The sequence below is a fragment of the Agelaius tricolor genome, unplaced genomic scaffold (assembly GCF_023055355.1).
Source record: "Agelaius tricolor isolate 1412-34295 unplaced genomic scaffold, bAgeTri1.0.p SCAF_48, whole genome shotgun sequence".
NCBI lineage: Eukaryota > Metazoa > Chordata > Aves > Passeriformes > Icteridae > Agelaius > Agelaius tricolor.
The window spans coordinates 2,879,729-2,950,265 of NW_027269308.1; the positions used below are offsets into that span (position 1 = coordinate 2,879,729).

General features: G+C 51.0%; 1 protein-coding gene across 1 annotated transcript; it reads right to left on the reverse strand.

Annotated features, from left to right (window-relative positions):
* Positions 1 to 2,730: 2,730 nt before the first annotated feature.
* On the reverse strand, positions 2,731 to 27,801 carry LOC139604256 (TOG array regulator of axonemal microtubules protein 2-like). The gene is made up of 16 exons (XM_071455351.1): positions 27,712 to 27,801; positions 26,003 to 26,163; positions 24,704 to 24,747; positions 21,106 to 21,194; positions 19,992 to 20,169; positions 18,731 to 18,892; positions 16,480 to 16,612; positions 14,706 to 14,811; positions 13,725 to 13,960; positions 12,051 to 12,203; positions 10,769 to 10,886; positions 9,703 to 9,806; positions 7,408 to 7,411; positions 6,293 to 6,509; positions 5,125 to 5,211; positions 2,731 to 2,966 (listed from the first exon to the last, which is right to left on the reverse strand). The coding sequence occupies exons 1-16, from the start codon at positions 27,799 to 27,801 to the stop codon at positions 2,731 to 2,733; spliced, it is 2,118 nt and encodes a 705-aa protein (XP_071311452.1).
* Positions 27,802 to 70,537: the final 42,736 nt, after the last annotated feature.

Below are 70,537 nucleotides of genomic sequence, written 5' to 3' on the forward strand. Positions count from 1 at the left end.
TACTCCACACTAATATGGAAAACCAAGCTTTTCTTGGAGGCAAAACAGGCATGGGATTCACTACGGTCCCTCGCAGGCTCACCAGGGCTGGCAGTGACAAAGCAGGCAGTCTGCTTCATTGTGAACCACTACAGAGCCACATCCCAATCTGGTTTAAGTAGCGTGGTATTATTAAGAGCACCTTTTCTGCATGAGATACAAAAAGGAGATCCCAAATGATCTTCATGCAAGCATGCAGTCAAGAACTGGTCCTGCTATGCTAATGAAGCGTTTGCTTTGGCAATTACACTCTTCCCATTCATCTTTGGATGCAGACACTTCAGGTTCTCCCCTACACCCCTGCAAGGCTGGCAGTCGCTGGTTCCCATTTCCTGTTCTTCCCTAGAGATGGTGCAGTGGCTGCTTTGAAACAAAAAGCCCTGAGATCTGGACAGCTCGAAGGAGCATGAAATGCTAATTAAGTGCTCATATTGGTAATACCCAGGTCTGCACTGCCCAGTGCTCTGAAGCAGCAGCAGCAGCAGGACCATGCATCATTCCTGCTGGTGGATGTTCATGTTTCTGGTGTGCAAGAGCAATGGCTTTGAGGAGGGACAAAAATGCCCCTCTTCAAACAGTGGGTGTGCAAGGAGATGTGAAGTTTCACAGCCTTTTCGAGGATATTTCAGAAAGATCTAAGAGAATATTGGGGCATGGAGTAGGTCCCTAATTTTGTCTCCAGAGAAATCCCCAAAGGGCACATTCACTCTGCTGCTGATGGCAACCCCAAAAGCTCATGGACCCGTTTTCCCTGCAACATTCCACCCTGCCTGGGCTTTACTAGGCCAGGACTAGACCCAGAGCAAAGCAAACACATGCAGCCAGGTGACACTGTGTGACATCAGAAGCTGGCAACCATGAGGACTTTGCTGTCAAAAGGTTACAGTTTGCACTGGGCCCAGAAGTGTTTTTCCCTAAGGCAAAGCACATTGAAATGTGAAGTTTAAAAGCTTCAAATGATTATGAAAGGAAACTGCAGAATCATTTCTGGGAGGGCAGCATTGTCAATGACCATGCAGCCCACCAAGAGCTGGAGCTGAATCCAGAATTGCTTCCTCCAGCTGTGCAGGAATTCATTACACTGGCAAGCATTGGTCCATGGGAACAAATGATCCCCAGGCTCTGGGCTGAATGGCACCCAGGCTGCAGTACAGATTGGAGGAACCCTTGGCACTTGTTATTGGCCTCCCAGGGCACTCATCCTTCTGCAAACAAGGTGCAAACAACACAGCTGGACTGCTGTCCTGGGTAAATATACATACAGGTGACTCTGCCAAAGCCATGCATCATTTCCCAGGGAAAGACATGACCTCTTCTTACCTATGGAATTGTGATTGAAGACACCTGTGAGCCAGATCTGTGGGAGATTGCAAAGGAGCAAAGCTTTGGGATTTGGGCACACTTCTCTTGGTTTCTTTGCTCAGGCCTTTGGTGAGCCCAGAACACACCTAGGTAGAAAACCTTTGACTAGACAGGATCTTTTGGATCCATTGTCCCCCAAACAGGTCAACAGGAGACCCTGTTGTAATGCCAAGTAACAAAGAGCAGCACAAATGACACAAAGAAAACATGGCCAAAGAGGAAGAGGAGAGGCCCAATGAGGAAAGGATGTGGTGAGACACTGGCACATTGAGTGAGCTGCACTCCCATAATCTCTAGGCTAGCAGATCCTGGTCTCACATACGCCTTTTGGTTTATTTAAATTTTATTTATTTATTTATTTACTCTTTTTTCATCATCAAAAGAAAATATATACAATTAAAAATATGTCATCAAATTTTAAAGACAGAATCAAACCACATTAATTCAAAACTACATCTAAAGATCAGAACATATGTACAGCTTTAACTACGAAGCCTAAGGCATCCATCCTATTCTTCAAAGACTCTTCATACAGGTGGCAGCTTCTTCCTGAGCTTGGAGGAAAGAGAGCTCTTCTGGACGGGAGGAGAGGACTTTGTGGGTGAGGGAACATCGGAAGTGTCCCGAGAAAACTTCTCGGTAAGACTGTAACCAGCCAGATCTGCAAAATGGAGACACAAAGTTTAACAGAGGCCACCATGCAAACCTAAAGCAGCTGAAGCTCCATATTTCATGGGACACATTTCCTGGAAATGTCTAAACTGCTGCACAGGGAAACATGCTCCTGCTGGCAGACACTTGAGGCAGGCCAGGGCAAAACCCTGAGCCACTTGCCCAGAGCTAGCACAGGCACAGCCTGGCCTCTGGGCTGCCCTGGGACAGCAGGGAGCCCAGAGCCCTGTGCTCTCCAGGAATGGCTCAGCTGCACATGCACCCTCCTGCTCCTCTGCCTGCCCCACAGCTCAGCAGCCCTGCAGCTCCAGGGGCACTGGCAGCAGCACAGCTCCTTGCAGGGGCACATGCAGGGCACAGCTGTTCCCTGGCAATGTGCACAGCCTCTCTGCGCTGCCACAAGACCCTTCCTCCCAACAGAGACTGGCCCAGCTCCCCCCTCACCTCTGTGTGAGGCTGAGCCATGGTTCCCTTCACCTTGTCCTCCATCTGGAGCTGCTCCAGGCCCCCCATGCCATGACCAGGAAGGCCAATGGAGAGAGCAGGGGCAGATGCAAACCCTTCCTTTGGATTTGGTCATTTTTGGCACAGCTAAAAAGGCAAATCCAGAGGTGTCCAACTCAGCGCTTCCTCAGCTTTCTGGAGAACATCTCGCCCTCACCAGCCCAGCATTTTGGAGAGGTTTTCCCGCACGTGTGGAGGCTTGCTGGCAGCACATTTCTTCAGCTGGGTGCCCATCACCTTGTAGAGGGCAGAGGCGAGCTTGGTGGCCACGGTGCGGACATTGGCGCTCCGCACGGGCAGCGCCTTGTTCTCCAGGAAGGACCAGAGCACGGGCAGGGCGTCGCGCTGGACGACTGCAGGGCTCCTGGCATGGACCCACTGCACAAGCACTGCCGGGACAGAGACACAGCTCCTTAGCCACAACCTCAATGCAAACAAGCATCTACCTCTGCTTTTGCTTCTGGCAAGCCTCTCTGGCCAAGGTCAGCAAAACGGCACACAGAGCCCCTTGATCCAGAAACGGGCAAAGCAGCTGATCATCCTGGAAACAGAACCACCAACCCCTCAGGACTAATTGCTCCAACCAGAGCCTTGTCCCTGTGGCAGACTTTGCACCTTTACTAAATTATTTCACAATCTCTTTCTGCATGAACAATGAATGAAATGTCCAACTGCTATCTATTTCCATTAAGAAGTTGTCTAACCCCACCCTGAAGATTTGGAACTGCACCACAGGAAGGAAATTGAGAGATTTCTAATAAAAGGGATGATTCCATTTTTGTACCTTTGATGTCAAGTGCCAAATGCCTAATCTGGCTCTTCCCTTGGCTCAGTGGCACACAGCAAAGGGCAGGATTAGAACACACCTCAAAACTCCAGCCCACCAGAGATGGCTGCTGCCTGACAGCTGGATGAGAAACATCAGGGACCAGCTGGTGTCTTTGGCAGAATGCTTTTGGGGCTTCCTACAAAGAGCTGTTTCAAACCTCAGGGTGTCTTAGAGAATTACCCAGACCCCATTGCTGTGGCATTTGGGCATCTCCACATTTTAATGCCACTTCCCCTCCCAACGTTAATGGCATTTTTTCTTATAATGTCCACTGGAATAGGGGCACAGAGAGAGAAAAATGCTACACAGGGGACTGAAATGTAACCAAAACACAAGTGTTTTCTCATATTGTCTCTGAAATCTCTCTGCCCATTTTCTGAACTGAACTGTATCAAACACAGACAAAAAGTTACTACCAACAGGCTTCTTGCATGGCAGATTTGGCTGAGAGATCAAAACCTGAAATGCTCTGGAGACCATTCTTATTTTCTGATCAGACAAAATGTTATTTAGCAGCCATTTAATATTCTGTGGTGGAAGAGACTTCATTTTCTCGATGCTGTTAATCCACCAGCAGTCATCAACATTGAAAGAGCTCCTGCAAGTACCCAAAACCAATTCTGCTAAGCAGGAAAGGGTTATGGTACCCATTTTAAAGTGGGAGTTCATTTGAGTTTAAATGCAATTAAAGACATTGGTGACTACTGAACATGAGGAACAGCTGTCTGTTCCTACTAAATCTCAGAGAGAACATCTGCTCTTTCTAAAGTACTCCTAATTTATGGTTAATTCCTTTATTTGAAAAAGAGATCAAAAGAACTGCTAAACTAAATTCCCTATTGCTGGAGATCTACTTTATTCAAATGCTCTTTAAAGGGCCTTTGACATTCTCAATTGCTGAACATGCCCTTTTGAGATTCCTAATGAAGACACAAAGTGTATTAAACCTTGCATTCAAAGATGCTGGCATCATTAGCAGTGGATTTAGACCCAGGTAAAGCAAGGCTATCAATTGTCTTCTATATATTGAGATTATCCTTTTTCCATTCCTTAGCTATTGCTGACATAGCAAACTCCTCTGAGGAATCAATTATCAGCTGCATTTGTAGCATTTTGGACAGCGCTGGCACAGGCAGACACTGTTTGCACACCCTGAAAGGCTCAGTCCAAGGCCACTTGGACAGCACAGGCAGGGAGCCTCAGCCCTCTGCTTCTGTCCCTGTGCCCCAGAGGCTGCCTTGCACTAAACCTGTGCCTCTGATGCCTCTGTTGAGTTTTGACCTAAGCTGTGACCCCCAGGCTCTGCACGGTTCAGCCTCAAAACTTTCCAAGAGAAAAACAAGAATTCCGTGAGGACAAAACAAACTGATGCCCTGAAAGAGCATTTGCCACCATTTCCCCTCAAAGATCACAGATGCCCCTGAGCTTCCCAGAGAGGAGCCAGCTGGGGTATTTGTAGCCCCTCCCTTTGCTGGAGGTGGTTCTGAGATGCCCCAGTGAGAGCTCAGCCCCGAGGCCGAGCGCTGCCCCCATCTCAGATGCTGCCCAGCTCTGCAGCAGCCAGGGCAAACCTGCCAAATCCACCTGCCTGGGCTATTGGGCAGCAGGGACAAGCTCAGCACCTCCTGATGTGGAGGAGCTGCTCTGCTGTCTGTTCACAGGCATTCCCTGTCAATACTCCCTGGGCAGAGCTCTTGCCTTAGAAGGGGAGGCCATACCTGTGATACGCTCGGTGACATCCAGCAGAGCTTGGCCACTCAGGTGATTCCATTGGTAGCTGAACTCTTTCAGCAGTGACACTTGATCTACAAGGGAAACACATGGTTCTGCTCACTTTTCTCAGGTCATAGGAGAAAGGACAGTGGGGAGGGAAAGGGCAGGGACAATCCCATTTTATAAAATCAAGTACATTTCTGCTGGGTTTTGAAACCTTTTCTTCATTCCTTCCAGCCTACTTGGCAGGGTTTTAAATTCCAAAAGAAAAGCTCTCCTTTCACATTTGTAAATGCAAACTTGTCTGCTGTAGCAGGAGCTGTGTTAAAACATCTCACATCAGGGACCTCAAGAGTTCAGTCACATGGAAGCAGTGAAAAGGTTTTGCATCCCAGAGCAAAAAGGAAGAAGCCCATACTTGGGTCACAGAAAGGCACTGAGTCAGGCAGTTCCTGAGTTCACAGAGCAACTGGGGAGGAGAAAGTGGAAACTCCCCTTGAAGACCTGCCTCTTCAACACTCCTTTTTCCAGGCATATTTCCCAGTGCAGCATTCTCAGAGCTGACATAAATCTGTGTGGCAGAGGAATTTAGAGCAGCCCTTGCCTATGTAGTTAATTGCTGTGGCCATCTTGCCCCATGCAAAACAACATGTGGAACAAGGCATCATTGACAGCAGGGTTTATACCCATTTGTTCTAAAGAAATGAACTTGGTGAATCATCAGTTCCCCTTTGAAAATAGAAGACAAAGAAGAAAAGTGGAAAATAGTCAGCTGATGCCTCTAATGTAGAGCCTTGCAGGTGGCTGCTCTGCAGAAGCTCTGATGGGTCAGTGTCCCTTCATGCCAACAGCAAAGCTGTTCATTTGGGAAGTCAGACGGGGCCTAAGCAAACTCCAAACCCCCTTTGCCTCTGAACTGCAGCAAAGCTGTAGCCCAGGACTTGCTCTTCAGACAAGCAGCACAGAGCCAAGGGCTCCTGGGACTGTTGGGAAATGCTGATCACATTCCAGCCTGTTGGGGATGGTGCATAAGGACTGCAGCTGCACAGCTTCTGGTGGGTGTCAGCTGCAGTGTTCCACAGACAAGAGCAGCTGTCAAGGCACTCAGCGCTCTCTTGTGCAGGAGAGACAGAGACAAAGTTGAGGAGAGTCCCTGCCAGGGCTCAGCCTTACCCAAATGAGCAATGGATTCTTCCAGTGCTTTCACAGCTGCCCCACGAACCCTGGCATCCTTTGAATTCAGGTTCTTTGTTATTCCTTCCACCAAACCAATGATCACCGGGTTCAGGGCATCTTTCAGGGCTCCTGTGATTTCAGCCAGCACGTCCAGCGCCCTCTGCTTCACTTTCTTGTGGCTGTCAGATATTCTCAGGACAAAATAATCAAAAATCTGTGAAGAGAACAAGCAACGTGAAAGCTGGATTCAAATGTCCTTGTTTGAAGAGTGGCTGTAGCAGTCAGCAATGTCAAAGATGAAAGTGATCCTTTCTCTCAGGCCAGCACTCGCTTGCACAATTGCACTGTTTTCCTGTGGGCCACTCACTGGAATGGTGGCACAACCTCATGCTGGTTGAAAGATTTTCTTCTGTTTTTAGGAGGTTTGGCTGGGGACAGAATAGTTCCTATGGCATTTCTCTCCATCTCTAAATCATTAAATCAATTCCATTTATTAATGCTAAAGAGTACCTTTGCTTTGAATGGAAGCAGATGTTTACAATGCCCGGCTTTCTATACAGTTGCCTCAAGTACTGAGGGCAGTTATGATTTTGCCAAAACTATGGCTGGAGGAGGTCTGAGTTTTCTTTTGTTTGTCTCAGAGCCTGTGTCTGGAGAAGAGCAGGGCTCTGATCAACTCTTCCAGCATCCAGACCATTTCTCTAAGTAACAGGTGGACTTCTGAAATGTCATGTGCTGTACAGCTCTCATTAGAGCAGGCTCAGTCCCTTGACAGCCTCATTGTCAGGCACCTTTTCCTGGAAAAAGGGAAAAAGCAGCTACTGGGAGGAGAAGGCAGAGATGAGTCCTTTGCTGTTTTCCTCCTTTTCCAAAGAGTAAAAAAGACCCCCAAGAAGGGTGAGCACTGTCTTTACCAAGAGGACTAGGAACAAGGATGGAAATGAGAAGCCAGAGCTGGTCCTGTGTAGGACAAGATGGAGTATATAGAAGTATTCTTTAAAAAAAAACAACTGGGTTTAAACCAACCAAGCCTGATACCTCTCTTCCCTATGCAAACCCATTTTTGGTCTAGAGAACAATTGCCTTCAGGGGCTGGATTCCCTTCACTTCACCCAACTGGAAGTAGGAGAGAGCAGCAGTTACACCAGCAGAAAATTCTGCCATCATCTGATGAACAGCATCAATAGGCACCTGCCAGACAAATACAGCTGGACTGAAATAACTTGTCCTGAAGCCTGGACCTGAATTACATTTGTCTGGGTAAGAGGGACCAGCATGTCCCAAACAGCCAGGACAGAGTGCCAAGACACACTGAATTAACTTTGCTGCTACAGGCTTAGGAAAGGAGCTAAAGGAAAGGAGCAGTGAAGATACCCTACATACTTGGACAATGTTAGTGGAGATGAGCTGGGGGTTTGTTCTGCACAGGTCTTGGAGGAGTTCCACTCCTTCCATCCTTGTCTGAAACCCCTTGGCTTCCAGGAGATGGTAAAGCTTCTGGAGCAGCTCCGTTTCTTCCACAGCTGGAGGTGACGTGACCTGGGCTTTTGCACGGTGTAGGAGGTGCCCATCAGAGGGAGATTTCACCCTGGAAAATAAAACCAAATGAGGACCTGGTGGTGATCATTATCATAGCATGGCATCCCTGTCGAGGAAATAATTAGCATTGCCTCCATGATTCCAGAAGGCTGAGGCTGATCAATCACTTTATTATACTGTACTATACTATACTATACTATACTATACTATACTATACTATACTATACTATACTATACTATACTATACTATACTATACTGTACTGAAACTCATCACCCTTACAGACAGTCAGATACAGACAAACCAGGTTGGTCAATTGAATCCAAAACACCATCACCAGTGGCCAATTAAGAAATTACCCTTTGGTAAACAAATCTCCATAACACATTCCACATGTTCATAACAAGAGGTGCAGCAAGTGCAGCTAAGAATTGTTTCTCATTCTTTTCTCTGATCTTCTCACAGCCTTCCCCAGGACAATGCCTGGGAAAGTTGTGCCTGCTGCTCTCTATGGAGAGAGCTGCAGCCACAGACAATACCTTCAGTTAATTGTAAGCAAAACATCTTGAGCAGCTTTCCCAATTATGTGATTTCAAGCTGGAAAATCATCAGGCTCTGAAGAACAACATGGACCTCATGACAATCATTATGGCAGACAATCTGCAAGTGACATTCTCAGCACTGCTCACTCAGGAAAACCAAGGATGAGATGCATCTGATCTATCTTCAGATGGCTGCCAGGGCACACAGGTCACATTGCTTTGTGGAGAAAGAGAGACACTACTTCCAAGTTTAAATGCCTCCTCATATGGGACGTGTGTGTCTTACAATAAGGAAACTCATCACTCTGGAGAAGTGTCTCTACAACCAGGCATGACAATCTGGAAAAGTAGCTCAGATGCATCTGAACAGATAAACAGGGCCATATTTGAAGGATTCAGAAAATCAGTAACAGAGATAAAAACAGAAGCCTGACATGCCAGAACTACACTCACAATTCATTTGCTTCCCTAGAGACAAGATGCACAGCTTAACAACCCCACTGGGAACAATTCTCCTGATCAACCTGTCTCTTCCATGAGCACAGGAAGATGCTAGCTGTGCTACTGAGGCATGTGGTCACTTTCCTGCCTCTGCTGAGCAGGACAGAGCTAAAGAAATCCCCTCTGCTATCAGAGGAGAACAGGTACAAGTAGCTCTGCCAGTGGCATGAAGAGACAGCAAGGAGCAAATTCCTGTCTTAAATGCTGATTGCAGCACAGGGGGAAATAAACCAAACATGCTGTCCATCAAGCAAGTTACATGAAGGACAGGAATATCAAGACAAAAAGTCCACATTCAGACACCTGTTGACTGAAGTTGTTCAGAAATTGCCTTGCTCCTTACTACTCAAACTTGGTACTGTTTGAGGGTAAGAAAACCATGATTCAGCCAGGCCAAACCTCATGGATGAGAACTGCATCTTTGTGGAATGGCATCTTGCATCCAGACTGAGATTTCTCATCAAAACACCCATCTGAAAAAGACTCCACTCAGACGGAAAAAAAGCCCTGGTTGAATTTACTTGTCCCAAGTCAGGCAGCAGAAACTTGGCCCTCTCCCAGCCTCCACAACACTGCCCTTGCCACTGCACTGCATCGTCTGAGCTGCAACCAATGGGTGTCTTTTTGTCTCTCCATTTTTGTGGAAACCCCTCCAGAGAAGTTGTGTTCAGCACAATGCAGAAGTCGACATTTTTTATCCTAGAGCATTTGTAGGGAAAGGAAACAATCTGTGGCACTGGTCATGTCTTCCAGGAAGATTTTCCTGAGGAAGAGACATGTAAAGCTTGTCATGTGCTTTGTCTCATCTGACAAAAGTGCTCAGTACCGTTTGCTAGAAGACAATGTGGCCTGGGGCTTCTTTGAGCCACCGTTCCTCTCCTTCACCGGCTCCTTGACAGATGGGCCTTCAGCCTTCTGGTTTGCCATGCCCTACAAAGACATAGAGAAACCCCATCCATCTTTAGAATATAAAACAGGAAATTCCCTGTTGAAAACACAAGTTAGAACCAGGATCACTGCTACCAAGGCTTAGGGAAACATTTCCTAACTTACAGATGGAAACAGAGCAGAGATTGAGTGATGCCAACTCTTTGTTTTCAACAGCCCAAGGCAGGTTACGGGTGCTACCAGACTGAGCAGCAGTCTAAAATCCCAAATTCCTTAGTCTTGAGCATAAATGGGAATAATGCAAAGTGGCAGGCAACGAGTGTTTGTGAAGGAAGCAGCAGAACAAACTGGACTCTTTGGGGGTTGGCCCATTGTGTTGGAAGTTGATTTGGTTCAACACTCACTCTCCCTGTGCCTGCTCAAAGGCAGGCTCCCTTCTGTAATGTCGATAAAAAAAATAAAATCCCCCCCATCAAACAAACAAAGGATTTTCCACTGGATGCTGCTGAATTCACCAAGCTTCTTCCAGCTCCACAGGGCTTGACAGCAGGGCAGCATTCCCAAAAGACAGACAGTCATTGTAGTAACTAGGATTGACTTGGACATCTTTTCTAAATTTGGAAATTTACTTGGCGCTACTACTTCCAGTGTCCTTTGCAAAGACTCTGTTATCTTCAGAAGCACAATTCTCACTTAATTGCTTTACAGGGGGCAGAGAAGGGAGAGCATGGTGGGGGTTACTCTTAAATGTAAACCCATTTTCTCCTCTTTCCCTTCCCTCTTTGTGACCAATATTGAAAATATTCAAAACCCCACTTTGTCCCTAATAATATCAGTTCCTTTGTGGCCTGCTGATGAACAGGCTGAGCATCAACAGCTCATTCCCAGGAGCAAAATGATTCAGCAGAAGAGGAATGAGCTAAAGAAAGATTGGGTATGTTTGATCTCATATTAGCAGTGGCAATACTTGCACAAAGGAGACATTTCTCCTGCCAAGCACTTACTTTCTTCTTAATTCTTGTCAGAATATCTTCCAGGTCACGGGGGGAAAGAGATTGTTCCAGAAGCATTTTAAATTGTTGATGAGTGAGCAACATCTTCACCATCTCCTGTCCATAATGCCTAAGGAAGGAAGGAAGGAAGGAAATGAAAAAAAAGTGAACAAACACAGGAAGAGTGTTAACAGAAGAGGCTGATACCTTAAACTCATCAGGTGCAATCCCTGCATGAGAAGGCATTACCTACTCAGCAAAGAGGGAGATTTACCTCACTTGACACTGCACAGTGCTGTCAGCTGAACACAAGAGGCAGGAGGAGAATGTGGGGCAACAGAAAAATACCATTTCACTCTGAAACTGGGGGTGTGCTTCTGTGGCATCAAAGGATCCCAGGGAACAAGCAAAACACATCTGCTTTGTTGTCAGAGCCTCTTAGCAGTGTCTTGCTGCCATTGCACAATAATTTGCCTTTCTTTAACTGGCAGGGAAGCCAGGACAAAACACCTCATGCATCCTCTTGATTATTCTATACTATGTGTATGCACAGGGGCAGCTAGTTGCTCTGGTGTTCTTGGCAGCTATTCATGGGAATTTAATCCCCAAAGGAAGGAGATTTTGGTCGTTTGGGTTGATTTTGCCACTAGGAAACCACAGTTTTCTTCAAGAAGAAATGTGGAGCTCACTGAGCCACTGATAACAGCATTCTAGAAATCTGCAGAACAAGTTTAGAAAGACTGAATATGTTGGCTAAAGACCCCTGAAATATTTCTAGGAAAGTCTGAAGTTAATGAGAAATGGATTTTTGGGATCCTTCAGTGATGAACATTAGCCAACACTTTGGCTTTGTGTTGTGCACCTAAGGCCAAACAAGACTGTTGGACTGGCTGATCTGAGCTCTTTTGATCTCAGGAAAGAATCCTTCAAGCCACAGGAAAAAGTTGGCAATGCTCCTTTTTGCTGGCCAACCTCAGGTTTCCCAGTACAGCCATTTGCCCAGGCAGCCCAGAGCAGTGGTCACAGCACCAAGGCTGACAGAGCTCAGGAAGTGTTTGGACAATGCTCTCAAGCACATGGAGTGACTCTTGGGGTCACTGCACATGGCCAGGGGATGGACTCCATGACCCTGATGGGTCCCTTCCAACTCAGCATATTCCATGATTCTGTGACCCTTATTCACACCATGAGGTAACTTCATATTCCCTTTAGTTTCCACTCTTGTGTGGTTTCACCTTTATAGCCAGACACAAAAGGGTTTTCCTGTTTTAGGAGGTGAAATGAAGATCATTACCTTGTGTCCTTGTGACAGTCCTGAGCAAGCTTCCCTGCCACGTGTGCCAGCCTCTCAGCCCAGGCTGTGCCTGCGAGCTTGGTGACTCCAATTGTCTGCATCAGGGACAGGAGGAGTTGGGCCGCACACTGCCGCACCGGGGCGGGGCGGCTGCTGGGGAGGAGAGAGCAAACCCTGGGCCACAGGGACCAGGAGCAGCAGCAGCACAGGCCTTGGCCAGAGCCTGCTCCCTGCCCTTGCTGGGGGAAGGAGCCTGGGCTCTCCCTGCACCTTCAGACACCTGCAGAAGGTTCTGTCCTCAGGTAAACACAAAGTTAGCATTGCACACAAGGCCTGCCTGCACGGAAGAGGGAGGAATTCAGTCTCCCTGCACTGTCTGATCCTCAATTTCTTTCACAGTATTTACTTGGAGAAAGATTCAAGAAATAGATGACATATGAATAATTTAGAGATTAAGGACAATTGATGCTGACCATCAGAGGGCACCCAGTACACAGAGCTGCAGCAGGATTGAGGCTCTTTCCACCCATTTATCCCCAAATCTGCAGACCTTTGGAAAACAACAAATGCAGGGAAAACACATTGTGGGCCATGAAGTTGCAGAATATCCAGCAATGCAGCCTGTTTTTTCTGTGGGGCTTGGCAACGGATCCATCTGAATTTTTTACCCTATTCCAAAGCTGAGGAAAGGGTGGCAGGCAGTTTAGCCAGGTTGTCCTGTTCTAGAGAGTGTCTCTTGGGAACTATCAGGCCCAGCACCAACATTTAAGGCAGCATTTGCTTCAACTGTCCCATGGCAGTCAGCCTGTGAAAGTGCCTGTAAAGTGATTCATCATCTCAAGGCTAACATGAAACATCAGTTTGAATAGAAAGTAGAGCTCTAAGGCCAGGACAGTCATACAAGGCTCCTTTGGCAGGAGCTGCACCTGCTGTGCAGGCTGGGCCACACCCAGCAGATTGTCCCCCATGTGCTCCACGCCCCAGCAAGGACCCTCCTCATTTCTCAAGTTAATGGCATCATGAGGAGCCATGGTTTTCCCAGGGCCTCTGTGGTTAGTGCTGTGAAATACCAAACACTGCTCACAGCTGCAATTGCAATTGTCCCTCTTCCCACAAAAGCCCAAGGCTCTATCCTTGGCCTTTGCAGGCACTTTCACTTCCCCACTGATCACCACATCTAGGAAAATCTGACAGGCTGGGAGAACTCCAGGAAGCAGCAGGAAGCTGAGTCAGAGGAGCTTTAGTTTGGGTATCAGGAAAAAGGGTTTTTCACCCAGAGGGTGGTTGGGCACTGGAACAGGCTCCCCAGGGCAGTGGTCACAGCACCAAGCCTGACAGGGGTGAAGAAGCATTTGGACAACAATCCCAGGCACTTGGTGTGACCCTTGGGCTGTTCTGGGCAAGGCCAGGAGCTGGACTCGATGGTCCTGATGGGCCCCTTCCAACTCCCCATATTCTACAGTTCTGTGATTCTGAGAACTAATAGGCTGCAGGAGGGCAGAAATAGGTGACAAGAGGAAAGAAGTGAGGTTGGTTGGAGAATCAAGTCACTAAGTTCACAGAAGATGCAGGATGCAGGACCCTTCCCTCCCACCATTCCCATTCTCTGTCTCATCCCTTCTCCCTCCCACGCACACGAAGGTGAAGAACAACACTAAAAGAAGGAGAACCTACTTGACTCCCATGTCCATGAGAGCAGTCATTGCTCGTGCAGGAGTCACATTCTCCACCATGATCCCCAGGGTCTGACTGGCTGCTTTCCGAACAAATTCTGGGGAGTTGGACACCATCTGGAGAAGGACCCGAGCAACCTCATCCACCTCAGAGTCCATGTCCTTCTTCAAGGTCACAAAGAGCTCTCCCAGAGTGACAATGGCAGAGTAGGACACCTTGGAACGGAGGTTGGTCACCTGGGGAAATCATGAGGGGAAACAGAAGAATCACCTTGGAAAGAAAACCAGTTGCCTTCAAAAGAAGTCCCAGGAAATGACAACACATCCCACTGTGTCCAGAGGAACATACAAGTACAGGGAGAGCAGGAGAGCACAAGCACAGAAAGGCACTTACTCTGGCACCAATTTCTGGCCTCAGACCTGCTCACTGCAGGCCTAAAATAAAAATTTCATTAAGTGTTCTACTTAACCCTTCTAAAATGTCCACAGCTTTGATTTTAGGCCCTTTTACTAGAAAATCAAAGCAAGAGCTGCTTTCATATCAGAAAGGCACAAGTGATAAAGATAAAAGAGTCAGGTGCTCCTGTTCAAAAAAGCAAAAAAGCAACACCAGCAGTTGAAGCACTCAGCCAGGAAACAGAAAACACAGGCTCAGCTCTACAGACTCATTCGCAGTGTTGAATTACAACTTGGGCAGAGATTGGGACTCTGGCAAATAACAGCATTAGTGTCTCAGTTTCTGCATTTGCACATTGCATTATAAAGGCACCACACTCAAAGATGAGTGTCAGATACCCGACCTGCCAGTAAATACAGCTGCATGTGCCCACAGATCCTGCAGATAGCTGAGAGACATTGGAAATCTCAGGTCTAAAACCAGAAATGAAGGCAGACCCTGAGCACACATGGAGATGAACAAGCTCATCCCTACTCTACTCACTGTGTATGAAGTAGGGGGGACAATTCAGAGCAATGTTCTCACCTCGCTGGTAAGTGCCAAGCAAACCTCACGAAGTCTACAAAGCAGGACCTCTGAATGGGACCCAGCCAGGTGTTGGATGCTGAAGAGTCCCTTCTCCTTCAGCTCCCTGAAAGGCAGAAGATTGATTTTTCTCTCCACCAAGGCAGCAGCCTCTGAAATGACCAGGCTGGCAGCTCAGTTGAACAATGGGAGGAGCTTTTCAAGGAGTATTTAATGAAATCGTGGAACGCGTTGCCCCAGGATGCTGTGGCTGTCAAAAGCATTCACAAACCCAAGAGGCAAAGAGAGGGGTTTCAGAGTGGCCATTTAAGAAGACAGCCTTTCTGAAATCTCTGGCCCATGAGGCCCCTCTGTCACTGCTTCCTAGAAGCTGTGAGACCGGGCCATGCTGCTGTTTCTTGTCCCCTCCCTGTACCTGTCCCTGAGACACAGTGCCACCGGGCTGTTATTGGGGCATTTTCCTTCTTTGTCAGCCCCAGCAGGCATTCAGCAGGGAGAGTCTGCACTGCCACTCTGGAGCTGAGTTTCCACTCTACAATCTCAGCCTCTCTGTCACTCCCTCCACTCCACCTCACACATTCCCCAAAAAAGCAGCAGGATGTCCCAGGAGATTCCACCCCTGGGCAAAAACTGTTGAAACTCTGGCTTTTCCCAAAACCCCCTACCTAAAACAACCCCCACAACAGCAACAGGTTATTTAAAAGGTGCAAACAACTCTGTCTCTGAGCACTTGCTTTGTGCAGGCCCTCAGCCACAGGAAGGTCTGTGAGGCATCAGGGCTGCAGCCCAGGGCTGGTGACCGATCCCACGGGCACCCCTGAGGGTCATCCGGACCCCCACACCTGCAGAAGCTCTCTGCACCTCAGAGGGCACCAAAGAAAAATGGGGAAGAGAAAGCAGAAGAGAAAGGGCAAAGCAAAGGTGACTGCACAAGGAGATGCATCGTGGCAGATTTTTCATGCTTATCCCAGTGAGAATGGAGTCCTTAACCCAGTGTGAATGAAGCATCCACCAGGGAGTGATCAAAAAGACATCAGAAAGAAAACCAATATCACCTAACATTTGTAGGGTTATCACCTCTGGGCCTCCTTCTGCTTGTGTATAGTTTTGGGACACATTGGGAGTATTGACAAAACATCTCAGGCCCATATGAAGCAGTGAGAAGGAAAAAGTTGAATTCCAAAGTTCAAGATTTCTAGAGGATTTTCTTTCTTTTTCCTTCTCTTCTGCCATGAGCCCTTCAGGAGTAATGGCAGGCTGAGGGACTTGAAAGCACAACTCAGTCCATTTCTCAGAAAGAGGAACTCCCTGGAGCTGCTTCTGGGACTCCCATGCAGGAGGTCACAGGGAGACCCTGTCACCTGCCATTGCTGTCAGCAGTGGGAGCAGAGAGGAATCTTACTCAGTCCCACTGGGCCAGTGGCCCGAGGCACCTAAATCTCTACACTCAAAGCTTCTGCCATCCTGCTTCTGCCTTCAGCCAGCAAATCATCTCCTTCCAGAGCTTTCTCTCTTCCCTCACGGTTTCCTTTGCAGCTCCATGGAGCAGCAGGCAAAGCGAGGAAACAGCACAGACCTGCTGCAGCTGCAGCACTGCTGCAGAGCAAGGCCAAGAAAAGGCTGCTCCCCAATCTTCATCCTCTCCCTGCTCTGCAGTGGTTTCACCAGTGCCCTTTGGCCCTCTGGGCTCTCGGGGCTCCGAGGCACGAGCAAGACACGCTTCTGACCGACCGTAACGCCGAGAGGGACACAGAGGGAACGGGGCCTTTCTTACCAGTCATCGCTGCCCAGCAAGGAGACTGCCTCCTGCAAGGACTGCTGTGGGTCTGAAGAGGCTCTGTCCTTCTGCCCATGCCCATGGAGCGGCTCCTCTCGGCGCTTGGCACCAGGGCCCGTCTGCGAGGTCACTGTGAGGAGAGGGTCGGCCATGGGCGCTGCAGCCCCGGGCAAGGCCCCGCCATGGAGCGGCCTCAGCCCCATCTCCCAGCCAGGGCTCCGTGTGCTACAAACTGGCGCTGGCTCAGAGGCTTCCCTGCTGTCTGGCTCCTGGGGCTCCTTGCTTGCTCCCAGCCTCCCCCAGCTGGGCCCAGCTCCGGGCTGAAGCTGACAATTGCCCCCGCAGCGCCAGCTCCCAAGTGCCACAGGTGCCACAGCCAGCGGCAGTTCCTGCGGCCGCAGAGCTCCCGCTCCCTGCGAGGCAGCGCTGACCAGCAGCACTGGCTGCCCAGGAGGGAACCCCTCAGGGGCCCCTCTTGTCTCAGTGCCCTGATTGCCCCCAGCCCTGAGGACAGGGGCCCTCTGCAACTCCCTGAGGAGAGACCTGCAGCTGCCTGGAGACAGCACCAAGCCCAGCCTGAACAACCCAGCCCTGCTGGGCCCGGCTCAATCCCCACGGAGCAGCTGCCAGGGAACAGCCACACCTGACCCTTCCCACCTGACAGCGCCTCTGTTCCCATTGACTGCAAATATTCCAGACAGAGGCAGCTGAGTGCACATACATTTTAGCCTGCTATTGGGAAGGGAGTTCTTTATGGATTTTCTTCTTTCCAAGCATCATGAACCTTTCCTCTTTCAGAGGTACACACTGCCTGTATTTCAAGGATGCTGAGGTGAAATTGATTTCCCATCTAATGGACCTCTTTGCAAACACAGCAGTTTCTAATCTTTCTCTTGAGGAAAAAAGCAATTTCCAGACTAGACAGTTGATAAAAAAGCCTTCCAAATTCACTCTGAGGATAAAATATGCAAATACAGATTCACACTGTTGACAGATGCACTCTCTTGTTAATCAGTTGACCTGGGATTGCCTTAATTGAATTTTTTGGTAAGGAAAACAATTTACAAGGTATGAAAAAAATCTGATGAGAAATGCATTCCTTATGAAACCCATTTGTCATCAAAAGCACCGTCAATCAAAAATTTCATGTCATGCACTCAGAAGCTCATTTTCTAATGCATAGATGAAAACATTTGAGATGTCTAAAATGATGGAGTATAAATATTGCACAGAATCTAGATGAACTGCTCTGGACTCTGTAGGGTTTTTGTGCTACCTTGCATGTTCTCACAAAGTGTGGAGGAACCATAACATCAAAAATATTCAGAAGGGAGCTAATCTGGATGTCACTGAGGTACCCCAGCCACTGACACCAGTGATGTAGACACACACATCTGGATTCCCTGTGACTGGAGAGCCACACCAGGCTAGTTCTGGTCAATTCTGAACATGGAAGTAGCATCACTAGAAAAGAGCATTCAAGTATCACTCCTAGCTCCCTTCTTCTTATCTCACCCTACTTGGGATCACAGCACAGGCAGGCTGCCCACAAAGGAGAGACCAGAGCCATAGGGACTATCTGCTGGGTATTTGCTGCAGGCAGCAAACAGCCTGGGAGCAGCAGGCAGCCCCTGCTGGCTGCCATCTGCTGCACAGGGGTGCTGTATTTGCTGGGTGACACAGGAGGCACTGCTTGTTCCCTCCTGGCCCTGCAGGCTGTGGGATGGCGGCAGCGAGGAGCCATCGGGCACCTCTGGCAGCAGCAGCAGCACGACTGCACCGAGCCACTGAGTGCCCTGCAGAGACAGCCCTTGCTGGATAGCAGGACAGCTGGCTGCAGAACTGGACAGCAGCACAGGCACAGGGCCCAGATGCTGAGTGAACAACTGATCGTGGTGGTTCTCGTAGGAGCACAGTGAGCACAGCCTGGCAGAGTGCCCTGCAGCTCATCCCTGCAGTCCCAGCTGCCTCCTGGCACCAGTGCTGTAGTTTGGACTCTCAGCATGGGCAAAAGCCAGAGCTCAGGCCTTTACCACGACTTTATTCAGCTCAGCTTTCCAATGGATCTCTAAGAACCAACTGCTCCAGTACTTCCAAGCTGGAGTAACTCAAAAGTACATTTGCTATTCACTCTCAGGACAGACTATGGAGCCAAGATCCCAGCAGTGCTGGCTGAGGCAGGAGGCAGTTTGTGCTCCTTGTGCAAGGACAAACCCGAGTGGGAAAAGCTGCCATGGAGCAGGCTTACCTGAGGAGCTGTGTGGGAAGCTGCCATCCCCATGGGTGATGGGTGTATTGGGCAGTAAGGGAACATTGTCCTGCTTCCTCACGACCTCCTTCTTCAAGGCACCACCAGGGTGTGTTCTCTGCACTCTAGAAGCTGTGCCATCAACAGGTGGTAGGCTAAAGGCTGCAGGGACCAAAGAGGAGCTTGTAAGGGGAGAGTGCTGGACAGAAAACTTGCTGGAGCTGGGTAACATCTCTTTGTTATCCCAAAGAACTTCAAGTATAACAATGAAATGCCACTTTATACCAAGTATAACACTAACATGGGACAATGATCACAGAATCCTAAAAGAGTTTGGATTGGAAGGCACCTTTAAGCACCATCTAGTCCAACCCCTGTGAGCAGGGACATCTTCATCCTGATCAGGTTCCTCAGATCCCCATGTAAGCTGGCCTTGAACACCTTCAAGGATGGACCAACAACAGCTTCTCTGGGAAAGCCTTCCAGCTTTTCATTCCCTTCATTATTAAAAAAAAAAATCTCCCTAATATCTAATCTAAATCTACCTACCCTATTCTAGCCAAACTGCAGTGATGCTTCCCCTAAGAAACAAGGAAACCCAGCATTGCTTTGCCTTTGTTCTCCTGTTGCAGAGGCTGGCAGGGGCAGCTGCCAAAGCAAAGTGCAGATAACCTTGGGTGCTGGCCTGGGGCTGAGTGCTGCCTCCTCAGGGCCCCGCTGCCGCCCTCGGGCAGCGCTCACAGCCCTGCAGGCAGAGCCCCTCAGCCGGGATTCAGTCGGGAACGCTGCTGCCTCCTGGGGCTACAGCAGAAGCCCTGGCTGGGGCTTCAGCACAGCTCTACAGCGCCAGCTCCTCAGCAGGGAGTGGCAGGAGAAGGATCTCTGGTGTTTTCATCACAAGGAGCTGAATTTTGTTTCTTCCAGGTTGCAGCCTGGTTGAAAAGCATTCTTTTGGACTCCCCTTCCCTGGAGGCTGCTCTCCAGGAGAGAGTCTGAAGCCCCAGTGTACTTTGCAAGACAGAATTTTCTACTCTGAAAGACTTTAGAGGTCAAGGGGGCAAGCTGATATTCTCTTACTGACTCCGTGAGGCCATGGGCAAGACACTTCATGCCTCTCTATTTTTCTTTGGGAAACAGAATGCAATCCCAAGCAAGCTTCCACTCAGATGCAAGCAGAACAGCTCCCCAGTCTGATTGCAACGCTGTGCAAAGGGCAAGCAAGTGGTCAAAAAGGACCACCACAAGTGTAGCCACCACTTACTTGCTTCAGCTGCATCCCCAGGCTTGACTGTCTCAGGAATAGGTGGCAATGATGTTTTCCTTTGTCTCCTTTTCTTCATCTCTCTCTCCAAAAGCTCTGCGTCCTTCCGCCCCAAGTTCTTTTGAGCCAACATGCACAAAGCAGCACGGATCTGGGTGCAATGGAAATACATCATAGACTGTAAGCAGAGACACACAAACCACACACAACATCTCATCAGGAGCACAGAGTCCACACAGTGCCATAGGCTTCAATGCAGCTCCAGCCACATTCCAATAGTTTCAGAGGAACGTCTCCTGTCCTCACCTTGGCAATTACACACAGTGAGGGGGAACACTTCAGTGCCACAACCTTCCACTGCTGCAACTGCAACCTATGTCAGGAAGCCCTGCTTGAAGCATCAAAGTCATAGGAGTGCTCCAAGACAGAGGAAGAGCTGACATGGCCAGTGAGCAGGCAGTTCAGTTCCTACAGGCCATGGCAGGAGAATAAAAACCATGTGCAATACCTAGCAAGGAGGGCTAATGAGCTGTTGCTTAACACTCGTGGCCAGGAATTGCAGCTGTTTCTCACTTCCTGGCTTCTGAACAACTCAGCTCTGAAGGGCTCTGAAGGACTTGGTCTCTGAGACCAGGAGACCAAAAGGAGGAGTCATGTGAAAACAAATTGCAGAAACACTGATGGCAATGAGCAGAAAACTTGAGAATGAGAGGGCTGTGAGATACAGCCACAAAGGTGACCAGGAAAAATCAACCTCTCCCATTTTCTTTTGCAGCCTTGCTTACACCCAACATTAGAATCTTTGCTTCTCTGCTTCCGAGGCTGCACTTTGCCCACGGTCACTGATGTGTAGCTTGCTCTGCCATTCAGAACTTCTCTAAAACAGCCTTTGCACATAAAGAATGCTTCTGGCAAGACCTTAGCACCATCTCCAAACCAGGGACCTTGGCACCACTGGAAATAGCCAAGCAATGGTTCTGTAGCTGTCCAATATATTCCCAAGGGAATCCCCATCCCCCAAGAGTGGCAGATGATGATTTTCAGTGACATTTTGGGCCAAGCACTAAACAGCCACAGGAAAGGAAGTCTGCTCATCCCTGTCCTTATCCCTTACCTTTCCAAAGCCGTCCCTCAGCTCTTTGTCCCTCGTTAGACCAGGACTGGTGGGATGATCTGTCTCCTTGGCCTGGCTCAGTAGGAGGCCTGGGAATGGAAGCAAAGGTTCCTGTAAACCTCTGGCAGACTTCAAGCCCCCAAAAACGCAATGCTGGGCAACAGGCAGGACAGGTTCCAGAGTGCAGAGCTCTCAAGACACAGAGATTGGGATGGAGAGCAGCAAGGTACAATGCCTAGACCCTCTCCCAAGGGAGGGGCTACTGGCAGCAGACATGCCATGGCTCTGTTGGCCAGCAGGCTGAAACCTGCTGCATGGTGAAGGCCTCAGCCCCTGCATGCTGGAGAGCCTCTGTGTCTGATAGAGAAGGGCAGAGATGGAGATTGCTCTGGACAGAGATTCTTATCTGGCCTTATTCATGCTGATTGTAGTAAACATCATCTTTCCTGTTCCTGAAAGGAGCCCCAGGTTCTAATACCTGGATGCATTTAGATCAACATTGTCTTCTCTTTGTCGGAAAATTTTAGAGGACATTGAAAGAAAATCTGAGCATTGCAGGAGTGCAGGAGTGTTACCCAAATGTGAACTGTGTTTTTGACACTAGATATTTCATTTTCCCCAAGGATTTTCATTCTAAACTGTATGAGATTGGGCCACTTTCGGGCCAGGCTGACTAAAGGCTGATTTTCTAATTGCAATTCTATACAACAGCTTCACAGAGGATAAATTAAGTGGCAACACAGTAGAAAAAAAGCAATGTCTTAAATCAGGATTTTTGGCCCCTGCAGAATGGTCAGCATAATAATAAAAAAGGAGACAGATAGCAGCTATGTGAAAGGAGGGCCTTGGAAGGGAAAAGCATTTGGGATGTGGGCAGGGAAACTACAGATCCCAAGGTAACCTCCTTGGGACCACTGCTGTCAGTCAGGCCAGCAAAAGGGACACACAAAATGTAACAGAGGTGGAGATGCAATCTAAAGCATCTGAAGCTCCATATTTTATGGGACACATTTCCTGGAAACTTCTAAAGAGCTGCACAGGGAAGCATGCTCCTGCTGGCAGACACTTGAGGCAGGCCAGGGCAAAACCCTGAGCCACTTGCCCAGAGCTAGCACAGGCACAGCCTGGCCTCTGGGCTGCCCTGGGACAGCAGGGAGCCCAGAGCCCTGTGCTCTCCAGGAATGGCTCAGCTGCACATGCACCCTCCTGCTCCTCTGCCTGCCCCACAGCTCAGCAGCCCTGCAGCTCCAGGGGCACTGGCAGCAGCACAGCTCCTTGCAGGGGCACATGCAGGGCACAGCTGTTCCCTGGCAATGTGCACAGCCTCTCTGCGCTGCCACAAGACCCTTCCTGCTGCCAGCAAGCAGCCCAGCTCCCCCCTCCTCTCTGCCCTTGTCCTCCCTGGCAGTGCCCCTGGGGCCAGCGCGGCTCCGCGGCCTCTGCCGGGGCTCCTGGGCCAAGGCCCCTGAGCCGCCCGGGAGCCCAGACCTCCATTCCCAAGGCCGGGCTGCGGCACAGGAGGCTCCAAGCCCAACAGGTCAGCCAGTTCCCTTGGGAACAGAGCCATCCCAGCTCCTGTCTTGCACCAAGAGCTCTTTCCCTTCTTCCTCTGCGTGTTTGCTGTAGGCTCAGAAGAAGCTGACATTCAGGTGCAAGAGAAGAAGTGAGTTAATTGAACTCATGCCTTTACAATCAACCCATCTAATGGGTGAGGAATTCAAAGCGTATCCTAGTTACTGAAAAAATTGCTTGGTTTTTTATTTTTCATGAAACTAGCATCAGTTTAAGTTCTCTGAACAATATGGAGCTGGCAAGCCAAGAGAGAAGGGCTCTACTAGTTCATGTGGTGCCCATTGCCTCCCCACTACTACAGGATCCCTTTCCTTCCAAACAGTTGGGAATTCACAGTGCTCTCTAGAATCTGACCCTGGCAAGGAAGTAATTGTTTTCAAAAGTAATTTCCAAGGCCTTTGTTTCTGTAGGTCCCACTCAATTCCAGGTCTGGTTTTGCATTTTTGGGGTTTTTGTATTACTCTTTGCAACAAAAGAAGTGCTGGGACACAAACAATGGCACCATGTTTTAGAAAGCAAAAGAAGCTTTGCTTTCTCCATTAGATGTGCCCAGTATTCTGGGAGCCTGTCTTTGTAGGGAAAAAAATGCTCATCTCACAAAGTTCCACTTTTGCTCTACTTACTTGTTCCAGGGGTTTATTCCCTGCTGTCTTTTCAGCAGAGACACCCAAACCCAACATAAACATGACCTGCCTCCAAACATTTCTGATCTTGGCTAATACTGTCAATTCAAAATATTCCTAATGGAAATAGCAGAGGGTAGGTCATTTTGAAATACTCTCCAACAAAGCAGTTAGAATTAAGAGAACAAGTTCTTTACATGGCTGCACAGAGAATAAAATCCTATGGCAGCCAAGCAGGATGAGTGTCTTAAACCTGGATTCCTTCATCCTGTAGAATGCTGGGGTCAGTAATAAAAGTGAGACAGGTAAGGTTTAATGAGATAGGGAATTTCTAGTCCAGAATTGATCCAGCAAAAATGTCACCTTACTTACTGAGCAGGACTATTCTCTGGCTGCATTAAGCATTCCAGATGCACATCAGCAAGTAAGGAGTCATTCCAAAGGGGCCATAGCCAGGATTTGGCAGAACTAACCCTGAGCCCCAAAGGGACCAGGGGATCTGATCCCTTGTTCTGCATCAGCAGAATTATTTCTCCAAGTCTCATCTCTCCTATCCTTACACACCCAGAGATGCCTAAGGAACAACAACAGTGTCATTGAGGCTTTCAGCTTGAAAGCACTGCCTGACCCAGATGCAGCAGAGACTGCATTTTGTCTGGCACAATTCCACTTGTCAGGGATCAGGCAAGGCAGGGACAGGGACAAGGCAGAAGGCATCTCCTGCCCCAGCCTCAGCCTGCAACACTGACACAGGCAGAGACAGCCAGGGAAGAGATTTGTACCTGTGAACCTGCCATAGGTGGCTTTGGGCTTGTGCTGTCACAGCATGACAAACTCACACCCTGCCTAGGCTGCATCCATTTGGAAGCCCTCTTCTCCTTCTCCTTCACTGGAAAATTCTAAAGGACTTTCTATCATAGGAGGTTTCCCTATTTCTGCCAGTGCAAAACCAGGTAATGTCCATGAATCCCCTTCAGATGTCAAAGGGTTCAGCTCAGAAATTGCCCCAAGGAAAGCTTTTCTGCTTCAAAAGCAGGAGGAAGGAGTGGGAACATCTCTCATTTCATGTTAAATGCCTTCTTTTCCCCTACTAGTTGTGACACTAAAAAGGCTGCAGGGAGATAAAAAGAATGTGCAGGATGGAGAGGAAGGTATTCTATTCCAGCACTGCATTTCAGGGGCCCCCAGGTACTACTCAACACTTCACACTGGAGGAATTCTCACTGTGCCACGAGAGAACACTCCCACTGACTGGGCTCTCAGAGAGTCCACTGAGCCCAAAAAGGAATTGAAACGAATTTAAAGAAATTTTGAAAAGAATTGGTTTTAACCAAGCTTTCCAAATGTCACCTCTGAGTCAAGAATACAATGGTCATTCTAGGACAGACATGCCCTGTACCTACCTGCATCTTCAGAATTCTCTTTGCTTCTGCTGCTGGGTCTTGGCCTTGAGAAAATGAAGAACAAAAGAACATGTGAGGAGGTAGAAAGAGAAGGGAGGGAAAGGGCTCACCATAAGAGGAGGCAAAACTTTGAAACACGGTCACTGTGATGAAGGGGGAAATGCAACACAGAAACCCAACAAGATGCAAAGCTGATTCATTGTCCTTAAGTTTGCCATTGCTGGAGTCACACAGAGCTGGCCAAGCTCTGGCTGAAACACAGCAGTCATTGTTCAACTTGCATCAGAACTCCCCAGTTCTGCTGCCTCTCCTTTTGGGGCCAAGTGGCTCCCACAGCCTCTCTGAAGCAGCAAGAGCTGCTGAGCTGAGACACGAGTCTGTAAGGAGGGCAGCTACTTTTGTACAGCTGCCAAAGCTTGACTTGGCCTGCCCGTGCCTTACCCTGGTGACAGCCTCGTGCTACATGTGGTCAGAGCACTGCTGTCTCCTGAGAATGATATTACACCTGCTGGCTCTTTCAGGAAAACAAAGGCTGTTCCCAACTCAGCTGCTAGGGAAGGATGTTCAGTTCACACCTTTAAAGCTCCACCGAAGATTCTCAATTGGCATGATACTTCTGTGACTCCCTCTTTATTGTTACCACTTGGATAAGGGTAATAGCTACATTTTCTCTTGCAGATCCAAGCCAATATTTTTCCATCAGGTACAGTCCTATGCCTCTTCTCTAGCACCTTTCCCTCTTTGATCTTAAACCCAGCTCAAAATATTAGACATCAATCGGACTATACGTCAGATTTTACATCTATACTGCAAAATTCATCTGGGATCTCATTTCACAGTGGAGGCCCAGGCACAGTGAAGTTACACCTGATGTTTACAGAAGCAGCACCTGAATTTGCAGACACCTCTCCAGTAGCCAATATTTGCCCAAGCATATTCACCTGGTTGTAGAATTTGACAGTCAAGGATCACAGCATTCAAAGACCTGCAGGATCCAGACCCATGCAATTCAGTTCCCAAATGACACCACAACCATTACAGTGGAAATCAAGTGCCAAGTCCAGCAGAGGACCCATCCTGAGGTGCTTTAAAGCCCTGCCTCCTCTTCCCCACCACCACCTCTGCTCTTGGGACATTGCTGTTGCCTTTGCCATTGTGCTGGATGATCATAGATGGCCAAAATGGAGAATACACAGAGGTTTTCCAAAATACAGGAGACAGATGGCTGTGCAAAATAACCACACAAGAAGGGAAGAGTGAGGTGAACAGCACACTGGAGTAACAGACACCTTGGCTTACCTCATCTCCTGGGGCTCCTGGAATTCCAGCTGGGGAGTGCTTGGCAGGGACCCTGCAGCACTGCCCACAGGGGGACTCACTGCCCTGCGGATGGGGGGGATCAAAGGCAGTCCCAGTGACCCCTTCTTCATATCCCCACCAATGGAACAGAGCAAGGAAGCCTGGAAAGAGAAGAACACAGTGCTCAGATCAAGCATCCAGCCTTGCCCCCATTCATGCCTCAAGACATTTAGCCATGCATTTAACTGGGACCTGCCAGGAAAAGCCAAACTGATCATCCAGCTTGGCCCAGGACAGGGAAAGGTGACCTAGGAAAGGGAAGTGGTGAGGGAGAGACCATGTCCCACATTTGCCACCACTCCCCTTGTGCTCAGTTTTCTCCAAGTGTGGCTGCATTCCCAGCTGGCTTCCACGTGTTTGACATCAAGATGTCCTGGGGTGCCACTGCCTCCACTGGCCTTGTGGATGGCATGGGAATGGCTTTAGATCAATATTCTCTTGCTGTCCCTGAGGCACCAAACAGCCAGTGCTGATCTCCAGCCATGTCCCCACAAAGCCATTCTGCAGGATGTCCAAACCTGCTTTTCTCAAGCCCCTCATTTCTTCTGCCGCTGCCCTTCCCTCCTACACTTCCCCAGCAGCCTTTGAGCCCAGATGCTGCTGAGCTCTCGGGATGCTGGCTGCTCTCCAGCTCCCACACATCCATCATCTCAGCCTCCCTGGCACTGAGGAAGTTCAGCAGAGCTCCCTGCCCTGCTGCTCTCTGCAAGGTCTCTGCCAGCCCCAGTTGCTCCAGGGCCCCCATGCCATGGCCAGGAATGGGGCTGGAGGCAGCAGGGGCAGGTGCACACCCTTCCTTCATATCCCATCATTTCTGGCCCAGCTAAAGAGCCAAACCAGGACCTGTTCAAACTGCACTGAAAGGGTCAGTTCCTGTCAGGGATACACTGGGCCCTTTCTCAGCAAGGCTGAAGTCAACTACCAGAGTCCTTGATTGCACATTCTGTCTACCAAAGCTGTTGCTCATCTGCCTCCTCCTGCACCCCATGGCAAACCCAAAACAACTGCAGGTCCTGGCCCTGCTGCCAAGGCAGTTGTGGGGCTGGGCTCTGGGCTGCTCTCCCCATGGCCACCTCCCATCCCTTCCCTCTGCACAAAGCCATGCCAGAGCACACAGCTGCCCAGAAGCTGATGAACTCTAGAAATAGCATCAGGGACAACTGTACAGAGGGTGTGGCTGTGCAACTCAAAAGCTGAGACAACCTGGAACTGACTTTGCAGGACTGCCTGTTCCAGCAAACACCTTTTTCCATCCTAACCAGACACAGCTGGCAGAAAACACCACCAAGACACAGAGATGGTTCACAGATACCCATAGTTTACTCAGTCTAGAAGGACAGCTTCTCCAGATTGGACAACTTTAGCTGCTCTGACTGCTTGTTGCTGTTTTCTCAGCCATAAGACACACAAGGAACCACGGCAGAGCCCAGAAGCCATTCAAAGACCTCCCCTGCTATTTATCCATGCTGAGGATGTGAACTCTCCACTACACACCCATTGCAGAGACAGCCTGAAGCACAGTGTCCAGCTGAGCTCTTCTTTGGCTCAGCTGCTTCCCTGGGCTCACAGCACAGGAAAAGGTCTCCAAAATCTGCCTACAGCAAATAAACTGAAAATCTACCACACAGGACTTAGCTTGGTCTCCTTACCTTAGAACTTTGTCCTTCTGAACTCTGCTCCTGGTTTCTTCCTCTCTCCTCATCATAGGCAGTGCCATTTTTCTTGTTCTCCTTCTCCATGCTGTCCATTTCACTTGTGTTAGCGGAAGGAGAGCTCGCCCGGATGGGAGGCAATGGCTTGGAGGGAAGCAGTGAAGAGGGACACGGCCAGAAAGACTTGGAAGAAATGAACCTATCCCAGCCTGCAAAGTGGAGGAATTCTCACTGTGCCACCAGAGAACGCTCCCAGTGACTGGGCTCTCAGAGAGTCCACCGAGCCCATCAAGGAATTGAAGCGAATTTAAAGAAATTTTGAAAAGAATGGGTTTTCACCAAGCTTTCCAAATGTCTCCTCTGAGTCAAGACTACAGTGGTCATTCTAGGACAGACATGCCCGGTACCTACCTGCATGTTCAGAGTTCTTCTCTTTGTTTAGGCTGCTGGGTCCTGGCCTGGAGAAAATGGAGGACAAAAGAACATGTGAGGAGATAGAAAGAGAAGGGGGGGAATGGGTGTACCATGAAAGGAGGAAAACCTACTTAGCATGGTCACTGTGATGAAGGGGGAAATGCAACCCATAAACCCAACAGGATGCAAAGCTGATTCATTGTCCTTAAGCTTTCAGTTGCTGGAATCACACAGAGCTGCCAGGCTCTGGATGAAATAATGGCCAAGTCCAGCAGAGGACCCATCTTGAGGTGCTTTGAAGCCCTGCCTCCTCTTCCCCACCACCAGCAGTCATTCTTCAACTTGCATCAGAACTCCCCAGTTCTGCTGCCTCTCCTTTTGGAGCCAAGTGGCTCCTACAGCCTCTCTGAAGCAGCAAGAGCTGCTGAGCTGAGACACGAGTCTGTAAGGAGGGCAGCTACTTTTGTACAGCTGCCAAAGCTTGACTTGGCCTGCCCGTGCCTGACCCTGGTGACAGCCTCGTGCTACATGTGGTCAGAGCACTGCTGTCTCCTGAGAATGATATTACACCTGCTGGCTCTTTCAGGAAAACAAAGGCTGTTTCCAACTCAGCTGCTAGGGAAGGATGTTCAGTTCACACCTTAAAAGCTCCACCAAAGATTCTCAATTGGCATGATACTTCTCTGTCTCCCTCCTTATTGTTATCACTCAGATAAGCTTGACAGCTACATTTTCTCACACACATCCAAGCCAATATCTTTCCATCAGGTACAGTCCTGTAACTTTTCTCCACCACCTTGCCCTCTTTGATCTTAAGCCCAGATCAAAATATTAAACATTGATCAAATTATACATCTATACCCCAAAACATATCTGGGATCTCATTTCACAGTGGAGGCCCAGACACAGTGAAGTTACACCTGATGTTGACAGAAGCAGCACCTGAATTTGCAGACACCTCTCCAGTAGCCAATATTTGTCCATACATAATCTCATGGGTGCAGAATTTGACAGTCAAGGATCACAGCATTCAAAGACCTGCAGGATCCAGACCCATGCAATTCAGTTCCCAAATGACACCACAACCATTACAGTGGAAATCAAGTGCCAAGTCCAGCAGAGGACCCATCCTGAGGTGCTTTAAAGCCCTGCCTCCTCTTCCCCACCACCACCTCTGCTCTTGGGACATTGCTGTTGCCTTTGCCATTGTGCTGGATGATCATAGATGGCCAAAATGGAGAATACACAGAGGTTTTCCAAAATACAGGAGACAGATGGCTGTGCAAAATAATCACACGAGAAGGGAAGAGTGAGGTGAACAGCACACTGGAGTAACAGACACTTTGGCTTACCTCATCTCCTGGGGCTCCTGGAATTCCAGCTGGGGAGTGCTTGGCAGGGACCCTGCAGCACTGCCCACAGGGGGACTCACTGCCCTGCGGATGGGGGGGATCAAAGGCAGTCCCAGTGACCCCTTCTTCATATCCCCACCAATGGAACAGAGCAAGGAAGCCTGGAAAGAGAAGAACACAGTGCTCAGATCAAGCATCCAGCCTTGCCCCCATTCATGCCTCAAGACATTTAGCCATGCATTTAACTGGGACCTGCCAGGAAAAGCCAAACTGATCATCCAGCTTGGCCCAGGACAGGGAAAGGTGACCTAGGAAAGGGAAGTGGTGAGGGAGAGACCATGTCCCACATTTGCCACCACTCCCCTTGTGCTCAGTTTTCTCCAAGTGTGGCTGCATTCCCAGCTGGCTTCCACGTGTTTGACATCAAGATGTCCTGGGGTGCCACTGCCTCCACTGGCCTTGTGGATGGCATGGGAATGGCTTTAGATCAATATTCTCTTGCTGTCCCTGAGGCACCAAACAGCCAGTGCTGATCTCCAGCCATGTCCCCACAAAGCCATTCTGCAGGATGTCCAAACCTGCTTTTCTCAAGCCCCTCATTTCTTCTGCTGCTGCCCTTCCCTCCTACACTTCCCCAGCAGCCTTTGAGCCCAGATGCTGCTGAGCTCTCGGGATGCTGGCTGCTCTCCAGCTCCCACACATCCATCATCTCAGCCTCCCTGGCACTGAGGAAGTTCAGCAGAGCTCCCTGCCCTGCTGCTCTCTGCAAGGTCTCTGCCAGCCCCAGTTGCTCCAGGGCCCCCATGCCATGGCCAGGAATGGGGCTGGAGGCAGCAGGGGCAGGTGCACACCCTTCCTTCATATTCCACCATTTCTGGCCCAGCTAAAGAGCCAAACCAGGACCTGTTCAAACTTCACTGAAAGGGCAAATTCCTGTCAGGGAAAAGGTCTCAGAGCTCTGCTGACAGCACATCAACTGAACATTTACCACACAGGACTTTGCTTGGTCTCCTTACCTTAGGTCCTTTTCCCTCTGAATTCAGCTCCTGTTTTTTTCTACTCTCCTCATCCCAGCCAGTGCCATTTTTCCCATTCTCCTGCTCTCTGCTGCATGTTGGGCTTGGCTTGGTAGAAGGAGAGCTCTTCTGGATGGGAGGCAACGGCTTGGAGGGAAGGGGCATGGAGGGATTTGCCAGGGAAAACCTCTTGGCAAGAGGGTAACCAGTCAGGCCTGCAAAGTGGAGACACAAAATGTAACAGAGGCCACCATGCAAACCTAAAGCAGCTGAAGCTCCATATTTCATGGGACTCATTTCCTGGAAATGTCTAAACAGCTGCACTGGGAAACATGCTCCTGCTGGCAGACACTTGAGGCAGGCCAGGGCAAAACCCTGAGCCACTTGCCCAGAGCTAGCACAGGCACAGCCTGGCCTCTGGGCTGCCCTGGGACAGCAGGGAGCCCAGAGCCCTGTGCTCTCCAGGAATGGCTCAGCTGCACATGCACCCTCCTGCTCCTCTGCCTGCCCCACAGCTCAGCAGCCCTGCAGCTCCAGGGGCACTGGCAGCAGCACAGCTCCTTGCAGGGGCACATGCAGGGCACAGCTGTTCCCTGGCAATGTGCACAGCCTCTCTGCGCTGCCACAAGACCCTTCCTCCCAACAGAGAATAGCTCACATCCAATCTCACCTCTGGGTGAGGCTGAGCCATGCTCACAAGAAAGGAAGTGGGTTTTGGGAACTCCCACCTTTATCATCAACACATCTATTGGGTGTGGCACTCAAGGTTTTTTTTTTAATTTTTGACACAATTTCTTTGGGTTTTTTTTTTTTTCCTGGAACTAGCTTGTGTTTAATTCTTCTGAACAATATTAAGTTAGCACGTCTGAAGGGAAAGATAGAAAGCTCCAACGGTATGAGGGGAAAAAGATTCCTTCTTGAGCGTGGCCTTCTGTGAATCCACAGGAAAAACCCATACTAGCTGTGACTGTTATTTCTAAAAACCACAAAGACCTCTCAGCCACCAGGCAGGCCTTATTGGTGTGTCTGTAGCACCGTAATACCATGCTCAATGTGTTGACCTGATCAGCAAGCAGAGGAAGAATGGGAAATTTATCTGTAGTGAGACACAACATTGATGGCAAAGAAAGCAACAGGACTTGCATCTCATGCCCATGTCTTATCTGTGGTCAGCTGTGGCCACAGTCCCTGTCCTGGCTGACAGTATGAGTGATTTGGCTACTGTCAAAAAGGAGAATGCAGAGTAAACTAATGACAGAATGTTGTGATGCCATGGGTGTCCTTGCAGGATCATCTGTAGCTGTCAGCCACCTACTCTGACACAGAGCCAGCACTGACCACCATGGAGCTGTTTTCCCTGAAATCTGGGGGGATTATTTTTCCATTTTGTTCTGGCCTTTCAGCTCCTTTCTGTCCTCACCTTTTCCTTCAGGGGTCTTTCCTTTTCCGGTAAAATCCATGTTTGAACCCGTGCTTCTGCCTGGCAGAAGTGCCTGGGTTGGAATTTGGGGACGCTCTCAGAGCAGTCAGCGCCGGGAGCTCGGTGCCAGCCTTTGAACAAGGCCGGGTGACTCCAATCGCCAGCGCTCGGCACAGAGAGGCAGAGCCAGACGCGTCTGCTGCCACTGGGGCCGTGCCAAGCACAACCTGCACCACCCCAGCGTGGGGCTGCCCCTTTGTGACACGCTCACCATGGTTCTCTCGTTTCCATGGCTGCAAAACCCCAGCCCAACTCCATCCCCTTCCATTCCCCTCCCAAGGGCAGCCAGCCCTTAGCCCAGCCAGGCCAGGCCTGAGCGTTTCTCACTGTCTAGGAAGGAGACCCTTTCCAAAGCTACTTCTCAAGGCCTTTATTTCTGTAATTCCCACTGGGTTCTGGGTTGCAGCTTGTTGGTGTGGGATTTTGTTTATTTCTCTTCACATCAAACCAAGTGCTGGGACACAAACAATGGCCCTGGGCTCTCAGGACTCTAGCTGGTCAGAGTGACCCTGAGATACGTTAGAAAGTCTCTTTTCCCAGCCAGGCGGTCGAAGAAGGAGTCAGAACTTTCATTTCTCGGTCTCAAGGTTGTTTGTTTTATCTTATCTATAAACTTCTTTCTCCTGCCTGCCGAGGTCCACTCAGCAAGAATGTCAGAGGCACTCTGCCTGCCTCCGGGGTGGTGTTACCTTTTTTACTAAAAACTACGTGTACAATATTTACAATTACTTTCCAATACCTATCACCTATGTTAGACAGTGAGCTTCTACTCTAAACCAATCTAAAAGTGCCAACATCACAGCTGAAGATGGAGGCTAGGAAGAAGAAGGAAAAAGGACAAGGCACACCCAAATTCCTCCATCTTGGGACCCCGAGCCCCCATTCTAAAAACCTCAAAAATCTATTTCATTCTGTGATAAATTCACTATTATACCACTTAAACTTGCGTGGCTTGTAATTCTTCATATAAGGTTGGTAATTGTTTTCTCCAAGGGCTAAATCCAAGGCACTGGGGTCTTGGGCTCTGGGCCAGGGTCTCTGAGCCCCCTGGGCAGGGGCTCAAGTCCTCCAGGGCAGCCAGAGGAATTTCCTGGGTTCTGACACCGGGCGGTGAAAGTAAAAGCAGCTTTGCACTCCCCTGTAGATGACCCCAGAATTCAGTTGGCTGAGAGCTGTAGGGAGCAAACTGACCATCCAAACATTCCACTTTTGCTCTACTTCATTGTTCCAGGGGGTTATTTCCTGCTTTCTTTATTGCACAGACACCCAAACCAAACATAAACATGATCTACCTCAAAACATTTCTGATCCTGGCACTTCCTGACAATTCCAAATTTTCTTAATGGAAATGGCAAGGGGCGGTCATTTTGAAATACACTCCAACAGAAAAGATAAAACGAATCATGCTTGATTTGGCAGAACTAAGCCAAATCTATGGGACCCCTGGGGCTGATCCCTTTTTCTCATCTTCAAGTCTCATCTCTCCTGTCTATTCAAAGAAGCTTTGCACTCTGCATTAGATGCCCCCAGTATTCAGTGGGCTGATATGATCAGTGTATCTGCAGGGTGTAAATTGGCCATGCAGAGTTCTCCTTTGTTGTTCAAGGGGTTTATTCCCGTTTTCTTTCCTGCAGACACACCCAAACCCAACATTACAACATGCCTCAAAGCAATTCTCATTTGGACTGTCCCTGAGAATTCAAACCTACCCTCAGAGCGTTTCCCTGTCCCCAGGGACAGGCTCCAAGGCTGGGCTCTCACCTGCACGGAATGAAGAAGAGCTGCTGCCCTTGCCAGCGGCTCCGGGCTCTCACCATCAGCGCTTTGAATGCAGCTTTTGTACACACTCTGCCTCTCTGAGCCCAGCAGCATTCCCGGGCATCAGCAGTGCTGCTGCAGGCCAACATCCTCCAGGCACAGCTGCAGCAAGGAGATTGCAACAAGGCCTGGCTGCAGGAGTCTCCAGCCTGCAGCAGCCCTTCCCCTGCGGCGGAATCATCTTGTGCTGCCATGGGGGAGCAAAGGAGGTGAGGGGATCTTTGCAGATGAGGGTCTCCTCCATGTGCTGCTGCTCGCTGGGCTGATACAGCTGCTGGTGCCCTCCCCCACAGCTGTACCAGGAGCCTGCCTGGGAAAATAACACTGCCAGTGCCAGTGCCAGCCACCCATTTTATAAAACCGTGCAGACTCTGATATCAAACCCGTGCTGTAGAGATTGACCTTGGCATCCTGGGGCACTTTCTGGGTGGGTGTTTGAATCTGCTTTTCCAGGCCTTGGGCTGAGCACGGTGAGGCCGAGGCCTGGGCCCCTCCAGGCGGCGCCGGGAGCCCCGGGGCAGCGGCGAGGGGCGGCCCTGAGGGGCGGCACAGGGGGCATTTCCCCCGAGCGGGCGGGCGGGCGAGCGGCGGGGAAAGGCGCCCTGGCCACAAGGGCCGGCACAAGGGCCCCGGCTCTCTGCAGTGCGGGCGGCCCAGCGCCAATCGCTGCTCCCGGAGCCGCTGCCAGGGCCGGGTCTCCTCCCCGCCGCTGACCCTGCACCTGCAGCGCTGCCTCCGCCTCTGCCGGGCTCCCCGGCACGGACGGCAAGGCCGTGGACACGCTGCAGCAGGGGCCCAGCAGGGACACCCAGATGGTGCCGGGGCTGCAGCTCCTCTCCTGCAAGGAAAGGCTGACACAGCTTGGCTTCTTCAGCCTGGGAAAGAGACCGAGCCTTGATCCAGCTGCGGCCTTCCAGTACCCGAGGGCAACCTACAAGAAAGCTGGACAGGGACTTTGTACAAGGGCAGGTAGGGACAGGACCAGGGAGAATGGATCCAAATGGAGAGAGAGTCAGTTTAGGTAAGGGATTCAGAAAAAAGACTCTCCTGGAACAGTTTGCCCAGAGAAGGTGTGGGTTTTGAGAAGACAAAATCAGGAGAAGAGGGAGAGAGAGATTCACAGTCGACCTTGGATTCAGGATGGGTCCATTTGCCATGGATCCATCATCAGGTGGGAGGAGCTGTGTTGGAAATGGGCTCCCTGAGCCTGGATCAGCTCCCAGTGCCCAGACAGCAGCAGAGCAGAGGTGGCTGAGCCCCACTGAGCCCAGGCTGTTTGTAGAGGGGGCAGCCTTGGCCAGCAGCTGCTTCTCTTCCTGTGTGGGAGCTGTCACCTTGTAGCTCTCAGTCTGTGGAAACAGAACACAGGGCTGAGTGTCAGAAGAGGAGCACTTGGGCAACAAAGTCCTGTGCTCCTGGGCCAGGGAGTTCGGAGGGCCCTCTTCTTAAGGTCTCATCATTTTGGCTTATGGCATGGGATGCTGCGCTTGAAAGAAATCAAGGCCTTCTTGGAAAGGCCACCTGATGAAAGGTGGAGAAGATGGCCCTCCCACTTGCTGGTCTCAGCAGCTGGAAGCCAGGGGACTGCAAAGGGCCCAGAGCTGCCGGCAGCAGGGCTGCCTTTGGGAGGGTGTGGGGAGCGGCATCTCTGTGTGCGAGTGAGCGCCCTGCGCTGCTTTTGTCTTTCAGGGAGCATTGTGAGTCCGGGCCAGCCAATGAGCAAATACACGGCATTTGAAGAACTGGGACGAGGGTAAGCGTGGCCTCGGCTCCTTTTACAAAAGTGTGGGCCAGGTCTTTGGCTGGTGCAAGATCAAGCGTGAAGTCAGGCAAGCTCCAATCACAGTCAGGCTCTGGCTTTACCTCCTGTCGCCTGCCTGGACTGCTGGGGCAGAGCAATCCGAAGGCCTCATCAAAGAAAACTTGATGCTGGCATTGTCTTGCTTGCAGCAAGGAGGAGCAGGAGCTGGGAAACCCTCTGCCCCTGCTGCTTTCTGGCCTGAAAGAGCACCTTGCCATTCAAGAAATGTCAGATTCTCAAGGACAGTCTTCTGACTCTCATTGTTCTCACTCTTTTGACACACACATGCATGCACACCCGCACAAGGAGGACTGTTCCCCTTAGGTTTGGAAATAACCTGGCTGGGCGTGCGCCTTGGAGATTTCCAGTGGCCCTTGGTCTTCATGCTGCACCTTAGTGTTCCCTTGGACAGGCTGCCCCGCAGGGCAGAGGGCTCACGGGCCGACGTGCTGTTGGCCGAAGAGACGCCGCAGCCAGGCGTTTTCTAAGGAAGGCGTGCAGGCAGCCTGGGGAGATCTGCTGCCTAGGCTTGATTTCAGTGCCAAGGGATAAAGGGCTCTTTCTGCTGCTTTTGTCTTTCCAGGGGCTTTGGAGCTGTTTATAAAGCCCTTGACACCAGCAGCGGACAACAGGTAAAGTGCCAACAGCCCCATGCCATTTTGCAGCTCTGGAGCGCTTTCCCCGCTGCTGTGAGCCCTGCCTGGAGGTTTGGGTGGCAGCTCCATGTCTGCAGCAGAGGCTGTTCCTCTGAAGTACACTCTAGGCTCAGGGGGCAGAATGCATTTGGGATGGCCTTTGGTGCTTCTGCTAAGCTCTGCTGTCTAGTGACAAGGCCCTTTGGCCCAGCCCGCTGCCTCATTGCAGCAGCACTCGCTCCGTGCTGCTTGTCATCTCGAGCAGGGGGCATCTTCTCAAGGTAAACGGTGGCCAATGTCATTTCAGGTGGCAATCAAGATCATGTCGCTTGAGGAGGAGATGTCCGAGGAGCTGGCTGCCAATGAAATCCTGGCCATGAGGGACAACAGGAGTCCCAATATCGTTACCTACTTAGACAGGTTGGCGTATTCTCCTGTCAATGTAGCTTTAGCTAGTGCAAGCCCGAAGAGACGATGCCCTTTGGTCACTGGCAGAGAAGGGAGCTGCTGGTGATTTCTCTGCTGGTCTCCAGAGTGTGGGAGGAGGTGGAGCTGGTGATCATGAATCTCTTGTGGCACACGTAGCTTGGAGAGCAGTTGCTAAAACCTGGCCCGGGCCCCTGGCTGACTGAGGCTGTGCCCATTGCTGTCTCTCCATGCCGTGGTTTTCTTCTTTCAGCTACCTGGTGGATGCGGAGCTCTGGCTGGCCATGGAGTTCATGGACGGCGGCACCTTGTTTGATGTGCTCAGCGCAGTGTACCCGGAGGAAGGACAGATAGGCGCTGTCTGTCGGGAGGTGAGGGATCCCGCTTGTGCTTCCCCAAGCCTGTCCAGGATGCTGCTTGCCAGCTGGAGGTTAAGGACAGCCAGGATTTCTTGCTCTCACCTTTCTTTTGCTGCTGCTGCTGCTGCTGCTGCTGCTGTCACCACACACAGGAGAAGAGCGAGCATGGGAAGTGAACTGCCTGCCGCTGTCCCCGCACTCCTCAGGCTCTGTTCTTGCACTCTTCCATCCTGTCTGTCCTCTGGCGCTGGTGCTGGCTCACTCGCTTGGGTTCACTTGCTTCCTCTTCTTAGCTTTGCCTGGGAATGTTAGCCTGGAGCCTGTCTGTCTGTCCTACATTCCTTGCCATGGGAAGGCAGCATGCAGGCGGCAGAATTTCAAGCTAAGGCCAAAGAGCTGTCCTCAGCTGCAAAGGATAGCGTTGCAGCCTGCATGGCGACGGATTCTGGAACAGCTCTAAGGTGCTGCTTCCTCCTCTGCTGCCACTAGGCTTCCCCAAAAATCTTTGCCGTGCCGCCTCCCAGCCAAAGGTGACGCGCTTCCTACCCAAGGCCGGCGGAACTTTTGGGAGCCCGGATGCCTTCGCTTGGAATCGAGAAAAAAACTTCCAAGAGTGTTGAAGCAGCAAGGTCTTCTTCGTGACAGCACCATGATGCTGTGCCCTCGCTCACAATTCCCTGAGAAAGCCGTCAATCCCGTTGAGCTCTTTCCTTTCTGGTGGGATGAAATCCCATCCTGTACGTTAACTTTCCCTCCCTCCTTTTTCTCTCTCAGTGCCTGCAAGGACTGCATTTCCTTCATTCCCGCCAAGTCATCCACAGAGATATCAAAAGCAACAACGTCCTTGTGGGCATGGATGGATCTGTCAAGTTGGGTGGGTATCCCTGCTGGGCTGCAGCATTTCCAGCACCTGCCATGCGCTTGCATTTGGGTGACTGCCACTTGGGCAGAAGCGCTGCTTGGCCAGTGCGTGAATGGTGAGGGTGTTGTGGAAGTGGCTGATGCCTTCTTTGCCTGGCTCCAGGCACGTGGAAGGAGAGCTCAGCTGCTTTTTCAGCTCGATTCAGCATGGCCTGGTCAGGCTTGGAGTTGGAGAGGGCAATGGTTTTGGCCGCTTTGCCAGTGGGAGCTGGCTTTGACAGGCTTTGTTTTTGGCCTCAGGTGACTTTGGCCTCTGTGCTCAGCTCAGCCCTGAGCGCAGCAAGCGCAGCTCCAGCGTCGGCACTCCCAGCTGGATGGCACCGGAGGTGGTGAGAGGAGAAGCCTACGGCCCCAAAGTGGACATCTGGTCCCTGGGCATCATGGGGCTGGAAATGGTGGAAGGGGAAGCTCCTTACGAGCGGGAAGCCCGTCTCAGGGTAAGGTGCAGCTTAGCAAGAGGGCTCTGTGTGGAGAGAGCTGATGTGGCTAGCAAAGGAGCAGGTGCAGTGTCCTCTTGCATCCATGTGCTGTAGGTTTTTGAACTGATAGAAAGGAACGGGCCCCCAAAACTGCAGAACCCCAGGCACCACTCGGCTCTCCTGCGCGACTTCCTCCGCTGCTGCCTGCAGGCAGACGAGGACAGGCGCTGGTCTGCCCAGGAACTCCTGCAGGTAAGAAAAAGCAAAGGGGCAAAAAGCCCTGTCAGCTGAGGACACCTGCATGAAGGCATGAGGAGGAGTGTGGGCCACGTGGCGCAGGCAGCTGCCAGCACAGGAAGGCGCAGGGGGACATGCTGCCCTCGGTGCTCTTTGTGTGTCTTCCTGGTAGCCAGGGAATCCTGCTTGAGCCTGTGAGGATGGGATCCTGGAAAGTAAGAGTTCCTTTCTTTGTTCTTTTTCCTCTGGGCAGCATCCCTTTGTTACCTCCGGCGATCCTGCCTCCAGCCTGGCTGCTCTGATCACCTCAGCCAAGCAAGTGCAGGAAGACTGGAGAGGAGACACCTGCGCCTGAGGAGGCCCTTATGCCCCGCCAGCCGAGAGGAGGGAAAAGGGGATGTGTCATCTTTGGGCAGAGCTCCAGCCATCCCCTGAGTATTAAGAGGAGCTGTGCCATAGATAGGAAATATGATTTTTTTCGTATTTGCTCAGTATAGGTGTTTGGTTAGGTAAGGTAAGGTAAGGTAAGGTTAGGTTAGGTTAGGTTAGGGTAGGTTAGGTTAGGTTTGGTTAGGTGTGTGCTAGGTTCAATTTAAAGCTCTGTTGTTTTTTCTTTCTTAAAGAGATGAAAGTTTAAAAGAATTAGGATATATTGGGATCAACATTTAAGGGCTATGGAACGTAGATAGCTTAGATAATAGAGGATAGTTTAGCTTAGAATAGAGTGTTGTTAATTTAAGGAAGCTCTGAGGTATCTTTGAAGTAGAAATGAAAGAATTGTCATAAGAAGAATTAAGCTGTGAGAGGAAAAGCTGGGCTGCAGCCGAACTGGAGCCTGCAGGCGCTCCAAGCTGTCAGCCTGAACAGGCCACCTGCAGGACAGAAGGATGAAGATGGAGAAGTAGCGAGGGGATCCTTTGTTTCAGCCCGAGTGAGAATAAAAGTCTAAAATATCCAGAGTGTTGTAAGACTCCCTTCCTTGCCAGGCTGTAGCTAAGTGGACGGTCCCCTTCAGAGGCCCAAAGAACATAGTGAGGTAAGCAGCTTTGCTTGCCTGAAGCGTGGAATGCCCGCGGGAAGCTGCCAGACTTGCGGGTAATGAACGCCAGGTAATGAGCTCCCATTCAGGACAACACCAGGAGGCAGATGTGCACTCCTTTCTGGGCCTCTTGTCGTGAAGATGTCAGGGTGATCAGCAGGAATGACCATTTTGTTCCCAGCCTCCTCTCACTATGTCACCTATGGGATGGAATGGCATTCTCATAGCGGCATCTGGCCCTTCCTCCCGGCTTCTCTTTTCCCCCCTTTTCAGCCCAGAGCCCCAGGGACCATCTGGGCCAGCCTGATCCCCCACGGCTGTGTGCAACCACCAGGGCCTCCTGCACAGCCCCATTGCCACTCTGCTGCCTCCTTGGCCTTTTCCCACATCTGGGCCAGCCTGCTCTTGCCAGCTGTTGGGCACACACACACACAGAGCATACCGCACCTGTCAGGGAGCAATTTGATGCAGGAGCCCCCGCTAAGCACGGCTCACCAGCCCGGCACTTTTCCCACCGAGCTGTGGCTCCATTTGGACTCCATCTGCAGGGATACCCACTGTGAGGGACCGCTCAGGGACTGGATGCTCCCTGACTGGTGCCCACAGGCCTGATTTCCACGCCTCCCCATTCCTCCTAGCCCTAAGGCTGCCTCAGCCTTCTAAACACAATTTTTCTTACTCTAATGCCTTCCTGTGCTTTACTTCATACTCTAAGCAGGAGTACACAGTTTTGATGGTCTTTATTCTAGAATTAAGAACAATAAGTTGGAAGTGCTGCTAGAGTTTGTCATTTTGAACTTGAAGCAACTGCAAAAAGTAGAGAAGCTTTCGCTGCAGCTTTTCAGTTAATTTGAAGTCTCCTTCCTCTTCACTCAGTTTCAGCATATCTGTTGATTTTCCTCTGCTGTCATCTTTTAAGCTTCATCACTTGTCTACGGATCTGTAAAAAACCCCTGTCAACCCAGCGCAAATTTACTAGCCTTTGTAGTTTTCCTCCTCTGGAAAAGCTGAAGCTCCTGTGATCTTCTCCTGTGATCTAGACTTTGATTCCCGTCTTGGCTCTGGCTAAGAGCAGAACTAATGGAATTTATTACCTGCTAGTAAGATCTGCTAGCAAAGGTCGCAGTTAGAGCTAAGCATAAGGCTTCTCCTCCTCCGCCGAATACACATCTTTGTGTCTAGGCCTGGCGATTTCCAGGAGCACCTGGAAGCTACTGCCAAGGACAAAAGTCTCACTCTTGCTGGTTTTGACACGGAGTTTTTGGTAGGATTTTGATCTACATCTACAGTCATCTACAGGAACTGGATCTTTGACACAAAGTGCCTTCAAGCAACATTTCTAAGCATAGTGGGCAAGGAAGTCTAGATACTAATGAGTTGTGGTTGGTTTTAACTCTGTGGAACATCTGGTACAATATCCCACAACGTGTTATTTTTGACTCTTTCAGGCGTTTAAAACTCAGGCTTATTCTTGTCAACACTTTTCTTTCCTCCCTTCAGAAATCTGCATGCCCAGGTACTCAATTCTTTCTCAGTTTGTTGACAAGCTACCTGTCAGACAATACTTGTCTCTTGACCCAGAGATGGGCAACTGTCACCATTAACCAGGGTTAATTTCAAACAAAAGATAGGTTCAAAGGCCTTTTTCCATGCTTTATTTTCCTCAGTTATTATTAGAATTCACAACTATCCCATTGTCGATGTCCACACATTTCGCATTCGCAAGTACACACTTCGCCTGTTTGTACCTGACACCAAACACAGCTTTGCATCTCACACCCTCAGCAAGTCTGCAGACAAAACAAAGCTGGCAGGAGCAGCTGAGAGCCCAAATGATTGCGCCATTCAGAGGGACCTCGGCAGGCCAAAGAACCGGCCTGAGGGGAATCTGATGGAGTTCAAGGATGGGAAATGAGAAGTCTGGGACCTGGGCAGGAATAAGCGCAGGCATCAAGAGCTGCAGGAGGCTGACTGCGAGAGAAGCGGCTGTTTTCTCTTCCTTGTCTTGCTGGTTGGGGGTTGTAGCGCAAGGCCAAGGCAGAAGGATGCCTGCAGGCAGAGAAAGAGGGGGTTCGCAGCTGGCCCTGCCGAGCCGAGCGCGGCCAGCCCCGGAGCCGCCCCGCCCGCGCTGTGCCCGCAGCCCCGGCTCTGCCGCGCTCGTCCCCGCCAAGTCCGGCCCGCGCCGGGGCCGCGCTGGGCGCGCGCGGGCCCGAGCGCAGCGCCCCCCTCAGGCCGCGCGCCGCCGGCGCAGCCGCGGCCGTTGCGCTGCGGGCGTTGTGGCCACAGTCGGCGATGGACGCCATGGCGGAGCTGCCGCTGCCCGCTGGGCTCAGCGCCGGCACCTTCCCCGCCAAGCTCTGGCGCCTGGTGAACAGCCCCCGCGTCCGCTCCGTGCGCTGGGACAGCCGCGCCCAGGGGCTGCTCATCGACCGCTGCCTCTTGGAGCGAGAGCTGCTCAGCTCGGGCCACGCCCACAGGGGCCGTGGCCATGGGCCGGCCCCGGTGCCGCACACCTTCAGGGCCACGCAGTTCCGCAGCTTCGTGCGGCAGCTCTACCGCTACGGCTTCCGCAAGGTGCCGGGCTGGGTGGGCTCGGCTGCGCCGGGCGATGCCGGGGCCTGGCTCCACTACTGCAACCCCTGCTTTCGCCGCGACCGCCCCGACCTCCTGCTCCGCATCAAGCGCCGCAGCGCGGCCAACAGGCAGCGGCCGGCGGCGGGCCGGGAGGGCCGCAGGCGCCCGCCCTGCGGCTCCCGGCAGCTGCCCGGGCCGCGGCCGCTGCCGGACGGGCGGCGCGGGCGCGGTCGCTTCCAGCCGCTGCCCAGGGAGCGGCCGCCGCTGCCGGCCGGGCGCCCGCCCAGCGGCTTCCTCCTGCTGCACAGGGAGCGGACGCTGCCGGACGGGCGGGAGCTGCGCAGCCCCCGGCCCGGCCGCCTCCAGCAGCCCCCCGGCGAGCGGCCGCTGCTCGCCCGGCGCCCGCCCTGCGGCTTCCACCTGCTGCACAGGGAGCGGCCGCTGCCGGCCCGGCGGGAGGGGCCGAGCCGCTTCCAGGAGCTCTACGGGGAGCGGCCGCCGCCCGCCGAGCGGGAGGTGCTCGGCATCCCGCCCTGCCACTTCCTCGGGCTCCACGGGGAGCGGCCGCTGCCGCTCGGGCGGGAGGGGCCCCGCAGCCGCTCGCAGGAGCTCTACGGGGAGCAGCTGCCTCCGGCCGAGCGGGAGGTGCTCGGGCTCCAGCCCTGCAGCTTCCAGCAGCTCCACAGGGAGCAGCAGCCCCCAGCCTACGACGCACGAGGTAGGAAAAGAGCTGTAGCCTTGTTTTTCCAAAAGGTCGTGAAAAGTGACCGTTTCAAGTCGTTTTCCACAAGGAAGGCTCTGTCATTCTCGGCCAGAGGCTGTCAAGCCTACTAGCAAGGGGCACCTAGGAGGCCGAAAGATTCTCTGCCTGCTTTGCCTGTGTGCTTCCCGTGATGTTTGATCCACAGCAGCACCAGAGCTCTGTGTCCCACAGCCACGTTGTGGAGCCTGACCAATGTGTTTGGATTCTTGCAGCCAGCCCGGGCACTTCAGGGCCCAGCGCTCCCGCTGGCAGTGCAGCTTGTGCAGCATGGACGGCCTCCAGCTCAGCACAGAACGCGCCTGGGGAGGAGGGATGGCCACCAGCAGATCTAGGCCTTGCCGTAGAGAAAATGATTCGGGAGATCAGGAGGTCCCTGTCTGAAAGATCTCCCTCTGCTCGGGTAATTCCATTGGATGGGGATCAAAGGGGCTGGACTGAAAGCTTTTGAACCTTGTGACACGGTTGAGAAGCAAAGGCTTCTTTAATTGAACTTCTTTCATTATTATTTAGTTATTGAATTATTCTCGGTTAAGAAAGATTTCTAAAAGAGGGGATGAAGAAGAAATGAAGAAGAGGTTTTACTTGCTGGGAAAGAGGAGAAGAGTGTTTGGAGAATTGGCACTGAAGGCCAAGTGTCCCGTGCAGGGAGGGGCATGCCAGAGGTGCCTCTGTCCCAGCTGCAGCAGATGTGGGCTGTGCCTCTTTTGGGTGGGAAGGCCAAGGCAAAGCAAGGGCTGGGCTGCAGCTGCTGCTGCTGTTGTTAGCGTTCAAAAACACACAATCACATAAGCGATTATATGCGGTGCTTTTTATTTAAGAGCTCTGGGAATCGGGGTAGTTTCCACCCAAATCTGATTCCGACCATACATTCGAGGTGAACGTGTTTTATACTCTATCGTTATATAACTTTCGTGTTAATTATTAAACTTATATTGTTCTATTGTATGCACAGATTTCAGCTAAACATAGCTTCTCATGGTTCCCCCTTAAATTTCTAACATAGTTTCTCCTGATTCTTCTTATGATTATACAATAATTATATTTAGTTAGTAAACAATCATCACATCTAACAATTATATCATTTATCCTACTGCTTACGCAGGTGCAGTGATGTGAGAAAACACAAAGCCCAACATTTTCAAAGTCTATCTTTAACATTTTCCAGGGCTCCACTATCACTGTGTGAGCCCTGCCGTGCGTGTAGGCGCTCCCAGAGCCGTGGCTGGGGCTGGGCTGCAGCTGCAGCTCTCTGTCCTTTTGCAGATTATGACACATGTTGGCCAAAGAATGTCTCTCTTTCTGTTGATGTGCTGACCCATTGCCTGCACTACATTTGTGATTATGACTCAAGGGGGGAGTGGGATTTTTGGATTTACCAGTACCTTATTCTCAAGTGGCATGACTTTTGTCTTCTGTAAAGTCACACATAGCAGTTTAGAGAAGCATTTTATTCCATAAGAAAAGGAAACATTGCAGGCTCTGAACCATCTTTAGAATCTTTAGGGTTCTGATGGATGAGCTATGGCAGAAGAGATGAATATTCTGAAACTGGTCATAGTGAGAATATCTTTGTGACCAAAGGTAATTTGCTTCATTGTGGACACTTACTTCCTCAGTGGAATAGAAACACTACTTGGTTGTCTGGCTTTTCCTGTCTTTTGGGTTGTTTTTTTTCCCTACCCTAACAATGTACAGATTTTTGCCACTGATCCCAAATGTGATCCTGGCAATACCCAGGGTGCATAAATGTTTGCCTGGATGACACCCGTGGGGCAGCAGCAGAGGGCTCTGAGAAGCAGCACCTTGTGATGGGTTGTGTGAGCGGTTGGCTGCGGGTGCTGAGACTCCCAGGCAGAAATGTGTGCTTTGCCTGTGGGTTTGCAGCACACAGCCCTGGGCAGGGCTGGGAGCGAGCTCTGCCCTTGCTGGCAGCCGTGCTGGCAGCAAGGAGAGCCCCTGGCTTTGTGCTGGCTGATTTCTCACAGCTCTGGGATAAGGCAGGCTCAGAGCGTGGGGGCACGTCCCCTCACTTGGTGTCTTCTGGTTTGCTGTGTTCATGTTTTGTCTCAAAGGTCATTTTGGAAGAGCTTCAGTTTCACCTTGGCCCCCTGAATCCTGAGTTTAAAAGGCTTGTCATGTGAACCGTGGGGGCAGTGTTCCCTCCTCTGTGCTCCATGTCCTTTGGGAGTGGAGAAGGAGAGTTATTGTATCCCTGATATGATTCCAGCAAAATAGTCAGTGATCTTTGGGTTCCTTTTTTTCTGTTTTTCTGCTCAGGACAATGTTGGTGCTGCCCCTGATTCTTCAGGAGGGGAGCCTGTGAACAGAGCTGCAGCAGAGGAAGCTTCATCTGGCACCGAGAGCTGCAGGAACAGTTCCCAGGAGCCCCAGGAGCCTGGTAAGGACAGAGCCCACACTGATTTAGAGAGCTGTGAGATGGCTGCTCTGAGCAGGGTTGGTGCTTCCTGGTGCCTTGAGTTCAAATCCTGCACTGGCACAACCTCCCTGAGCCCTGCCCTCCACGCTTCTCCAGAGGCTCTGACACTGAGTCCTCTGCTGTGGCAAGAGAGCAGGGAATAAACCTGACCTTGTGGGAGTTGTGTCACCAAGCCGGGTGTCCCAGTTTTGTGCTGAAGTGGGTGGATAAATTTGCTGCAGGGTGCCAGGGGAGGCCAGGCTGAGCGACTCTTGAAGGAACAGGGGAAAAAAAGAGCAAAACGTCAGGGTAGAAGTCCAAATCACTGACTAAATGTAATACCAGTCTGCTGGTATTGGGCCTGACCCACAAGAAAAACAAGGAGCACAACATCAGAGGCCAACCAATAGAAAAATCACAGTAACTCCAGTATCAGAAGGAAAAGCTGGAATGACCCCTGATTAGGGAGGCCTAAGAGGAGAGAGGGAGCACTGTGGATCCATTCCTTAGCCAAGCTGGTGCAGCCTGCAGGCCTTGTAGGGAGCTCTGTCCCTCCCAGCCCTTCCTGCCAGAGCTGATGGTCGAGTTGGAGCAGCTACTGCTCACTGCAGAGGGCAGTTTGTAGATGCCAGGTAATGGAGCTGGTTCATGACTCAGCTCCCAGCACCTTCAGCTTTAGCCATTTCAGTGAAGACTGAGGTCTCTCTGTCAGCACAGAGAAAGAACAAGGCTGGGCTTCCTTGTGGCAGCTGGGACTGTCTGTGTTTCAAGCTCTCCTGGGTGCCCTTTGCACTGCGGGGGCTGAGACTTTATCAAGATACTTCAGTGTTTTGAAACACACTTTTGAACACTTGGAATGGTCTCTGTTCTTTGAAGGACAGATTGCTTCAAATTGCCAAGTGAGAGTCTGCCTTTCAGGCCATCTTTGACAGCCCCTGGTCAAAGGACAATTGCTGCCCAAGGGAAAGGGGCAGAAGGGCCAATATTGACTGAGCGTTGCCTTTGCTTCCTAGATGCCATCTGACCAACATCTCCAGGAGGGCTGCCCTTCATGGCAGGAAGAGACAGGGGAGAGCCTGTGACCATCGGGCAGGTATAACTCCTCTGTTTGTAGATATGTTTATAGATTTCTATGGTTCTATTTATTAGTGGGTATAGTTCCATTTATAGATGATAGTGTTCTATTTATATGGACATAGCTTGATAGATCTGTATAGTTAAATGTGGATATGTATATAGTTATAGATGTGATATAATTATATTTTATTATATATTTACATTTATAGATTTTCAGAGTTAGTTTTTTATATGTGTAGAGTAAAATATTTTTTTATATATATACATATGTATGAAGTTACATTTATGAATGTGTATAGTCATCTAGTAAGAGGAATAGGAATGTTTAGATGGAGAGATGGATGGATAGATTGCTGTTTGTGTAGGCCTAGGCTGCATTTTTAGCTCTTTCCCCCCTCGGCTGCCTTTTTCACCTCTTGCTTTTGCCCCGGTGCCCCCTGTGTCCCCTGTCCCTGTGCTGGGTCCGAGCTGGCGGCCGGGCCGGGCGGAGCAGCACTTCCAGCCCCGGCTGTCCCTGGAGCGGTGGGAGCTGCCGCTGGCCCCAGGCACTGTCCCCTGAGGAGCTGCTGAAGGACGGTGAGACAGAGGGGGCTCAGGGGGCGCTGAAGGGACGGTGACCCTGAGCTGCTGCTGGGGCTGAGGGCTGTGGGGCAGCCGAGGGCCATGGTGGCACTGAGGTGACAGGCAAGTGGCACAGGCTGGCAGGGTGGTGGGTCTCAGGGGACGGGATGGGTCAGAAGGGACTGAGGGGGGTGAGAGGACTGGGAGGGGCTGAAGAAACTGAAGGGGGCTGGGGGTTCACCGAGAGCATGGCGGGGCTGAGGGGATGGAGGGGGCCAGCAGGGAGCACAGAGGGCTCTGGGACTGCAGCTCTGCCAGGCCTTGGAAGCAATTCCAGAGCCTCCACTTTTGCCACAGCTGCCATGAAGACCTTGAGGACAGCCGGAGGCTGACGGAGCCAGCAGGGAGGAGCTGAAGGCCAGCAGCAAGAGCAGTGAACGGGGACCTGCTGCTGCCAGCCTGGAGAGAGCCCGGGTGAGGCCGCAGGCCCGGGGAGGCAGGTGGGGCTGAGGGTGCCGTGGGCTGTGGCCGTGGGCACTGCCCGGCGGGGCAGGAGCGGGCCCTGCCCGTGCTGGGGCTGCTCAGCGCAGCTGCCCCGGCCGGCACAGGGGCTGTCCTTGGGCAAGGCAGCTGTGCCGGCAGGGCCGGGAGCTGTGCCGGCTCTGCCGGGCTGCCGGGGCTGCGGGACAGTCCCGCCGCGGCTGCGCTCACCACAGCCTGGCCCGCTCGGCTGCTTTCTCTTTCTGACCCCCCTGGGAGGCTCTGACATTTCCTCTTCCCTGATGGAAGTGCAGCTGCTGCCAAGGGAAACGTCCCCATACTCACTCCGTGTTCTCTTTGCTTGCCAGGTGTTCCATCTGCTGTCGCTGTCCAGGAGAGCTGCTCTGCACGGGAGGAGGAGACCGAGCGAGAGGCTTTGAAGATGGGGCAGCTGGGGTCCCTCTGATTCGAGTGCTCTTTAAAGATACACAGACTTGAACGTAGCCACAGTTTATTATATGTGTATTTCTATATGTGGACTGCTATTTGTATGTGTTAATTTCCATGTGTAAATTCTTATATTTATGTATATTTATTTTGTTATGAATGTATGCTATGTGTATATATATATATATATTTTTGAAATTACATATCTGTGTATAAATTTATCTATGTAGACATGGATATTGTTATATCTGTGTTAATTTCTGTTTCCTGTGGGTAAAGTTGTGTAGGTATCTCTTTTGATACAATTTTTGTTATATGGCTTTTAAAATAGGAATACTGGTATTTGTATAGGTATATGGGTCTATTTTTAAATGCATACTTATCTGTTTCTGAATGTAATTCTATTTACATATCTATGGAGATATTTTTGTATTCCTAGATGGGCTTAATCCTTGTAGTAATATGTAATAAATTAAGTTGTTAAACACCTAATTGATCTTTGTGTATAGTGCGTTGTTGTGGAGGTTGGCAATAAATTAACTGAAGTTGGTATTTGTATATTATTACATAGAAAGGTTGTAATAATAGAATAAATTCCCATTTTTAACCTAAATTGAGATTTGTATAGTTCTGTATTGTCGGCGTGGGTGTAGCACTTTGTAATAAATGACATTTTTCAGCTGCAATTGATTCTCGTGTATTTGTGGATCAGCAGTGCGGCTGTAGCAATCTGCAAGAAATGCCATTTGTCAGCTGCCATGGGTGTTGTGTGATTTGTGCTACCCAAAGCCATGAGCAGATGGAAATGCTGGAGGATTTTGGCCATGCAAGTCTCCAGCCATGCCCAGCACATGCCCCACCTGCACTCAGGCTGGGCAGGGGAAGCGCAGATTTGGGCTGGCAGCAGAGCCCCACCTTGGCTCAGAACTCGCTGCAGAGGCCTGCTGAGAAAATTCCGGGGCTCCACTGAGAGTAGAACTCCAAGCAGGAGCAACCCTGGCAGGAGAAATCATTCACAATGAAAAAAGAGAGAAAATGTGGCCAAGCAGATGTGGGGATACTCTGTGAGGCTGATAAAATGCTCTGAATCACCCCTGCCTGGGCACGTCTTCTGCAAAAATGTTTTGTTAAAAACTGAACACCTCCCATGAAATACAGATTGCACTTTCCCCTTCACTTACCTTGCTGTGTGAGTGGAGACACTCTCTCCTTAGCACTGAGAATTTTTGCCCTTCAGCACCTCACATTTAATCAAAGATGATGTACTACCACTTGGCACCATCAATGAAAACAGCCCTGCCCTCGTGGCAGCGTTTGCAAAGTCTTCCCTCCTCCTGTCCCCACATCTGACAGACGGAACCATCCCCTCCTGTCCCAACTGTGCCTGAGCTGAGTGAGGGCTCCAGGAGCTCTGGAGGCTGCAAGAGCACCGCACGTGGGAAGGTTTTGCAAAGCTTCCTAAGCACCAGTAACCTCTGGGTTTGCCAGTCTTCCCCTGCAATATTGTCCTACTCAAGAATGATCCTGGAGGACACTGTGCCTCCAGCTCACTCAAGTGAAGTTTGTTTTCTTCAAGGCTTGAATAGAGGAAAATGAAACTTGTGGTTTTTAGAGTGAAATTTGGGGGTTGGTGCGGCTGGGTTTGCTCCACTATTTGCTGTGGAAAGTAGGGTAAAAGCTTTAAATTCCCAGCAGAAGCTGACTACCAGCCCACACAGAGCTGAATGAGGCCCAGGTGGGCTTGCTGCATGCTGGTCCAAGGGAAAAGCTGGAACAAAGTCCCCTTTTATTGCAGATGGAGTCTGTACTGGTGTCTCCAGGGCTGTCTGTGGTAAGACACGGCAATCCAGCCAGAAACTGTGGATAGGAGAGTTCCAACAGCAACCTGCTTCTCCAGGGTGAGGGACGAGGCCAGCCCAAAAGCCTGGAAGGTGCTCTGGGCACTGGAGAAGGCCAGGCTGTCCTTGTGCAGGGACGGCCTTCAAAGGGCACCTCACACCTTGTGCTGCTGACCAAGGGCAGCTGGTGGCCTTCCACAAAATGCTTCTTTTGTCCAGCTCTTGGAAAAGTTCCAGCCAGCAACAATTCCTGCTGCTCACACCAGCCCTTTCCAAGCAGGAGGAATTCCAGCAGCAGCCTGACAGCTTAGTGGCAGGAGAATAAAATAACTGAGCGTTATCAGCTCTCTGTCAGAAGCCACATCCTCAGCCCCTCATCTCCTCCAGTTGTCTCAGACGTGGAGGAAGCAGCAGGAAATCTCTGATCCTGGAAGGGAAAGCAGAAGGAGGAGAGGCAGTGGCTGGTCCCTGGGGCCTTGGGAGCAGTGAGAGCCATCCAAAACAGGATCTCTGCCGGGCTGTGGAGATAAGAGTGACCAACTAGCAATGCTCTGTGTGAGACTGGAGCCAGATTACCAGAAGCAGTTACACTGATTATTGACCTCCACAATTAGAAATGCACAACAACCACTTAGGTGACTTCATCTGGCCATGAGCTTTAGCTGCAATGCCAAAATCTCATCAAATATGTTGCTATCCTTTAAACAAGGAAGGAGAGCACAAATACCAACAATTCTCATCAGCCTTCTGGCTTGGAAAGACCATTTAATTTATGCTCCCTTAGCTGTCAGCCTAAACTCTGCTGTGCAAACCTTAGGTCTATGTTGGACCTCATAAACTTCTTGAGCATCAACTTAGGTGCAAACCTGCTACAAAACCCTTCAGGCACCACACTGATTTAGAGTGGCAGGACTTCACTGTTCCTGCAGAGAATTTTATTCACTTGCTCCTGCAAGTCATTTCCAGAGTGGAAGTGAAATCAGTGCCTTGCTATCTGGATGTGATAGGATTTTCCTCCTGTCCCAACAGACAACAGGGGAAAAGATTTGTTTCTATTATACCATTACATCGAAATCTTTGGTTTGAGAGCAAACGGAAAACGTTCCTTTAAGAAGTAAGTTCTGCCTGGGCTTTTTGGCATGAGGACAAACTGGGGTGTGCTGGCAGGAGCAGCACTGTCCCTGTGGGTGCAAACCCCCTGAAGGATGAACAGGCTGCTGTCACAGGGGCCACACCTGCAGCATGAAAAGCCAGCGTGCCATTAACTCGATGCAAACTAAACACAAGTGACACAGCTCTGCATCCTCAGCAAGGACTTGCCTCTGCAGAGATGTTACTGACAGACTCAGCTCTTGTGTGCAAGTGCTGTTAAATTGTCACACAAATCAACCACCCCTCCCTCTCTTGTCCTTCTTGGCGTCCGGCTGCTGAGCTGCTGCTGAGAAAGAAGGGGCAGAGTCCTTCAGGGCAAACGGGGACTTTGCAATGGGCAGAAACTTCCTCCTTTCTTTTGTTTTCAGTGACAACAGAGGGGTTTGTCTTCAGTGCCTGTGTCAGCAGGGAAACTGTGCCTGCCCATCACACCTAGGATCTGAACAACCTGGATTTTTATTGGTGGAAAACCCACAGTGACCTGACCTTCTGCAGGAATATGGAGAGAAGAGTCAAAAGGGATTCCTGGAATGTTGCAATAAGCAGATAGTGGTCTTAAACATATATAGATAAAAAGGCATAAAAGCTCATAAAAGTGTATGGAACTGATGCAAACCTAATAAAAAGTAGCATTTTATTGTAATAAAGAGTGAGGGTTGCAGACCACAGTGTGAGAAATAGCTACTCACTTTTCATAGTTTAGGAAGGTTTATTAAACCTTATCAAAAATACAACAGAAGACTGAATAAAGAAAAAAGGTTACAGCACCAGCAGCAAAAGATTTTCCTCGCCATGTGCTCAGCCCCCTCACGCTGGAGGCTTTCCCTTTTGAACCCTTTAAGCCCTCCCAAAGTTCTGTCCATCAACCCCTTCTTCGCTGTCCAGTGGTGGAGATCTCTTCCTCAAATTCTGATTGGGGCTCAGGTGTCGCCATAGTGACAAGCCAGCCCTCCCAGATGTCCCAACCCCAGTTTTCCCTTGATAACCAGGGCATGGGGTGCAGCATAACTATAAATCTATAAAACTTTCCTTAACTTATATACATGATATTTGTCTATTAATTGTGAGAGTCAATCATCACATTACTCATCTGTCACAACAGGAAAGGAAGTTTCTGGTGGGAGGAACACTGGTTTTCAAGGTAGGACCAGCTGTTGAGGTTTGATTTGTTCCCTCTTTAGATTACAAGGAAGTCATGGTGTTCCAGAGTAGAAGCTGGTGCCAAAAGTTTGAGAACAGGGTGTGATAAGATCACCAGAGTATTTTATCTGTATCTAAGAAGAAGCCCTGCAGAGCTTCTCTTTGGCTTGGACTGAAAGTAGAAGTCCTGTTTTTTCCAAGAATTTTGATCTCTTGGTGTTTTGGAGAAAGAAAAAGAAAGCCCCAAACCACCTGAAGTCTGCATTGAGGTGAGGTGTATCACAGAGGGCTGAGGGCTCAGCAAGGCAAGAGACCCTCCTGTAATTTAAACTGTTCGTTCAATAATAACAAGAATTTCTCAGGACAGGTTGATTTCAGCAGGCACCAGATTCCCTCTTCTTGTTCTGGCCTTTCACATATCACTAAGGAAAGGTGAGGCTGTGTCATTCCCATTTGGATTTTTAATTCTTCAGAAGTCAAAACTGAATTCAAGTCAGGTTCATTAACACTGGAATTTACATACTTCTAAAATCTTGTAGTCTTTTATATTTGCCTGGAGATTTCAGCTTGTTCCTTGACAAGAAGAAAAGACTACATATGGTACTAATCCTTCTTTGATAGGAAACAGTTTTCAACAGAAAACAGGGGAAAATGGCATTGAACACATCATGACTTGGAAGAAAGGTGGCTGCTGCAGCAAATACTTACCAGGACAAAAAGGCATGAGCTGTCATTCTTTATGTTATTGTGTGTGCATGAAATACTGTTACTAAGCCTCTGTTTTCAAGAGTATAAAACACACAGTGCAATGAGAATCTCTATTTAATCTCCTCACCAGTACAACTTGTGCTGGATACTGAGAGCCCTGTTTAATTACTTTAATGCTTTGACCATTCCTGTCAATGTTCAAAAGCCATTAACCATAGCATTCAGTCTCTGGCAGATATTTGGTCTTGAAGGAAAACTTTTGACTAATTCTTTTCCTCTCTCTTTTAAAACTCACTGGGCTCAGTTAATATCAAGAGCTAGAAAGCCAAAGCCTGTGGGAAAGCACTATTTATTGTAGCAAACATCTATGTTGTCAGAAAATGTCCTTTAGATCAAATCAGAATTTCCAAGGCCTCTATCCTCTCCCTCTCTCCCTTTCTCTTTCCTTTTCCTCTTTTTTTACCTTCCCCTTCCCCTTTCTCATTCCCTCCTCACTCCTATTGTCTCTTCTTTTCACAGAGAGAGGTTTTTATGACCCGTCCCCTTCAGAGGGATTGACCAGCCCTTCATTAACTCTGCCAGATGCTGTTTGAAGGTGTTCTCTCCGTTCTCTGAGAGGCATCTCTGCACCATCCTGCCCCTGCAGATGCTCTTGCTTGGTGGCAGAGGCTGCCACAGCAGTGCCAACAGCAACTGTGCAGCCAGAGCTGCAGAATTTGTCATTGCTGGCCTGAAAGTGCCAGCCCTGGATGGAAATATCAGTAGGAGCTCACGCTCTGCCTCCCCGTGCTGACAAATCCCTGGGATCCCTCCTGCTGGGCTCTGTGGCAGCACTGCCAGGGGAGGCAGAGGATGTGACAAATCCTCAGGGACCCCTCGGGCTGGCTCTGGGCAGCAGCACCTTCCCTTGGCCCATGGTCAGTTCTGCAGGCAGGTGCGGCCCCGCTCCTCAAAACACTCCTTGCTTTTTGGGGGAAATCCCTTCAGCTTCAGTCATTCAAGGCTCTGAAAGGGCCCAAAGACTCAACCCTCTTTTTCTGAAAAAGCAGATGATGGGCAGTTCTTCTGCCCATGGAATTAAAAAGAAATTCTTTTGACCCAAGTAGCCTCCAAGCACATATTTTGTGAGGGAATTACTTTGCCACACATGGTGCACTTTCCCTCTTTCACTGCTAACAAGATCCCAGTGTTTGATGCAAACAGCCCCAGAGTATTTTCATGAATAGCTCACAAAATTGCTCACAATCAACCTCTGGAGAAAAGCAAAGTGTGTTTTCTAATGTAACCAATTAGTTTGAGTTTTGAATGTTTTGCATTTGCAGCTGAGGCCCTGTAAGCAATTCTAATTGTTGTCAGTAGGTGAGGTACTTCTCAACAAAGAAATAAGTTTTACATGGCATTTCCTAATGGATAATGGTCATAAAAAAGAATGGATGTTTGGAGAGTCTGTTAGTATAATGTGGTATGTTCAAGGTGTCACACACACACTACAACATCTCTTCTTTATACTTCTGTTTTATAAATACATAGGCCTAAGAATTTATAACTTTTATTTGGCTTAAAAGGTCAAAGACTCAGTAGTAAACACCTGTCTCGCCTCCTGGACCTCCGTTCTGGCCATCCAGGGCCATAGGGTGCCACTTCAAAAGGTATTTTCCAGTCAACAGTAGCAGACATAGGCCCCAAGGCACCAACCTGCCCTCTTTGTGTATCATCAGCAATAGAAATTAGTTCCTTCCAGTTTCCAAATGTCAAAATGTATGTATTTTTGCATGGAAACTATGATGACTTTTGCTGATGTTTGTAACATTTCACAGGGCCAAAGATGATTAAGATTTCTGAAGTTTTACAAAAGAGAGATGCAAATGTCACAGCAAGCATAGCAAGGATGAAGGTTTAATCAGCCTGAAAAAACCCTCTCTTGCTGAAGTCTCCATAGAATCACAGCTTGATGCAGAGTGCAGGGGTACCACCTCACCCTGTCCATGGGCCATCCTGGAAATGCAGAGATGCCAGCCCCAAGTCTGGTCCTGTGCCCGTTCCTATGCACAATTGTCTCCAAAATCTGCAGCAGCATGTTAGGAAAATTAATCCACAAACACCAGAGGTTTATGTCTAAAAAAGGAGACAGAGGAGTCCTTTTACTTTATTTGAATAAAGGGAGAGGCCATGGGGCATTCCCCTGGGATCTCTTGAATTTTTGGAGGACACAGCCTCCTTTTTATCCCAATTTCCCGGCCCCATTTCCCTTCTCTCTTTCCCCATTGGCTGAGGTACTTGAGAGGGACAGACTCCCCAATATGCCTGATACTGAAGATTTCCCTCTGATGTATAACCCACCCTTTTCATTTTTAATTCTTATGGAATGGAGGGGTTTTTCTTCCCCATTGTTTCTTTCATCTTTCAATGTCCAGTTTCATTTATCAGCAAACCTAAAGTTTATTTGTAAAAGCAAATCTCTTTTTCCATTCACCAATCAGTGGAACCCTTCCCATTGTTAGTTTTATCTCCCAGCAGACCCACAGCTTGTCTGTAAAGACAAATGCACTATTCCTCTCACTAGCTATCCCATAACTTGCCTTTCTGTGCAAACACAGAGGTTTCAGTTGCCCACCTTTCAGAGACTGGAGCCTGCCAGACCAGGATGAGCATTCAGCAATGTCTACTTGAATTATCTGAAGTTTTCAATCCAGAAGCCCAAGCTTATGAAGTGTGATTCCTCATTTAATTTCCTATATTCAAAACTGATTTTCCAGATCTACTCATGAGATTGTTCTCAAGGTCTGCTGAGGATATGGAATGGTTTGGAAAGCAAACTAAGGAACAAGGCACAAAAAAAATGTTACAGGGCCAGGGAGAAAATGCTAAGGGGGGAAAAGGGCAATTGTGGTTTTATTGCACTGTTATTAGCTTGCAATTATATATATATATATATATGAATATATAACTTGCAATTACTGTGGGGTACTCAACAGTTTATTCAGGTTGAGAACCTGAGTCAAAAGTTTATTACTTCATTCCTGAAGCTGCACACTTGAAATTCTTCAAGTTTGTACATCCCCGGTGAATCCTGTATGCAAAATACTTGAAAACACATTCTTTATCTGAAAGGAAAAATAGATTTAGGCATCATTGCAAGCATTTTGAAAATTCATAGATTCTCAAAGTACTAGGTTAATTCCTGAGACTATTTTTATCTTTTGCTCTTGTGCTTTTTGTTGTCTTATTTCATATTCCGTTACTACCTGTAACCTACATTAATCCTATCTCACTTCAGTGCAATAATAAAGCAAATAATTACCCAAGGGATGAAAAGAGTCTATTCCTCACTTTCTTGCATAAGGATGAAAATGGAACATTTCAGGGACATCAACAACTCATTTCTCTTAATAGTACCCAAAAAAACCCGCCCCCCCCAAAAAAGCAGCAAGCTTTAAACACTCCACAAATTCTGGCTGAAGTAAGAAGCTCACAAAGGGCACTAAGCCAGGGAGACGTGCACACCATCACCTCATCTGACAAAAATGAACCTGTTTCTCACCACCAGCCAGTTCATAGACCCAAACTCCATCCCCAGCCCCATGTGGAAGCAGTGCCAAGGCACAGGAACCGGGAAGTGTCCCAGGATGCAGAGATAATGCTGCCAGCAGCACTGGCTCAAGCACATTGAAGTTAAGCTGTTGCTGTACAGCAGTTTCTTCAGACTGCTCGGTTCCATGGTCCTGGCTGCATTGTTCACAACAGCCACTTCAGTACAGGACCTGGTGTAGTGAAAAGTTCTGGAGTTCTCTTTCCTGTCTCGTAAATTCCTATTTCTCTTCTTCTTTAAGACACCCGCAACTTGAGACACCTCAGGAGACAACACTTAATTGCAACCAGTTCCCAAAGTGAGCTTGTAAATTATGCTCTATGTTTACATTATCTACTATGGGGATTTCAAAACTCTAAGCTGGTATTTTTTCAGTTAAAAATGCCTGCCAATAAAAAGCTGAAACTTGCCAGCTTTAACTCCAGAGGAGAATACTCTCTGTCCCAGACCACCATCCAAACACACCCTTGCTTGGGTACATACAGCTCTGGTACCTTTTGGGTATCTTGAGTGCAGAATTAAAAGATCCAAGAACAGGGGTACAAATACAAGCACTTGTGTAAACTACTAGAAGCAACTAGGAAATTGTTGGGTTGTTTAAATTTTATAGGAAGAATTAACACAGCAGTAGTAGAAATCACCTTTCTACAGAAGCAGCTCTCACAACTAGCACGCTTAAGACTGCACCACAAGTAGTTACTAGGGGTGAAATCCAGTTGTTACATGCCACCAATAGCATGTGGAACTGCTGTAGGAAAATACCACAGACACATTTTCTTCTCTTTTTCTTTCAGTTCCAAAGGGAGTCATAAAACCTGTCTGGCTCCCTGGGTAGCTGTGTTAACACTAAAAATACTGACCAGCAGAAATGATTGCAATCACACTCTATTAAATGATCAATCAAAATCCAAATTATCAAAAATGAGAAAAGATTTATTTATCTTTTTCTGCGACCAAAATACGATCCTCAAAACCACCACAGCCAAAGAGACAGCGTCGAGCCCGGGGTGGGCGCTGGGTGAACCTGGATCCCACCTCTATCACATCGGACCCTGCCCGTTCATTGCTCATGAGAGCCACTTCTTGCAGGGATGCTTTGTACAGTTTATTATGCCCGAGGCGAAGGAGTCCCAGTTTCTTTTGTAACTCTGCATATTCATAGTTGGTTCTTTCCCTGTGCAGAGCTGGACCATCGCCATTTCCTTGTTGATAGCCAGCGCTGATGGATCGGGGAAGTCGGGTATTCACATGGACCTTTCTGGCGACTTTGGCCATCTTGATCGATGTTATCAACAGGGCAATGATCGCTCTGAGGTGTCTTCCCATGACTGGGATAATGGTGATCATTGTGCTGGGTGCTCTATTCATAAGCTAAGTGCTGATTGTTCTCCTGCTGCCTTCAGGAATTTTGGAATTTGAATAGACGTCTGCCTCTCGGGCTGCTTGTGGTAAGAGACTTGTTTGGATTTCACAATCTTGATGAAATACATGCTTTTAGAGCATGAATTATTTCCCAGCATATATTACGACACCACTACAATCTTTCACAGAAGAAGGCAATCATACAGATCAGTGTATGGTCAAATTGCCCCCTAATTCTCATAAAGTCCATCTACTCTGGATACCCTTACTTTGTATTTTTGTTTCTCGGTCATCACAGAACTGAGAGCTGCAAGAAAAAGAGAAAGAAATATGAACAGTCCTTGGGTAAGGGAAATACTGGACTGTCAAGAAACTAAAAATAGTTGATAGCATCTGTACCAGGCAATTTCTTTTACTCTCTACCAGTGTCCATTTCAGGCATCCTGTTAGCATAACTAAGAATTTTGCAGCTAAATGCAATGGGCTGCAATTTGAGAGGCCTACAAGAAAAAAACCTTATCAGACTTTTTTTCCCCTCAAGTGACAGGTGCAAATGACAAAATTAAAGGGCCTACAGAAATTTTAAATTTTCTAATTTTAGAAAAACAAAGTATTAGCATCAGATTCCACAGGGATAGAGATATAGGAGCAGCAAGGAAATGCTCCCAGAAATGGTTCCTAGCCTGAAGAGACAAGCTAGCCGCAGGAACAGGAGAGAGCCACTTCTTTTAAAATGTGTGAATTACTGAATGCAAGAGCCATTGGCCCTTTCAGCTTCTATTTTTAACAAAAAGTAAGCTATTAACTTGTGTTTATGAAGACTTTATTTGGACTTTAATGTTTTTGAGACAGCTTCTGAGCAAAATACAAAGAAATTACATTACATATTAGTACATGCAGCATTTAGAATAGCAACTAAATAGTCCTATCTCATAGTTCAATGTTCAGTTCTTCATAAATTGTGATCAAGTCCATGAAATGCAGTACCTAATCCAGTTAAATGCCACCTACACCTCAGATTTGCTTGTGTAACTAATATTTTCCACTCCACTCCCTATCCCTTCTCTCACCACAGTCCTCAAGCCCTCAGCCAGGCACAAGCCAACTTCTCACCTCAACTGCTGTTAGCAATTACCAAGCACCTGTTGGTAATTACCTGAGCACCTGCCCCACCCACAGCAGCTGTAGGTCCCTGGCTGCTGGGAGAACAGGTCTGAAGTGCAGACCCGAACACCACCAACCCCCCACCAAAAAAAAAAAAAAAATTACGACTTTTCTAAATAATTTGAGACTAGTAAAAGATCAGGACATGGAGGGGCTTGTTTATCCCCTTTAGGCCAGTCAAGAAAAAGTTTATATCCTTCTCTGGAAAGGGAAGACAGGGGTTTTTCTTGAAGCAGAAGCATGTTCTATCAGCCCCCGTCCTCATTTGTCCCTGCTCCCCAGGAGGCCATTCACTAGGCATATATAGAAATATCTATGTCTGAAAACACATCTACATGAGTGCATGACTTGCCCTGGTGCAATTTAAAGCATAGATTTTATTGCACCAAGATGCAGAAATCTGTTCCAGAAGAGGCACATCTTGTGGAGCTGTAAGGACCCTGCCAGCACATCTGCTACCAAAGCAACAATTCCTGCTCTGCAGTGGCTTAAGCGGGTTGAGATGGAAGTGTTTCTTCATCAATGCACAAACCACAACAAAGCAGTGGTGACAAGCCTTTTTTCCAAGTCTGACTGAAGGTTTGGGAAGCAGGTTTGCCTGCAGAGGGCACACAGAAGCATGACACGTTTGCCTACTGTGCACCTCCAATTTCCACACCATCATATCACTCACTGCTCAGTCACTGAGCAAGCTGACAGTGTATGACAGGTTACCCATCCTGAACAGAAAGTCACAGAAAGAAGAAGAGAGGAAGAAAACACGGAAGATGACAATGCAAAAGAAGTTGAAGAAGTGTGGCAAGGATTGAGCATTAAGGGACAGAAATAAGAAGAGACCATACCCTTGAACTGTAAAATCCTGACAGGAAACTGCAAGTGCTTGCATCTATGAGTTCACCACCCAGACTTGCATGCTTCTCCACATTACCATTCTTTCAAAAATTTTGCTTCCTGGACAAGCTGCCAGGTCTCCAGTACCAGTCCTACCTCCCTTCCAGCAGTCTGCATCTGAGCAGAGAGTTGAAAATAGATCAGGGATTACCTGTTACGCTGTAAGCATTCAAGACAGCCAAAGAACTTTGAGGAAAAAGGCCATACTGAGTGCCCAGGACAAAGAGATCTTAAGAAATTGGAAGAAGGAAGTATTGGTTGAGGGTCACAGTTATATTGAGGTTTAGCCTTTCAAAGGTTTGTTGCTTTTCTACTGAAAACTGCAGGTGAGAAAGCTTAGGCAGAAAAGGGAAGGAGAAGCTGTGTAAACAAACCCATAGCTGTATACAAGGACAGAAGCAGATTTCTTCTTCACCAGGCTGAAGAGAGTGGTTTTATTATTCGAAAAACAAAAGCCAAACTCCCCCAAGTCAAATATATATTCTCCCACTACATTTAGACATTACAACAATAAAAAAGCACTATAAAACTACTGCAGTAAATTAGTCAGTCAGGAACAATAAACAGGGCACAGTTTAATAGTATCCATATCTATCTTTGGAAAGATGAGCAATTACAATCTGCATCCCAGCTCGTGCTCAGTATTTACTACAATCTCAAATAACAATAAAGTCAAACACAACAGATGACTGATGTTCCTACCTTCTGCTTTCCAAACAGAGTTTTAAAAGATAGTTTATTGCAAAATCAGTCTCAAGTATGTTCAAGGCCTTGGGAGCTCTCTAAGCTTAATTAACAACAGAAATAAAAACTATATCTTTATAACAAAGTTATAAAGATCACAACTTTAACATCACACATATAGAATCCATTTTAATATTTGTGTAAATCCAATATTATAATATTATAATTTGTATATAACAATCTATTTGTAATATTACTGAAAGAAGGCACACTTTTCTAAATACCTACTGGCTTTGGTAACTGCTCAAGGTAATGTAGATTGGGCTGTACTACTGTTTACTCATCTTTCTGTGGCACAGAAATCTTGGATACTTTAGTGTGTACATCTGTAATTCTGACATTTTCTGAAATGAAAGCGAGAGGAGAAATGGGCTAAATTCAGATACCTGAAGTTACGTATCAACATTTGCAGACGTAAATCAAATACCCAAGGAAAGCTTTTCTATGGGAAGAATGCCAGAGCAAGTTAAAATATGTATTGATAAGAATAATCAACACAGTAGAAATGAAGAGCATCTGCACCATAGGAGAGAGGGTATAAAATCACACTCTGCATCAAGAGAACATAATTCGTATTTCTTCACAGCCTTCTCCCTTTGCAAGCCCCTCTGCAAAGTGCAAGGGGCCCCAAGGACTGAAGGAGACACAGGGAGTCAAATGGAGACACTTGCACCAATCTCACTGGGGGCTCCTGGGGAAGCACTTTCCTTGGGAATCAAGCCCCTCTCTTCCAAGGGCACCTCCCCAAATGTGTACATTTCCTGGGGAACACCATCACACACTTAAGAAACCCTGGCAAGGCTGAATTGCTTGTGCTTCTTGCAGCACAGGCGCTCCAGCTGGAGCTCATCTTCCTTCCCCCGAGTCTGTTTCCACGCGTCACTTTGGGCACACAGCCCCGGGCCCCTCCAAACACGAGCTGCCGCTGCCTCTGCACGTGCCTGAGCTCCTGCCCGCGCTCAGGGCAGCAAAACCAGGCTGTTCCCAGCCTGGGAGCGGAGCCCTGTTCCCGCAGGAGGCCCTGGTGAGCCCCTTGCAGGATGCTCCACCGTGCACGCAGCCCTTCTCCTGCCCGCCCAGTGTAGAGAGCTTTTTGGATAATTGGTTAGCTGAGAAAGGACATTCCGATGTGATACCGATGGATAAGGGTAAGAGAAACAAGCTGGGAACTGAGCAACCGGTGCCTAATTACTGACGAAGGTCACAGTGACCTTCTCTAAAACGGGAAGACGGGGGAGAAAATTGCTTGCCAGAAAATGTAGCTATCCCAAGGTAGAGAAATTAGAAGAATGTACACATAGAAGCAAAATAATTGTTAAGAGATAGAAGTAGGTGTGTTTGATCTAAGTGTGCTTTAACCAATAAGGAGCTCGGCTTTTGCAATATGTATAAGCTTCATTAACACTAATATAAATATGTGTGGAGTTTCAATAAACTTCGGGATTTGCTATTCATCGCATATGGTGTGTCGCATCTCTCCTGCCGCTACGACAGCCCAGAACGCTCCTGGCACAGCAGAGCACAAGCTGGCCGGCTCTGGGCTCAGCACAGCCCAAACAGAGGGGCAGGAAGATGCAGCAGCTGTTTTGCAGCCCTGCCCAAGAGAGGTGCAAAGGGTCTCCTCCCTCTGGTCTCACTTGGTTGGGTTTCTGACTGGGCCTGAGGCAGGGGCTGCCATTCCTCACTTGTGGGGAGAGCAGAGCCGCCAGAACCATGGCGAGCCTGCAGGCACTGCCTGACAGCGCTGCGGCCGCTGGGACGGTCGCGCCTCTGAGGCTCAGCCACTCCCTGCTGCTGCTGCTTTTAGGCACACCCAAAGCTCACTGTTAGGCCACGACAGTCTCTGCTTCCGCCCTCTTCCTGTCCCTGTGTAGGCATGGAGCATTGCTGTGCTTTCAGGAAGCTCTCTGTGAAAAACTTCCAGCATTGCAAGCTCCTCTGCCCTCCATAGATGCATGCTGTGGAATCCCTCACAGCTGCCTTCAGAGCATCCTCAAGCTGGCTCTTCTAAAACCCAGGGTCCTTGTTCCCTTCAGCATGCTCAGCATGACCTTCAACTCCATGGTGCTGTGCAACTGAAGCAGCAGGACAGGGACCTTTGCAGCCTGAGCTGCCCTTGTTCCTCTCTGCCCGTGCACAGAACATAGCGTGGAAGAGAACGGCAGCAGGGCCCTGCGTGTCCCGGGCTCAGGATTTGTGCCACTTCAGCTCCACGGACACGGGAGTAAAGTGACAAAGCCAAACTGTTTATTAAGGGAAGGCAAAGCAAAGGGGTCAACTGGGAGGCAGAAAAGGGGACAGGCAGGGCCTGGGGGCTGGAGAGAGGGAGGGAACTGCCAAGAGGGAGGGAGATGACAGGAGCTCCTGGAGCTTCCCACAGGCTCAGCTGTGACCAGCAAGAGCTGTGCCTGGAGTTCCAGCTGGAACCCTGTGCTCTGCAGGTGGTCTCATCTGCATTGGGAACTGGGGGTTGCCGAAGGACACGGGTTCTTCTGATCCTGCAGACAAAGTTCGGCAGATCTGGCCTCAAACTTCAGCTGGATTGAATTGGTTGATGGAGGAGGGGCACTCATATTCCCTCAGGGCTTGAAGGGCTGGAAAAAAGAAGCCCAGAGGCACGGTTAGAGGCCGGATTGTGGGAATCCAGGGAAACACTCCTGCCAGGCAATCCCAGCCAGCTCCTGCTATGGCCAGAAGGGAGCCGGAGACAAGGGCTTGGGCCGGAAGGTGCTGGCCTCGGCTCCCCCACGTGTCCCTGGCAGCTCTCCGGGCTGTGCCCCCGCCGCCCCTCGTCCGCACGGGGAGCAGAGCCCTCGGCAGCCCGGGCAGCGATTGTAGCTCCGGAGCCGGGATGTGCAGCTGCCCCCGGCGGCCCCCGCTGGCACCCCCGCGGCTGCCCCCACTCACCCTGACTGGGGACCTGGAGCTCCTCCTTCTGCCCCATCATGAGCACTCTGGCGAGCCCTGGCAAGCCGGAGCCCGTGGCGGCGCCAGGCGGCACAGCTGCCCGACACGGGCGCTGCCAGCCCTGCGGCCGCACGCCCTCCTGCCCGGGCAGGGCTCCTGCCGGCCCCTGCCGCACGCTGCCGCCCGAGGGCTCGGCTGCGGGAGGGCGGCGGCATTGCCGAGGGCGGGCGGGGCTGCAGCGGCCCGGGCGCGGCTCCCGCTGTAGCCGGGGCAGCAGCCGGGCCGGGGCAGGGAGGGGCGCCGGGCTCGTGGCTCACCGATGAACCTGAGGGCCGCCTCTCGCAGGGGCCTCTGTGGGCTCTGCAGGTGCAGGGCCCAGCGCAGGTGCTCGGCCGCTCGGCTCTCGTCCTCCAGCAGCTGCGGGGAGCACCGACAGGGAAGGCTCGGCGCGGGCTCTGCCCCTCGGCCGGGCGCTCCCTGCGCCCAGCAGCGGCCGAGCCGGCCCGCACGGCCCAGGGCAGGGAGCGGCGTGTGGGGCGCAGGCTGGCGGGCCCGGCTGCGGCGCTGGGCAGGGCCACAGCTGCCAGCCCCGGCACGGGGGGCAGGGGGCTTCTCCAGCCTGCGGCTGGGGCTCCCGCGCTGTCCTTACCAGGCGCTCGGCGAACTTCATGCGCTGCTCCTTCATCAGCAGCTCCTCCAGGTCCCTTCTCCTCAGGAAGCGTGCCGCACAAAGCAGGGCTTGGCCGGAGGCCTGGAGAGCGGCAGAGAGCCGCAGGTGGCACCAGAGCCCAGGGCACGGGACCCGGGTCCCTGTGCCACGGCCAGGGGAGGCTGGAGCCCGCCAGGTGCCAGGGCAGGAGGCGGCCGAGCCCCCTGCCAGGGATGCAGCAGCGTCACACAAAACCTCACCTTGGCCACGTGCAGGTTCTTATCCTGCCAGCGCAAGAATAGAGGGAGCAGGCTCTGGTTCACGATTGTCGTGAGAAGCTCTTCCCCCTCTTCCACTGCCAGCTCCATCACCTTGCAGAAGAGCTGAATGGAGAGCAGCTGCACGTGGCTGTTGTCCTGGAAGGAAAGGAAAAGTCCTAAGCACCAACTACTCCTGGCCCACTGGGGCAAAGGCCCAGAACTGCACAGAACACAAAGTTTCCAGGTAGCATCCAGTGCCCTTTTCTGGGGGCACAGAGCCTTACGTTCTCAAAGTGTGGCAGGAGGGGCTCAGCCAGCTTCAGGGCGGTGACGCTGGGTAGCAGGAGGTCTTTGTCCTGGAGCATATGTGTGAGCACACAGAGGCTCATCCAGACCACCTCTGCATCTGGATCAGCCAGCTGCTGCACCAGGTGTTGATAGAGGCCACGTATTCCTCCTCCCTGTGTGCAAGACCAGGCTGTGCTGTGAAGCCGTGAACGGCCGCAGCACCAACAGCAGCAGCTGAAGCGGGAGGCAGGAGAGCTGGGAGCAGCTGCCTCTGCTGCCAAAGGCCAGCCAAGCCGAGAGGTCTGCGTTGCCCAGCCCCACGCTGCTGCCAGCGGGGCTTCAGCCACTGCCCCCTTCTCACCAGCGAGGGCTCCTGGCTGAGCACCACGAGGCCTCTGAGCGCCAGGCGCAGCCTGTCCCTGCACTGGCTGGGCAGGTGCCTGGATACCAGCAGCAGGGCACTGGGACCGTGTTTGCTCAAGTCCAGGCACTCCAGGAGCTGAAAGGCACAGGAGGGCAGTGCCAGGGGATCCGGCCGGCAGGAGCCCGGAGCCGCACAGGGCCGGGCCAGGCAGCAGCAGCGGGTGCAGGCGGCGTCCCAGGCGGCTGCAGCTACGAGAGGCCCGAGAGCTGGGAGGCAGCTGAGCCAGGCAGCGCTGGCCATCAGGCTCACCTCCACAAAGAAGGCCAGGGCAGGCAGATGCCAGCGGGGCTGCTTCCCCATGAGCAGGCTGAGCAGGTGCGAGGCCATGAAAGGGCACAAGGGGCTCAAGCCACGGCGCATCTCCCTGCCAGGGGAAAAAGGCACCAAGGCCCTGAGCCGGCGGGCAGGCAAACCTCTCGCAGGAGTGACTCCCAGAGGTCTGATCTTTCCCCAGCACTCTGCAAGGGCACATGGGCCCCTTGGGAGGCGGCTGCTCCTGGGCATCCTCCTCTCCCAGCCTTTTCCAGTCTGCTTGGCCCTCTCTCGCTGACAAGGCCCTCTCGCTTACAACCCCGGGCACTGTGTGGGGCACTCTGGGCAGGGGGCACAAATGCTGGCGGAGGTGGCAGGAGTAAGGGATCTCACCTGGCCAGCAGACCCGCTGCATAGTGCTGGGTGTCAGCACAGAGCAGTTTCTCCCAGACCCGCTTGTGCTCCAGAGCCACCAGCTTCTTGTCAAAGCCCAGGCGGGAGAGCAGAGCCCTCATGGTCTGCGCTGCAAACCTGCGTGCCCAGCAAAGGCCAGGTCACGGTGGGAGTGCTGGCCCTGGCCACAAGGGAGTGGGAAGGATGGGGCGACTGGCACCTGTGGGGATGGCAGGGAAGGCCGTGTTCCTCCCGGCATGCTCTCCAGAAGCTCCAGGTCTCAACGTCCCCTGGCATCTGCTCTGTGGTGGTGACAATTTGCCAGAACAGAGCCACGAACAGTTGGGGAGAATGAAGGAGAATGGCATAGTGCCACTCGGACATGGGGGCAATCCTCCACAGCACCAGAGTTGCCTGCAAGAGACAAAGCAGCCCGAGGCAGGGCTCAGTGCCAGGGTGTCCATGAGGCAGAGGCTGAGGGGAGACGCAGGGGGAGCACCGGGCCTGCTGCCCCTGAGCCTGCCCCTAGGCCAGCTTTCAGCCCAGGCAGGGAGCTGCAGGCTGGGAAGAGCAGGGAGAGCTGCTGGAGAGGCGACCGGGAGGGCGAGCAAAGGCCAGCTCCAGAAACTCACAGCCAGGGCAAAGACGGCCTTGTCCCCACAGGAGAAGCTGCCGTAGGGCGGCTGCTCCTCCATGGCAGAGAGCAGCGCTGGAAGCACCTCCTGGGCGGCCACTCCCAACGTGCCCATGGCTCTCCACATCAGCGCGGCGGCTCTGTGGGACGAGAGCTGCGCGTCAGCCCCGTGCCCCGTGCAGCTGCGTGGGGCTGGGTGACAGAGCCCTGGTGCTCTGAGGGGCAGGGAGGGAGCATGGCAGAGGCTCAGGAAACAGAGGGGTCTGAGGCTCCCGCAGCTCTCTGCCTGTCTGGCAGAGCCCGCTGGACAGGCTGTACAGGGCCAGGGGCCCTACGGGCCGGTGAGCACCGAGCTCTCGAGGCAGTTGTGCCCCGTACCTGTCACACATCGGGGCACAGCACAGGAGGCTCATCACCACTTGAGCAGGGTGTTCCTCCGTCAGGCTCAGAATCTCCATTTGCAGCCCAGCGTCCATGGTGACACGGGACGCCAGTCTCTGGAGAATGTCCCTGACCCTGGCTTGCACCTGGAGGAGGCGCCATGGGGAAGACTTGGAGTGCTGCCCAAGGGAGCAACTTGCCCAGCTTGCCCCAAGAAGTGCTTGCCTTCCCACCCCGCTGTGATGGCCTCAAAGGCTGAGGGGGTCCAGCGGATGTAGCTTGAGGGGCCAGGTGATCCTGGGAGGCCTTCAGCCCTGGCCCCAGGCTGCTTACCTGCTGTGGAGAAGCAGCACCCTTCTGGAAAACCTCCAGAGTGGGTGCAGGAGTCCCGGTCAGTGTGGGCATGGCCTGAGTCTCTGGCATGCCCTGAGCCTGGGTGTGGGTGGTGGCCATGCCCTCAGTCAGGGCCATGTCAGCCTCCGCCCTGCCCTGGGCCGTGTCCTGCTCAGAGGCTGCTGCGAGCTGCGAGGACGCTGAGCTGGCAGCAGGCTCTGCCTGCAACCGGCCGGGCCTGGAGTCGGGCTGGGCCGTGCCCCCGGTGCCGGTGCCGCCGGTCTTTGTGCGGCCAAGGCGCAGGAGCCTCCGCAGTGTCTGCAGCAGAAGGAAGGGCGGGAAGAGAGGGACGTTCCATGGCCTGCTCCAAGCGTGGGGCTCGGCCGGGCAGTGCCAGCAGGCCCGGCCCCGGTGGGGAAGGCCGCAGGTACCTGCGCTGCTCTGCGGAAGTGGCCACGGGTGGGCTCCTGCTCTTGAGCCTGGTCCTTGGCTGCATCTGGCAAAGAGCGAGCGCAGCCAGAGCTGAGGGGCTGCAGGAGAGGCCGGAGAACACGGCCCAGCCCTGCGCTGCCCAGGCAGGGACAGCCCCCCGGGTGCCCAGGGGACAGAGCATGGCCATTGGAGGGGCAGCCCCGGCCCCTGTGCCATCCTGTCTGTGGACACATCCATGGGATGGGATGGGATGGGATGGGATGGGATGGGATGGGATGGGATGGGATGGGATGGGATGGGATGGGATGGGATGGGGCCAGGCTGGCTGCAGGCACCTGCCCTGCGGCCCAGCTCTGCCACTCACCGTCCTGCAGCGGCTGCAAGTGCTCCGGCTCTGCAGGCTGCTGCGCTGGGGCAGCTGCAGGGCCATTCTTTTTCTTCCCTCGAAGCCCCTTGAACAGGCTGAGCACTCTGCCCGCCATCCCGCTGTCTGACCTCGAGGGCACTTTCAAATGCCTCAGCCAAGGCCTGAGTCAGCGAGTGCTGCAGTCGTGCCTTGCGGGCACCTGCAACAGAGGAGCCTCGGGAAGGCTACAGGACAGCAAGTCCTGCACTCGAGGCCTCCTGTCACAATGACAGGAGACTCCTGGTGAACGATGGAGGTCACCAAGTCCAGCGGCCTGGCCACGAGGGCAGCAGCCGCAGGGATGGGAGATGCCTCGGAAAAGCTCTGAGTCACCGAGTGCCGAGGTCTGGCCGTGAGGCCAGCCGCGGCAGGAACGCCTCGGAAAAGCTCAGGGTCAGCAAGGAACGAGCCGGCTGTGCAGGGGCTCCTCACAGCACCGCTCTGTCCCGTCCTGTCCCCTCGCGTGCACCGAGCACTGTGGCGTGGTCGCAGCGCCGCCAGCCCCTATGTCAGCGCGTGTCACAAAGGGCTGCTCAGACACGCTGTCCCTTTCGGTTCCACGGTCACCCCGCTGCACCGTGTCACAAAGGGCCCTTGGACATGCTGCCACGTGCCCCGGGGCTGCCCCCTCCCCACCCAAGGTGCCCCTGGTTGGAAGGAATCTCTTGCCCCGAGTGTCTGACGCAGCCCTGGACACACCAAGCCCGGCCAAGTGCTCAGGGAAGGACTCTCCACAGTGCCCAGCCTGCACAGCCCAGCTCGGTGCCGGCCCTGGAGCTGAGCAGCTTCCAGCAAGCAAGAGGCAAACGTGTCTTGCCGAGAGTCTAAACACACCAGAGAGGCAAGATGGCATTAATGTGTGCATAAAGGCCTTTGAAATCACAGCTCTCTGAGAGGCATTTGGGGCTCTCAGCTGGACGGAGATGATCCCGCTCTGTCCTGTACTCAGAGGTGGGGAACACACCCTGCCGCTGGTGCTTGGCTTGGTCTCCGCAGGCCCAGGCAGATGCCAGAGCTGCTCTTCACAGCCTTCACCCCTCTGCCAAGTGCAAGGGGCCTCAAGGATGGAAAGGAGCACAGGGAGCCAAAGGGAGACAGCTGCACCTACCTCACTGGGGGCTCCTGGGGAAGCACTTTGCTTGAGAAGCAAGCCCCTCTCTTCCAAAGGCATTTCCCCAAATGCCTACATTGCCCAGGGAACACCAACACACACTTAAGAAACCCTGGCAAGGCTGAATTACTTCTGCTTCTTGCAGCACAGGCACTCCAGCTGGAGCTCATCTTCCTTGCCCCCAAGTCTGTTTCCACGTGTCCCTTGTGGCACACAGCCCCAGGCCCCTATAAACAAGAGCTGCTCTCTGCCTCTGCACGTGCCTGAGCTCCTGCCCGCACTCAGGGCAGCAAAACCAGGCTGTTCCCAGCCTGGGAGCGGAGCCCTGTTCCCGCAGGAGGCCCTGGTGAGCCCCTTGCAGGATGCTCCACCGTGCACGCAGCCCTTCTCCTGCCCGCCCAGAACGCTCCTGGCACAGCAGAGCACAAGCTGGCCGGCTCTGGGCTCAGCACAGCCCAAACAGAGGCACAGGAAGATGCAGTGGCTGTTTTGCAGCCATGCCCCAGAGAGATGGGAAGGGTCCCCTGCCTCTGGTCTCGCTTGGTTGGGTTTCTGACTGGATCTGAGGCAGGGGCTGCGATTCCTCACTTGTGGGGAGAGCAGAGCTGCCGGAACCGCACCCAGTGTGCAGGCACTGCCTGACAGCGCTGCGGCCGCTGGGACGGTCGCGCCTCCGAGTCTCAGCCACTCCCTGCTGCTGCTGCTGCTGCTCCATTTGCTTTCAGGCACACCCAAAGCTCACTGCTAGGCCATGGTGGTCTCTGCTTCTGCCCTGTTCCTGTCCATGTGTAGGCATGGAGCATTGCTGTGCTTTGAGGAAGCTCTTTGTGAAACCTTCCAGCATTGCAAGCTCCTTTGCCCTCAGTGGATGCTTGCCATGGAATCCCACATGGCTGGGTTCACAGCATCCTCAAGCTGGCTCTTCTAAAACCCGGGGTCCTTGTTCCCTTCAGTATGCTCAGCACAACCTTTAACTCCATGGTGCTGTGCAGCTGGAGCAGCAGGACAGGGACCTTTGCAGCCTGAGCTGCCCTTGCTCCTCTCTGTCCAGGCCCAGAACGCAGCGCGGAGGAGAACGGCAGCAGGACCCTGTGTGTCCCCTCTGACCGTGTTCACAGGGGTCTCAGGTTGAGGGAAGAGATGAGGATTTGACTCCATGTTTCAGAAGGCTTGATTTATTATTTTATGATATATATTACATTAAAACTATATTAAAAGAATGGAAGAAAGGATTTCATCAGAAGGCTAGCTAAGAATAGAATAGGAAAGAATGATAATAAAGGCCTGTGGCTCAGACTCTCTGTCCGAGCCAGCTGGGCTGTGATTGACCATTAATTAGAAACATCCAACATGCACCAATCAAAGATCTGCCTGTTGCATTCCACAGCATAAGATAATTATTGTTTACATTTCATTCCTGATGCCTCTCAGCTTCTCAAGAGGAAAACTCCTACCTAAGGAAAGGATTTTTCATAAAAGATGTCTGTGACATATCACCCTTTTTTATTTTAGTTAAATTAAAAAGAAAAG

Excerpts from the sequence above, each read along its gene's own strand:
- LOC139604256 (XM_071455351.1), bottom strand. The coding sequence starts at position 27,801 with ATGGAGAAGGAGAACAAGAAAAATGGCACTGCCTATGATGAGGAGAGA. Across the intron at positions 24,748-26,002 it reads CAGGAGCCCCAGGAGATGAG|GCCAAGACCCAGCAGCAGAA; the intron begins GTAAGCCAAGGT and ends CATTTTCTCAAG. Across the intron at positions 10,887-12,050 it reads GACTGTCACAAGGACACAAG|GCATTATGGACAGGAGATGG; the intron begins GTAATGATCTTC and ends TTCCTTCCTTAG.